This window comes from Microplitis mediator, chromosome 5 (assembly GCF_029852145.1).
Source record: "Microplitis mediator isolate UGA2020A chromosome 5, iyMicMedi2.1, whole genome shotgun sequence".
Lineage (NCBI taxonomy): Eukaryota > Metazoa > Arthropoda > Insecta > Hymenoptera > Braconidae > Microplitis > Microplitis mediator.
This window is the reverse complement of record NC_079973.1, coordinates 6,871,920-6,944,008: the sequence shown is the minus strand read 5'-3', so window position 1 is coordinate 6,944,008 and position 72,089 is coordinate 6,871,920. Positions and strand designations below refer to the sequence as shown.

Here is a 72,089-nt window from a genome sequence, read left to right as displayed (position 1 = left end):
AGCCCTTAAAATTGTATGTAATTGGTTTGTAAATTTTATTTAATTTAATAACTTTTCAATTTATAAATTTTTCAATTCATTTACCAAAACATAAAAAAAAACAAAAAGAGAAAGAAGTAGTAGTAAAAATTTTAATCAATCATTGAATTTAATAAAATTATCTTGTAAATTTTTTAATTAATTTAACAAAAAAATGCGGGTGTAAAGAAAATGACTTTAAAGGTTCGATAAAAAGTAAGACTTTGATAGGGCATTTATTTAAAAAATTAAATTCTATTAATCACAAATTTTATTTAGTAAAAAAAATAAAAAAATGAGTTTAAAAAAATAAAATAAATGATATAAATGTAAAATAACACTAGTAGCTCGTAAGTAGTATGATTCAATGTATTCAAATGATAAACCTCTACCCCCCAGAGCGTCAATTTATTAAATGGAAAGATTGCAAATTTCATGACATAAAGTGCCTGGCAGAAGACTAATGGTGCAGTAGAGTAGAGTTTGTAGGGTCGGAAGTACGAAGAGTCGGGGGCAAAAAATAAGGGTGAGAAAAAGTTGTATATGGGGTGGGGGTGCATAAAAAGAAGCCACGTGAATGATTAGACGGGACGGTACTCATATATCTATATATATGTATACATATATACACACATATTTACACATATATAATATACAGCATAGTGTTATATAGTAGACTGTATATTATAGTATGATGGGCAACAGTCTTTCTGGCTATATGGGGTCAATCTGAGGCTAATCAAATCATACGGAATCTACTGACTCCGCGGGGTTCCCCGTACTCCATCCCAGTCACCGCCACTTCCGTAACACGCATCTATATATATATATATATATGTATATATTTGCGCGCTTTATTAATTCCATCACCGAGGGGGTGCTATATGACATAACACTTACCCTCGTATATTACATACATATATACAGCAGCATATCACAAATCTGGCTCATCATCAGTCGTCCACGTAATTGGATAATATGGGTAATTGTTTTTTATATATAAATTGATACACGGATATTAAATTTTTATTTTTATTTATTACGTTATATATAATTACAGGGGAAGGGGGGCAAAAGGGGGTAGGGTTGGCAAAACGGGGTACCCCCAAAATTTGATAAAAAAAAATTTTATATTTTAAATGGATTTTAAACATTCCAAAATCACTTCTGTAAATATAATTAAGCGTTAATTTGAATTTTTTTTGGTAAACTTTTTCAAAAATCAATTGTCAGTTGAAAAATATTAATGACGTTTGTTTTATGATAAAAACTATTAAAAATTTTTTTTCTTCTTTCGTATCCAATAAACATGTAAAATATAATTTTTTTTATGTAAATTACTTGAAAAAAAATTCAACTTAATCAAATTCGTTTAAAATCCTGAAATTTTTTTTTTTTACCTTTTTGAGGGGGTACCCCACTTTGCCCGCCGAAATGAAAAATTTTTTTTTTCAACGGTAACTGAAAATTTCTTCTATTTACTTTGAATATCATTAAAAAAAAAAAAGATTTAGCGTATTTGAGTCCTCGAAAACTTGGTATTTCCTTAAGTACCCCCTTTTGCCCCTCCCTCCCCTATAATTAAGTCATTTATAAAAATTTAATTTTATTTAATCATGAAATATTTTTTTAATTACTGTATGAAATTAGTGGAGGAAGAGGGGAGGGGTAAAACGGACTCCTTGAATTTTTTTTTATAAATTAGAAGGGGTAAAATAAGGTCTGGGGAATTTTTTCTTAGACCTCTTAAACTCGCTCTCCCTCTGCCCTATCGACGAGGAAAGATGGGCTGATGTAGAAATTTTTGACATGAAAGAAATTATTTTCTTTTCTTTTTTAAGGTAATTTTTTTTGGTTAACTTCTAAATCTTCAGATGGGCCGTTTTACCCGAGTATTTTCTGCTACTGAAACATAACTTGCATCAATAAATACTTGAGAATAATCTATTTTTTATACGGATTCTATTTATTTAAATGTAATTTTTGTTTCTTAAACTAAAAGAACAAAGTTTATCAAGACTTGGCGTTGAATCGGTAAGATAAGCAAAGCGTGGCGTTGCATATTGATTGACGGGCCGTTGTCTTGTGCGAATGAGGAGATGAAGAGAAGAAGTAAAGCTCGATGGGTTGGTACTACATATATATACACAGAGAAAGATAAAATTTATAGATATATAAGACAGAGGAGACGGCATGCACCGTAGGTGGTAAAGCAAGAAGAGAAGAAGGATGAGAGCAATGAAGAGGTGAAGAGGTGACTGAAGGAGGGTAGTGTAATGAAGCACTGCGCAGACACACCGCCATGAATATTCATAATCTAATACCTGAGCTGTAGCTCGCGGAGGCGGGCCACAGTCTTCTCATCATCCCGTAGACTTGGTGCCATATTATACCTACACCCACCTATAAGATATAGACCAAGCGGTGATGGAGAAAGATAGGATGAGTCCATTTGCAGTGAACCCCTTTCGTCGTCACCCGATATTCATCCTTATTCGCCCCTTTCACAACTTGGTGTCTCTTGAACCCTCTCAACTTATTCCCACCACCTTCACTCACCTCCACCATACCACTGTCACTATCACACCCGATCCCAATGGAAATGTCTCATGACGGTTTAACAGATATCGATCTTTGACTTAAATTATTCTCTCCTCTCTCTCTCTCCCTCTTTCTCTCTTTTGCGCTCATCTTTAGTGATAAGAAGAATTTTTATTTCCATATGAAAGCCATTGCCACGATACTCGCGTTATTGCTCTTTTATGATAATGTTATCAGCAATGGAGATTGAGATGAGCTGGTATACGACACACAACTGATGCTACTATGTGTATATATATAAATAGATAGATAGATAAATATATGTGTGTGCAAACGGTAACATCTAGTCGTAAAGATCGCTATGGCAAGTGGTAGTTGTATATGTATATATACAAGCAAATATATATTTAGGTATATATGTATATATGTATAGATATATATGAATGCATTGCGACCCAGCTAGCTCCATCAAACCCTGGGATTTAGTAATCTGCTGAGATTTATGAACGTCGCTTCATCCCTTAGCTGACTCGATCTCTTCTCTCATTCTCTGTCAGGATATACCATGCTACGCAATCGTTGATTGTACTACCTTCTCTATATTCCCTTTGTCTGTATATATACATATCAAATATATATATAGGTATGCATAACTAGTTCTACAGGCAAGACGCTCGTCATGACTAAATCTTAATTGATAAGATGTTTATTATTGTAATAATTAATTTTAAAATAAACTTTACACGGAGTTAGTTTTATAGTAAAAATTATCATCTAGTTATAGTAAAATTTTTGAACCGAATTGGATAGTGGTGAATGTCAGTTAAATTATCAAATAAACCGTCTGAATTGTATAGTATTTATCAACTATATGGAAAAATCAACAATTATTGACGATAATCAGAAATTATAACTTTTGATATCTTAATTAATTATAACTATTGTCAACATCGTAATTCTTAATAATTTGATGGTAATAGTTACCACCAGTGCAGATAATAATTACTATCTAAGCTAATAAAGAATTTAAATATCGGCTTTGCAGATCAGATGACGGTCCATTATTTTATGGTGTAAAAAAATACTGACTATTGATAATGATAAAGATTTCCTTATCACTCAATACACTTGGATGATTGTTTGCTCAATCATTAAAAGTTATCAATAATAGCTCCAATATTTAGAAATTTTTATTATATTTGGACTTACACGGTTGTATTGTGACTTATAAAATATTTTAAAGACAGTGTTCATGCCCTGGTGGATCCGAATTGCGGTGATTTGCCGTAATTGACCGCATTTTGCCCTAATTTACCGTAATGTACAGTAATATGCGGTAATTTAGGGCGAATTAGGGCAAAATACGGTAATTTTACCGTAATCTGCGATATTTTCACCGTAAGCAACATATGGTTGTTTATTTTCATAGTTTTTATAGTGCAATACTTTACTATACGGTAAACTACCGCAGGCTTGCGGGAATTTTTCGGTAAATTACTGGGCTATCGTAAATTTACGGCAAAACGCCGCAATTTTGCCGCAAAATACTCGAATTTACCGTAAAATACCGGAAATTATGGCAAATAATTGAAAATGACGGTAATTTACCGTAATACAAATCCGCCAAGGTAGTTTTAATACGGATACAAATTATCCTATTTTTTGATTCCGAATTTTTTCAACTTTGAATGGTAACAGTTACACGCAGAGAAATTTTCAGTAAAAATTACCAAAAAGTATGATACTGCGGGGACATGTGGTAAATATCTAACTTTTTCTCATGTACATTCTAGAATACATTACTCGATAACATGCAAATGAAATGCAATTTCTACTAACAATATAGTCAAAATTTAGTTATTAGCTAGATGTCCTTACCGTACCAAACTTTATGGGTAATTTTTACTCAAAAATTTTCCGCGTGTACCATCATCGATTAGAACGATTATAATCTTTAATAGTTACAATTAGCATCTTCGATAGTAGTCGCCACTACCATAAATTGTTACTGTTGTCATTCTCAATTGAAAAATTAATTATTTTACCTTTGAAAAAATTTTGCCACCATTTCAAATTGTTGAAATTAGAAATTTAGTGCCGTAGATAGTATAATAAAATCTTCTCCGTGTCAAGTTGTATTTAAAAAAAATATTGAATTGACTTATGATAAATAATGAATGGAATGAAAAATAAATTATTATAAATAAGTAAAAAGTACGAAGGGTTAATGTCCTGATTGTCTTATAAAGTATTCGTAAAGACAGCAAAGGAAATAAGGAATGACTTAGTATCTTAGCGATAGGGTTAAATTCAAGGTGCTTGAATCGCGGGAAAACGTAGTAATGGTTTTTGGTGGTGGGTTACAGTACACACTTTTGTTCTGTATATATACTATATACTAATGCAACATTGGGGATAACGTTTCACTGGCGGGCGATAACGGACGACGGGAAACGAGTGAACAAGAGTTAGATACTTTTAAGTTGCAAAGTGAGACGATAGAGAAAGAGAAAGAGAGAGATAGAAGTGTACGAAAGGGGATTTTAGTTTGTTCAAGTAAATTATATTCAGGATGGTGGCTCTGACATCGGTCGTAACGCAAATTACAGCCTTATGCTGCTGCTACTGGTGCTATATAGTCTAGGCAACAGGATTCGCTCTTCATCCTTCTCATCGTCTCCGTTTCAATCCGCTCTCGCTCCACCCACCTGGCAAATTCTACTTGCCTATCATGAATTATTAATTAATTGTTTCAACTAACGGGGTAATTTATTATTCAACCCTCGCAGAGTTTAACATCCGACCATTCTCAAACTATCTCTTCCATATATCCCTTAAAATAAATAAGACATTGGTGAATAAATTATTTATTTTTATTCATTACACACATATATATGTATATAAATATATAAGACGATAATTAAAAAATAAATTAAAAATATCATGCAGGTGAACACTTGTTAAATATATACACCAATGAATGATAAATTTACAGTAGCGCACACCTGTACGGGAGTATATTTGTAGATATATTTAAATATATGTGAGCGAGTATTTATGCTTGGATTTGAACGCGCCTTCAACTCGTGAATAAGGTAGTTGGTGCCGACAGCCCGAGCAAATTAATATTTACCCAGTTCACCAACCCTCCGTACTCATCGCGTCCGCCTGCTCTCTCGCGTATTAATGGATATCCTTCACCATCCAGAACATCACTACTACTACTCACCTTTTACCACCTTCACCTTCATCATCGGCAACACCACCACCAATACCATCATCACCACCACCACTATCATCCCTATACATACTTGATAGCGGCGGCATCGACAGACACGCAACCCGCAAACTTTGATAACCAAGCAGCCAATTTCCGGTTGCGGTTCGTCGCTCGGTCGCATTCAGTCGTTCCACTCGACTCATCCTCATATTAAGGTTCTGCTTATTCGATCTACACTAATTTTCAATGACTGTGACGACTTGATGGACGTTATAATTAATTAAACGCTTCATATATATCTATTAGATTAAAATTTTTTTTTCTGACTTATTGCATGAAATTACCACAAAATTTTTTATTGCGTTCGTTTATTTGTAATTTAATTATTTAATTATGATGATTAAAATAAATAATGAATTTTAAAATGAATCTAGTGACCTAAGAAAACATTCTCTAGATAATAAATAATTTTATTTCGACTGAATGTGTGATTTGCGATTTAATAACAATCGAGTCAATGGGTATGTCTTTATGTGGATCCCAGGTACTCGAAGAGGTAAGAAGAGAGTGGGTTTGCGTGACGAGTAACATCGGGTCGGTGATTGTTCTAACATAGAATACAAGTGAGTATTGCAGGGATGGGCCGATTTACTTGACGTGACGCCGACCATTACCTCTTCATGGAAAGCACTTAATTATATAATATCGCTTGTGAATTAAACTACCACGGCGCGAGCTCGTACTTGTACCGCAATTATTACCCAGCCATCACCTCAAAACGATAATCCAACTTTAAGTTGTTATACACTATAATCTACTTCAACATCAAATTTATTATACGTTACCATATAAGCTCTTCGTTTCGCAAAATTTAAATATTCAACTTATATCATTATCATGCTATTTCTCAACTTGTAATTTATTTTTACTTTTTTTATTTATTTTGTTACAAAAGCTATAAACATGATTTCATTGCCCATGAAGAATATTTATTGATAATATTTATATTGAAATACGGCAACAACCCGACTAGAATTTCTTCCTGATTTGCCTGAAGTACCATAAGGACCTTATCAGGTTAATATAAGGTTTGCCTTAAATTAGGGCAAACCTGACAAGTTCCTTGTCAGGACCTCATCAGGATATCCTTATTCAAAAAAAAGTTATCCCATCTCTTTAAATATTCCATTTACAGGCTAAAAATTAAACAAAGTACAAAAGAATATTATATAAAAATCATTGCAGCACAGATTTTTTACTTCTTCATCAGTTATTCTTTGACATCATAATGAATATTATATTTACACTTTCAAGATCACATATGTATGTCAGCGCAGTGGATAGCATCGAGGACTTTGAATCGGAAGGACGCAGGTTCGAGCCCAGCAGTTATCAGGATTTTTTCATCAATAAAAAATATGTTTACTTCCTCTAATTAATGCTCTCAATACGATAGATAACATTCTCGATCGAATTAAAATTCTCTTATTTTTTTTTTGTAATTTAATATTTTTTTTTTAAATAAATTCTAATAAGGTAATTCTGATAAGGATTTGATGAGAATATCCTGGTAAGGTCCTGATAAGGCAATCCCGATAAGGACCTCATGGGTCTTAAGCGTTATATCCATATCAGGATCCTCGTCAGGATACCCTGATCGGGACCTTATTTGAAATAAGGTTAACCCGATAAGGACCTCGTCAGGCCCTTATGAAAAATTCTAGTCGGGAATTATTAAACTGACACGGAATTAAGGGGAAGACAAACAAATTCCCTTTTGGAAATTATCGTATTAACCACGACAATTTAAAGTCAGAATTTTCCTCTATTAGAAATGTCCATATTAACCTCTTCAGTATTTCTTATTTTTTTTGTCGTGGCTGAGTCTCAAACTCTGGTTGCCTGCGTGTCATTTGTATCAACTTCATTTTGGGCCAATTTTTCCTTTTGCCTGACCCGGCAAGTCTGTTTATATATTTTTACCCTGTACCTTCATAACAGCTTTAAATTCTACTATTCAGCGAAAATAAAACATGGATTGTTTTTATTGGTCCCAGTCGTGTTACAAAAGTTTTGACCGTGACCTCAAAATATTACTGTTACCGTAGTATGCATTTTTGTTTACTAAAATAAAAATTTAAATAACATCAGATAACATCAAATTTAATTGGGGTAGAAGCACCGATTTTGGACATACATCATTTTTGGATACTCAGGCTTTTATTCAATGTATGAAGAATATAAAAAATATTTACACTGCAATGAAATCATTCAAATGTCTTTGAATAAATACTTTCACTGTAAAAACCGGGAGTGTATCCGAAGTAAATTTTTAATTCGAATTCACTCCGTCACCAGGAATTCAAAACAGATTATCAAAATATAGTTTAAATCCACTTCGAAATCACTCCACTGGCACACTGTAAAAAAAGCAATGTAAGTCTCCGCTCCCGGTGTTAAGGTTATCAGTGTTAAAATAAAATCAGTAGTGGTGTTAAAATTTTTCCTGATGTCAAGCGGTGTTAAAAAAAATCCTATCGGAGTTAATTTGCTCCGGATGTACACCGTTTTGACACTGGTTGGATAACACTACTATACCAAGTTTAGTAAGCGAAGTAATTTTTTTTTAAACCGGAAACCAATCATTAACTCAGCAATCACTCCACATTTAACCCACGCTTACACCATAAATTTGTTACAGTGTAAAATGTACAGAACCTGTATCTCTGCCTCAAATAATAAATATTTAGGCAGCATCAATTATTAGTTTAATAAAAATATTTTATTTATTGTAAATGTATTCAAAGTCATAAAAAATTTGAGAACTCGTTTTCTGTCACGACATTTGTTACAAGGGATTTTGTGTACTTTAGAATTATGTATAGACTAAGATTGAACACGAGTTGTGAACGATAGTAAATCCGTGAGAAAAATTAGCCGTGTAATCCGTGTAATCTTATTCGACGACAGATAAAATGCTGCGTCAAATGATCGTATGGTAGATGAGTAAGTAGTAGTATGTACCTACACGTGACAAGAAGTGTGCCGAGAATTACGTTACATCCTCGACTGCTTTTTGGCAATAGATCATTAAGGGTGTATTACGTTAACAAAACGGACAAGATACCGGAAGGCAATCCCCTAAATTTTTTTTATTCTTTTTATTACCATTCTACTATCTCCATATAAGCTTATGATTGTCACTTTGTTAACAACCTTAAAATATTGTCATCGTAGTGATAATAAGTATTGTATGATGATGATGATAGTGCAACGAAAATTGATGATTTATGAAAGCACGTGAGATACTGAAGTACAGAATGAGGGATATAAGAGTTACAGTGGTATGGTAAAGTCTACGTCAAACGGGGAAGCTGGTCACGCGTAGGTAACCCTATAATATGTAGATTAAGGGTGTCAGGGATCAGATATCCAGGGCATTTAATAATCCTGTCCCTGTCAAAATACACATCACAGTGAAAGCAACTGAGGGTATAATATAGATAAATTAGTCTATAGAGAGGGTGTTTGTTGCGTCTCTACTGGGGCACATTGCACCCTCAACTTTCATCGTCTACAATCTCCCCCCATTAAACGGTACTATTTCTCGTTACCATATATATGTACACATACACATATGTATGTATTCTAACACATTGGATATCAAGTCATGCACCCTGAACTCAATATTCTCATGTAGGATCGCGAGATTTATGTGCAATGTAAACACAAGCGTGGGATGTCAAGCGTGAAATGAGTTAGGTTGATTATTATTTGGTGTAATAAAAAAGATTAACGAAATAGAATATAGTTGTGTATTGTTATAGTTAGTACAGTAGGTGTGAGGATTCAGAACTTGTACTGCAATACAATGCCGTGGTTTAAGAGACTCACGGGAGCAAACGAGTTGCTGGTGATGCTGATGGTGGTGGTGATGGTTTAGTCGAGCATGACGGAAGCTGCGACATGAATAACCGAGTAGCTTTCAATTCAACTGCTGAAACAGTACCAGTACCAGGACTATTTGGTCTCTTGTGTACACACCTATCTTTACTATGACTGTCAGGTTGTGTATGTGTCGTCAGATAGACCAGACAGATAGACAGTCAGTTGGGCAGGTAGGCAGGGAAACAGGTGAGTAAGCAGGCAGGCAGCCAGCCAGGTTGTTGGTTGGTTGGTTGGCAAGATGTTGAGGATGAAGAGAAGAGACCAAGGACCGGTCTAATATTATCAGAGCATTGTGCTTGGCTAATTAGTCTTACTAATTCAATCTAAGCGACTGATTAAACATTCCAACAACACACAATCCTCTCGTCAGTAGACTTTGCAACGCGACTTGCATCATCATCAACTTAAACTCATAACGTTGATGTATATATAGATGTATAAGTTATCCTTTGTCTTTTAATTGTCATTGTTACTTGGGTTTTAGTTTTGAATTGTCAATATTACATTTTCCCAGACTTTTGTATTTTATCTGACAAGTGTTGCGTGACAAATAACTGTACGTTAAATTGTCAGTTTGTTCTGTTTGCAGTTCTTACACGGCAGGGGATGGATATATGGGGTGGTTTAGAGGATAAAGGAGAGAAGAGAGATGAGAAGGATGACGGAGAGATAGAGAGGGAATGAGGAGGAAGAAGAGTTGCATGGACCGAGACGAGAGTGTAATATGGATGTAGGAGTAAAGAAGCAAGCGGAGAGTGGCGAGGGGTAGATATGCCATGAAGAAAGAGAAGGGGTCGGTCAGCGGTGGCAGAGATGGACCTGGTCGTTGGCGGAGTTCGATTGGTCAGATGGGCCGCGCATGAGCTGTATGTGGGTGAAAGTCGATGAGAAACAGCTACGGCGAGTACCGGCAATATAACCAACCCCCCCTGAAAAAGAAAGATCCGATCAGAGTCAGGTCACGTAATGTTCCTCCACCTCCTCAGGTTCTACTTTATAACTTCTATTAATCCTTTATCGGAGCTTCGAAGAAGTTGGCTGGCAGGCTATAAGGGGGTTGAGCTAGGAGTAAGTTCGGGTAGTAATGAAAAATCTCACGTTCGCGGATACAATTTCGATTTCCCTTGGGATCGTACATCTTTTCCCTTCAAATACTACTATATATATAGATGTGCTATATATGTACATACATATCTATATATAACTGTAGGTAGATATATTTATATCAGACAAATGAGAATCGAAGAATTATCTCATCCGCTTCGTTAACTTGACTAGTAACTGTACTAGACACAGTCGGGGTTGTTGGGAATATCGAGTTTCCAACATTAAACGAGTGGTCGATCGCGGGTCTTTTGATAGCCCCAAAACTCCCTTCCGTGTTTCCGGGGTGTTCGTTCGTGAATCAACCAAAAGATTTATCTAAAGCTTAGAGGGGTCATAACCCCTAACTAATTGGGTCAAAAACTATTCCACTCTCACTTTACCTTACTCTGAAAGAAAATCTATGAGCTACCATGCAACTGATTGGCGTCAATGTCGTGGAAAATAAACAGATATATGTCGATACATCTATCACGTAAACGCTAATTTCACAGCATGCTGGCCGCGTCTAGTCTGGTTGATGCTACTCCAATCTGGGCTTTCACAAATAGCCAAGCTAAGACTGAGGGAATGCAATCACTGGTATTTAGATCGCTGTATATACCACCACAAACATCAGCAGTTAGTGTGTGCGTATAGCGAACGTACAATGGCCGTGTGACGGGTTTCGGGTGCAGAGATACCGTCAGTGATATGTGTATTGTAAAGCAAGCGGGAGACCTGATGAGATACGAGAAACGGCGCCACCTAGTGACAGTGCGATCTCTCTGCTCTGACGCTTCCCCTCCCCTGCATCCGTCTCAGCCACCAGTTACTACTATTTTCTACAGTAAATTCAGCCGTAGCAGTACAATATCGCGGCAACATAACTTTTCACCCCTCGTTCATTGCCCCGCAAGCACAGCTCCCAAACCAATGCCAGAAACATCAACTCTCTACAAACCCCAACTGTTCACTTCTCTATTGCTCCTCCGACAACTACTGCTGCTATACTGACTCTACTATCCTCTTCTCATCCCGGCGGCTTCTCCATCCCGGCCGCTTTGTTTCAATAATACTGTTTATATTGGAACGTAGAGCATTGATCTGTTTGTGCGCGTCCGCCGACTGCCTGTATATATATAGCATATAAACTATATGAGCGTCCCTCGTATTCCCGAAGATGGACATATTGGGTTCCGGCCATTCCCAACAACATGAACAGAACCCGACATGTGGGCGCTACACACTTGTAACAAATATTTCGCTATGCCGTCCACGTGCCTTCTCTACTGCTGCTGTACTAACGCAGACTACGACTGTTGTGTACTATTAAATCAGTCGAAATTGAAGCTTTAAGTGGCATTTTTGTGGAGAATCGTTGATTGAAGGCATTTCAATTTACAAATGTTTCAGATACTTGGTTTTTAATTAGAAATATTGTATTTATCCGCGATATTATTTCTATTTCTTCTTGATATTATTCTTTCTGACGGAAATAATATTTGAAGATGCTCATAAATGTTGAAACCAATTGGAACGAAAAATGATTGAAGTTTGATCCGGGATAGACGTTATGAAAACACTTGAAGTACACCCCAGTAGTGTTTGTCTGTTGGCGTTTTTTTTTCCACGGAAGGGTTAGCTTTTCAAGATAAATACTAATAAGCTAGTCAAGTATAATATATATGTATGAGAGTTATCACTACTTCGGTATAATATTTATCTTTTTCTCTTTGGACAGTTAATGAAATGTCTTGAAACATTTTCTCTAGATACTTAATATATGGTGCGTATACGATATACGATGGGGATATCGTCGTAAAAGAAGACAAGTCTGACAAAGGGAATGTAATTTTTTCGATTGATCGTCCATAATAGTGGGTGTTTGGGGCTGACCGGAACGATCGAGCGGGCGGTAAGGCGGAGCCGGCCGGAAAGATGTGAGAGTCATCTCTTGAGGGTTGAACCCTCGTCTTCTTGCTTGGTTTTCACTATATAGTATATTTTTCTTACCGTAAACCCTCTCCTGTCGTCTTGTCTCCGCGGCACCCCAGATGCCATGGGACACACGCACGATCAAGAAAAATGATATGACCGTCGTACCAAAGAAATGACTCGCCGTCCAATAGCAATGCCTCGTTTTCGTTGGTCATCTCATTCCAGCATGACACCTAAGAATTATTACCTTTTTCTTACTTTTTCTGGCAATAACCTGAATTTTCATCAAAGTCAAGCGTTATTTTATTTTATTTTTTATTCCCTTAATATATATGTATATACTAAAGCTGAAAAAGTATAAAGAGTGCAGAGAGAGGATGTACCAGAGTAAAAATGAGGGGATTATTGAAGACGTGCTTGAAACAACATGACCGAAGCCCTACTGGCAATCTCTTATTCCGACTTGGGAGGCCAGGGGTCTGACAGAGAGAGAGAGAGAGAGAGAATAGAGGTCTGAATGTATATATGTATGTATTTGTAGTATAAAGGGGCTGAGACGAAGAGAATTGTAGATGTGAATGAGAGGGCAAGAGAGAAAGAGAGAAAAAGACTCGGAAGCCAACAATCCGCGTCGATAAATAAAGGATTGGCTGTTCCTCGGTCAATATTGATTTTTAAATTGACCGACGAGTGAATCCGCGAACGTCGCAGGAGTACCGATAAGAGAGGAGCTGGTGAAGGGTTCTGCAGCAAGAGGTCGAGTGAGGGTGGAAATCCTCGCAAGCCCACCCTATCCTATATCTACCTACAGTCGTGCACACGTACGGGAATCAGATAGAAATTCAAGCCTGCACTGTCGGGTTCACCTTGTTGTCGTCGTAGTCGTTGGTATCCTAGCCTTGGTATACACGGAATTTGATTATAAATAAATGCCAGGAAGGGATGATGCAACCCGACTATATCATATGGCGAGGGCTGCTGCTGCAGGAGGATGACGTGCTAGTAGAGAAGCAAGAGGATTTCTTGGATGAAAAGGAGGAGAAGGAGGAATACATGAGGGTGCACGAAGAGGTGAGTCCACTCTATTGCATCCATAATGCAAGCTTTCAATGTTTGCGTTCCCGTAAACATCCCCATGTTCCGCCGGAATACTCTCCAACCCAGTCGGGATTGTCTGGCGTCTGCGGAAATCGCCACAAGTGCTGCTACATAGACTATCTATATACACATGTATACATAGCCTACGGGTCTTGCTTTAGAGAAGAAAAAGAAATATATATATATATATATATATATATATATATATATATATATAGATATATATATATATTCCCAAGAATCGATTTCTCATCCGACGTGTTTAGTTCTATTTGGTGGATTCCTCAGCTCCCAGTGGCTAACCAGATTATTGCGGTTCGCCTCGTCGAGGAGATGGCCAGCATATATATCTATATAAATATATATATGTATACACATCTCTTCTTTTACTATCTCTTTACTCTAGCTCTTCACCTCTTCTTCCTCATTTCTCTTAACAATTTCTCTCTCATCTTTACTCTTGAGATACATCGAGAGATTCTTTGATGTTCGTACCTCACCCCATACACACCCAGTTTTCCGTTAAAAGGCCAACAGAGCATCATCTACAATCCCGCAGGTGAAGAAACGCGCTGAGTTTTCGCTGCGCTTCATTAAACCCTGGATATTCTACACCGCGATCAGTTGGATTTGCGTAACGACGACCGGGAAATTATTTTGGGATACCATCGAAAATGTTTGTGGCTATCAAACGCGAGAGAGTACTTACTGGATAGTACTACTCTCTATATATTCCCCACACACTGTATTCAATTTCTTACCATGATCAAAGATACATTTTCATCATCTCTAAGATGCTGGCTATGTATTCGACTAAATAATACAATTTAAAGCCATCAGACTCTCTGTATCTATACTTATATATATGTATAAATCGACTATCTAATATTGAGATCGCATTGTCAATCCCAGTGTGAACCCAAACCTCTCGTACGCGCTTGTCGAATAATGTAGCATTGTTATATGAGTGTGCGAGCGTGGAGGTGAAGGAGGGCTGAGAACAGAACTCAACTACTACCACACCACTAGTAATATTAGTGGTGCTACTACACAACTACAACTTCTACTACTACTAGTAAACGAAGAGGGTTAAAAGAGGGTTGAGGAAACGCTTGCGCATACAGAGACATTCGTCGCTGAGGTTCGGCGGCCAGTGTCCACTAGAATGGCGGCCGTTCGATGCCCCTCTTTTCCGGGAATCTCCTCCGCTATGCCCCGCGTCTAGTAAACCCGGTACTGACCGACGCCGGGCGTCGCGGCGTCCGCCACCCGGCCTGTCCGGCCCCTATACGCTCGTTGCTATGGTAACACACTGTCATTAAAGCATCGCCTTATCATAACCGACGCGCGGGGGCTATACAGCTACCACCACCACCGCCGCCATCTTTACACACTATCGTCGCATACACTCAGCTTCTGACGCCTCCTCGTCGCACTCTCTTCGCACCCTTCTGATTCACTTGCTACCTCTCTAAGTATTCCCTCTGTTCTCTCCTCTCCTCTCCTCTCTTTTCTTTTATTCATCCGCTTTCTCTCATACATTCATCCTCTTTAACTCATACATAGATATAGATGTATAATTTGTTAAAAGACATGTGCGTTCCAATAATCAGAATACTTCCCACACCATACACGTCTTCAGCCCTTTTCGATCTTATTTACATCCTTTAATCACCGCTATAAACCCGATTCTATTTGATTTTAGTTAAATTACAATGCTCATTGTTCCACCAAAGGAATATTTAGAATTCACTTTATATAATAGTAATAATAATGATAATGATAATAATTTTTGTATTGAATTATGATCAAGGTAAGCTTAATATTCTATAAAAATTGCAAAATCGTGCTATGAGCTTTGTCTTAGGAGTGAATAGGTATATAGAATAGGTCTGTGAAACAAAAATTAATGTATATTTGTTGCTTACTCATATTCAAAATGATTAATTAATTGACACTATCTTATTTGTCAGATCAAATAAGTTTCGGTAGTTGTCAGTATAACTACTTTACCCGTAATAACTGTTTAAGCGAGATTAAAAATATAAAGACGTTAACTGCTGAAAAAACTATCGTTTATCGAGGATATACGTGGTACAATGATCTGTCTAATAACATTAGCATGGAAACAAAGCTGACGAATTTCAAACGTTTAATAAAATATTACATAAAAAATAACATAGCAATTGGATACAGGGGAGGGAGGGGCAAAACGGGGTACTTAAGGAAATACCAAGTTTTCGAGGACTCAAATACACTAAATGTTTTTTTTTTTAATGATATGCAAAGTAAATAGAAAAAATTTTCAGTTACCGTGAAAAAAAAATTTTTCATTTTTGCGGACAAAATGGGTTACCTCCTAAGAAAGGTAAAAAAAAAATTTCTGGATTTTAAATGAATTTGATTAAGTTTAATTTTTTTGTAAGTAATTTACATGAAGAAAAATTATATTTTACATATGATACTGAAGTTAGCCGACATCTAATAATTTTTGAATTTTTTTAAAAGCGATAAATTATAAAAAAAAAAATTATTTAGAAAATTGCACTTATAGCTTTTTTAATTTTCTACATGTGCATATTTTTTTTTTTTTTTTTTATGTGATTGAGTTATTGAAAAAAAAATCCAAAAATTGTTAACTGTCTGTTAACTTCAGAATCATTTTTACATGACTATTGCACTGATAGAAGGATTTCTTAGCATTTAAAAAAGATTTCTTAGTATTTAAGAAATCATTTCTTAAACATCAATTCTTTATTTTTAACGAATATTTCTTGCGATTTAAAAAATGATTTGTTAAATACAAAGAAATGATGTTTAAGAAATGATTTCTTAAATACTAAGAAATCTTTTTTAAATACTAAGAAATCCTTCTATCAGTGTGGATACAAAGGAAGAAAAACAAATTTTGAAAATTTTTTATCATAAAACAAAAGTCATTAATATTTTTCAACTAAAAATTGATTTTGGAAAAAATTTAACAAAAAAAAGTTAAAATAATGCTAAATTACATTTACAAAAGTGATTTTGGAATGTTTAAAAACCATTTAAAGAATAAAATATTTTGTTTATAAAATTTTGGGGGTCCCCGTTTTGCCCCCCCCCCCCCCCCCCTTCTCCTATATTTAATATTTTTTGAACCTAATTTATTCATAACTGTATAAGATAGTAAATTATTCTATTATTTTATTTTAATGTCATCTTATTTACATTCTGATGAAATATATTATACATATATATATATATATATATATATAGGTATATAAAGTAGCTAACGCTAATAAATTTCGGAATGAAATGCATGGGGTTGCGCACACTTACCCACAGCGCACACTTCACACAAACAACTCTACATTACATCATTATTATTATTATAAATCTATTTATTTATTTTCTTCAGTTTTTTGATTCCCGGACTAAACCATCATTATTTTTTCTCAGTTCCTTTCTATTATAAAATTGAATTCACTTACAAAAATAATAATTATTATAATAATAAAAATAACATTAATAATAAAGTTTGTATTTTTCATTATCAAAAACAATTTCAAGTCAAGTGTATTTCAGTGTACGTCATTAATTTCATTGGATTTAATAATGGATCTCGAGGTACTTTTGCCACTGCTTTGACATTGCCACGCGATTCTGATTAATGAATCGTTTTGACTTTGAAAACTTTTCATCTTGCCATCTCTCCACTTATACAATCCATACACAGTTCAGTCTCTTCATTTTACCAACATGAATGCTCAATTTATTATATTGTATATAATACACACATAAAAGTACACATATATATACTGTAATAACTTATATACACTGGCACTTTGATAATTGACTACGGGGTGGCAGTCATGAGCTCGTGGTAACTACTGTGGACTGGAAGGAGAAATGAAAATAATTAATGACAATCAAGTAATACGAATTCTGTTGGTGGAATACACGTGGACTTTTGTGGTTATACAAGTAAATGAAAAAAAAGTAACATTGAAGTTAATGAGAACGAGAGACAGGTCGATGTATCTTGTACGTGGAATGGATGACCTTATATAACTGGCATTAATGAGTAGATTCAGCCTTGTGAAGTCAGACAGTACTCTCCAACAGTTAAGTGTACAAATGAGTATAAAAGATCAGCTTATAGCTGTCTTTACATATTATAAACTTAAAAATAACCTATATAGATTTTTATAACAACAGCCAATCACCATTAGACTTTTATTAATCTTCTTCTTTTTAAATTTTTTTAAAAAAATCATCAGCGCACTTCGCAATGTCAATTGCTGGAAATTAAAAGTAATTTCTTGGACGTTTATTACAGCCTCAATAGTCAGTATATTTATTTATTTATTTATATTTTTGTTTCTTTTTCTCAACAGGGGTAAGATCTACATCAGGGAGAGTGACTGTGGTATAAAATGGAAGCAGTCGATAGTAAACATTTATCTGTGTGTGTTAGGTGTAATGATTGTGAGTTTGTGTGTAGGTTGGACGACACTTGAGCGTGGTATTTGTCCACGCGGTGGTCTTACCACCCTCTTTCCCACCTTCTCAGCCCCCAATCTCATTCGTTGGTCCTACAGTAGATTCTCTAGCACTAACAGCACCTCTGACACCCCTTAGCCCCTGGTCTCGGGAACTCTCAACCCCAGTCTCATTGTATACATCGAGTAGCAGCTACTACCCTCGGAGGATGCAGTGCCCTCCTGGAATAACGAGTCTCATTAATCCAATTAACCAGTAAATAATGGGATAGCATTTTCGTATTTACGAGAGAATACTGTGCCGACCCTAATGGAGTTTTGAGCCGACTATCAATATATTCTTGCCCGTTGTGCGCGCCTTGAACAAAGTACGGGTCACTCTCTCACTTAGTTACCGAGACTCTTCTTCTTCTACTACTACAGACACCATCACTATCACGGCCACCATTATACGACTTTCTCTTTGTCTCTGATTCTCTTCATCCATTTCTACCAGTATATCTTTCCCTTCTGACTTTACTTCGAGACATCAATTGTTACGGTTGCCGCATTTGCCAATTCGTTAATCGACATTTATCCCCGTTAACAAAAAAAATTTTGCAGCAAAAGTCTTCTGAAGAAATTACGTAATTAAATCAATAAAAAATACTTTTCATTAAATAATTTAAATAACAGCTTAGTCGGGATGTTAAAAAAAACCCAACAACAAGCAAGTAAATGTACCAATAGCAAATTGCCGAAACTAGAGTAACAAGAAAAAAGTATTATTGGGTATAAGTGAAAAAGATCGCGACAGTTTCAATTAAAATAAGCATACACTAGCAGTTTAGTTGTCTTTGGGTCGGTGAGGAGTCCAACATCCGGCACCTTCTTACGTTCTTACCAGCAGCATTGCCACCCTAGTTGAGGGAGACCCTGGGAGTAGACTCGTCCTGCTATATTACCCTAAGGTACGAGACTTGAATGCTAAAATACTCGTAAAATTCAACTTGCTAACGTTAATTTTTCCACTCTACCCCAGCTGCTCATCACACCCCCGTTTTCCTTTTATGCACACAAATTTAACAGTTTATACTGTTCTCTATTTCGGTGTATATATTGAATACTGCGGATATAAAATAAGAAGAAAAAAATTTATAATACTTATGGATGGTATTTTTTTTATTGCTTTTTGTTTTTATCTTATACAAAGTTTATAGATCCAATTTTATTTTCCTTTAGTTGGTTGTGTAGAATAGCAAAAAGCTAAGGTTTTAATAAAAATTCAAGGGTAAATATAGGTATATTGAGTGGGCTAAGAGAAGAAGAGAGAAGGTGTGGCTGAGTTGGCGGGAGAATAAGGGTGGTTAGAAGAAGGAAAAAGCTGGCTAATATTTTCCGACGCCCCAAACCAAAATGTTCACCTCGAGCCGCGCCCCCGCACGTTTTCTCGCTTGTATATGTATATGTATATATATATATATAAGATCCTTTAAATGGGAAATCGAAACGTTTGGGAGATAACTCTCCTCAGGCGAGAATTTATTCAAAATGGCGTAGGAGGGACGAAGAAGAGCGAGGAGTAAAAACGTTATGGGTATATATAGATGTATACTTTTATATATATAAAAGAAAGAGTAAGAAGTAAAGTGGAAGGAGAAAACTGGAAAAGCAACCCCCAGTTCTATGATGATACGAAACATATTCCACCCTTAACGGTCCCGGTGCTCAGCTCCCCCACAGCAAACTATAAAATAAAATTCATCGTCTCGTATTCCGGGCCCACGCGCGTCCGAATCGGCTTGCAGAATAACAGGGTGGTAGCGAATAGAAGGGGGAGAGGTTGCCCGCTAAGAAGATTTACTGCGGGAGGCCATTTCTTTTTCTAATCCCTCTGCGATCGCATCGACCTTTTTTTTTTAACTTTTTCTTACGACCTCTGCCTCTTTTTTCTTTATTTATTTTTTATTTTCTATATACTATTTACTTAAACTTTACTTTTTTATTAAACTTTTCTAGTTTTATTTATTTTTATTTCTACTTTTATTTTTGACGTTGTATATTCCGGCAAGAATCTAAAGTGATCTTGACTTTTTATGTATAAACAGGAAAAAGGCGTCTCCAATCTTATTCGAGTATTGAATTAATTTTTATTACTGTTGAGTCATATTATTTTATAATATTTGTTTGGCAAATAAAATTACACAGTTAGAAATTTTGTGCATTTGTGTTAAAAAATTATTTGATTAAATTTTTCGTGTTGATTTTCAACACAAAAATCTGTCTGGTCAACACAATCCGTTTGTGTTGTTTTACTTTAACCGATTTTTTGTGTTAAATGATTAGAAAATCGAGAAGGTATCACATTTCTTGTGTTATTCGAAAATTAACACAAAATTTGTGTTGTTTAGCTAAACACTCCCGTGCGTTTTTTCATCACTGTAACCAAGCAAAGAATTTTATCAGCATTGTCTGCAAGGAAACTTGGATTGTAATTGATTTAGAATTTGATATAATCATAGATAGCTTTCATATTTTCATGATCATGTTCAATGATTTTTTTATTCTCATTTTGCTAAATTGACATAAGTTGTACTAAGGGTAGATTAGTATACTTGAGGGTTAGGTTATGTGCTTATATTTATTAGTTAAATTCAACACGAAAAGTTTGTTCCCCAGTAACACGTGTTTGAGCAAGATTCTGAAGTAAGTATCTTGAGCAAGACCCCTAGCTGCTAGTGTCTTTTTCTACGTATATCTTTCGCAAGATCGTGTATCGAGAATCCTATGTCAAGATTTGTGTATGACTTGCTCATGGTATCATACGCAAGAATATTAAAGATATCTTGAACACAGTGCAATGAAAAAGTGTCTGATGCATTTCTTGCACCAGTGACTTACCGTAGGTACTTACGCATGGCTTGCTCAAGATCTGCTCAAAGCTCAAAGTCAATTTTGAGTCTCAAGCAGATCTTGAGCAAGCAATGCGCAACTATTTTCAACCATAGCCTTTCTCCAAAATTGAGTTATAATCTGGCACGAATTCCTTGTGTAAGGCTTGCAATTTAGATCTGGTCACAAGCATCTGCAGCAAGACACATACGTAGAAAAAGTCACTAGCATCTATCGATCTTGAGAGCAAAGTTACTCAAGAATTGAAAAAGATTGTTGTATGAGTAAATTTACACAAATTTTCTGTCAAAATAACAGATTTTATGTGTTAAATTATTTAACGTAAAATTTGTTATGACCTTGAACTGTAATAAGAGTTAAAATTTTATTAATTAATTTAAAAAAAATTAAAACATTAATTTAAAAAAGGACAACGCAGTTACAATTTTGCCAAGGTATAGATTTTTTAAAAAATTACTAATAGTTGTTATCAACTAGGAGTTAAATGAAATTTGTTAAATAAATTTTCCAAATTTTGTGTAACTCCTAATTGATATCAACTGTAAATCGTTTTTTTTTAAATCCATGTCTCGGCGAAATTCTAATTTCCCTGCCCTTTTTTCAATTAATGCTTAAACTTTTTTTTAATTAATTATCAAAATTTTAATGCGGACATTACAAGAAAGTAACTAAATATTTAAAAAAAAGTAGGGGGCACTCTTTAAGAATGACCTTAACACAAAAATTACAACTGTGTGAATATTAACATAAAACTTATTGATTTATTGTCATGAGCGTAACTCAGTTGTTAGATTATGCCTTCCCCCAAAAGTTGGTTTCAAAAAAAAAAAAAAAAAGATAATAAGAATAAGAATAAGAATAAGAAAAAGGTAGATTTTGACAATAGGACGTGCTACTCTCATACATCACACTGACACCCGTCTAAGTATGTCTCACTGGATTTATCGCGTTTTGTATCCATCGTAAAGGGTCTCCTGACTTTAAGGGAGCATTTATTTTTCCGAGAACAAAAAATAAAAAATACACGCACGCACTCACGGTATTTCAATCCTACAACAATTTCATTGAATTATCATAATATCACGTGAATGTCTGTAATGAAAGGGGAATGTGTCACATGGGAAATGCGATTATATAGACAGAATATATTCTTATAAAAAAAAAAAATAATCTATTCGTTTCATATTTACACTGTTTGGTTTGCTGATGGATACATAATGTACGAATACTCTCAGCATCGCTAAGCCGTATTAAGTACTTTGGGGGTGTGGAAGAAACATAGGGATCGTGCAATATATGTTTAAATATATATATATAGACCCAAAAAGCAAGCAGCTCCAGCGTCAAGAGTAGAGAGGGTTAGATTTGATGACCCTGTTAAATCTTATACTCGGTATCCATTTATCGACATAAATAATCCTTGGATACTATCGCGTATAATCTCTAGACTACTTACTGATTCAGTCATACATTGTCATATAAAATGCCCATCAATATATGAGCGTAAAAGTGACTATTACTGAGCGTAGCATCTAGTGTGTGATGTATGAAATAAAATGAGTATGACAAACGTAAAAGGGAGAGATGTACGGAGAGTACGACACAAGATTAAAGATTATTTACGAGATGGCGATAACATTTTTATCTCTTGGATGCAATCAATCTTGAAAGGGGTGGCTTACCGGCTGGCATTTTCACGCTAGGGCGAGCGAGAAATGCTGCATGTCACGACATATTCATTCCTCCTCTATATCTAGCGACACTGGATATTCAACTACTGCTGGCTGCTTCCACTGATGCTGATGCTTTTGCTCAAACTGTAGTATGCTCTTTAGGTTTGTATTATCCTTCGAAGCATCTATCAAAGTACCATCACCCATTCTGGACTGATTTCCTATATATACATTATCTACTCAAGTAATCAGTAATTACTCTACAGCAAATCGCTTATTCAAGTTGGTCCTGCATCATCTTATTTTGGTTATGATTATTGGTTAGATTGATACAAAAGTATCCTGGGTTGGTTGGTTGATTGATTGATGAATGGGTTGGGGATGAAAAATATTGATATTAAACAATGATAAAGCTATGGGAGAGTTGATTCGCGCTTAAGGCAGTTGTTTAATTGCAATATGAAGGTGATAAGAATACACCCAACTGGAAAAAGAAAGTGTACACTGTATAGAGAATTTTGAGTCTCCGGTGTGGTGTGAATGATTTGGTGTTAAAGTTTTCAACACTACTGGTATGAAAGTTACACGACGACCACCAATGGTGTAAATGTATAAGTTATTTATTTCATATCGTCAATTCATACCGAGCAAACTGTGTAAAATCTTCCGGGGACCATTTTCGGCCCAAAAATTTTTTACAGTGCACACTGTAAAAACATCAGTGTTAAAATGAACTCACACGGTGTAACGTTTCTAATTAGCAGTTCTTTCCAACCGGTGTTAAAACGGTGTATATGTGGAGTAAATTGACTCCGATTGAAGTATGATGGTGTGAGTATAAGTGTTATAAAATCTAAACAGAAAAAAAAAATAATAATTCTATTTCGTTTGCATTATGAAATTATCGTTAATTGAGATGAAAATAATTTTATTACCTGCAAAATAAGCAATGACACTTTTCCCTGATTAAACAAAACGATTCATTCAATGATAAATGTTTATTTATATAGTAGTAAAATTGAATCATTTAGAATTGTTTTGAATCGTTTCTAATCGTTTTGGATCGTTTCTTTTCATCAGGGTTGTAAAACTGAACAAATTACATAATTTTTTTGATCACTTACCAAATTCAATGCTTAAGAACAATATTGTAACTATTTTTATCATTATTCTGATCTTTTTCATATGGTAATAACTGATTTAAAGATGACAAAATAAATCATCAATAATCTTATTTTATTTTTCTCGCTGATTTAGTTTAAAAAGAGACTTGAATCATACAAATCTAGTTCCTCTATTTTATACAATGATATTAACAGTTTTTTAAGAGGATGTGCCATCTATTCTCTTTCTCACACACATGTGAACGAACGGAACTGTCCTTGTTGTACTTACATTATCAAATGGAAATTTCAAATGAGCCGTTCTCAGATATAAACTGCAATTTCCGAACGAGAAACATTTCATTCGATAAATAATAAGTTTACGCATCGAATGACATATTTCGTTTAATAATTTAGGTCTTTACCTGTGAAAACGGTTCATTTGAAAATCACCTGGTACACTCTCTTAAGGACGAATATTCTTTGGATTTCTCTATAAATTAGTAAATCCGTCGAATCATTAATTTTTGAATCAATAAAAATTTGTTTTGAATTTGAAATACAATTCGACTCATGATCCTTAAAAAATACACCTAATTTTTTTCTAATTTCTAACACCGCTTAACATCAGGAAAAATTTTAACACCGCTACCGTTGTCATTTTAACACCGCTTTAGAGTTAAATTAAACACCGATAACCTTAACATCGAGATAGCGTGAACTTACACCGTTTTTTTTACAGTGTAGTAGATGAAATGTGAAAGGGACATATGGAGAAAGTCGAGCGGGTGGGAGGGAAGAAGGGGTAGCAGTGGTAGTAATGGTAAAGGGATGAATGCAGGGATGAAGAGGAAGTGGTCGAAGGCTGGCAGCATGTTGTTATTTACGGTATTTAGATAACCGGCTTACGTTAGCCTCTCACACCCTACACTATTGGTGGTGATCCCACACTCGAGATAGTACTGCATGATGGTGATAGTATAGTATACTGGTTTCAAACCTAGTATAGCAATATGGTAACAACAACCTGCCATTGAATAGCTGTGAACTAACATGCGTATATTCGTACTCAACTGCAGATTATTATAACGAGTTTAAGCGTTACATTTGCATACGTATCTTGTTTGTTTGGAGGAAATGCTTGGACGGTATACATATATATGTATATATCTCGACGTATATATGAATGTGTGTGTGTGTGTATTACGATAGCTTTGTTTACTATCTTGATTATGAAATGATACTTTGATGGAAGTCATTTTTTAAAATTTAATTTCGTTGCCGCTGGTAGGTAATGTTGCTGTTATTGTTATTAAGATGATATGGTAATGATTATTTATTTGGTAGGAAAGTTAAAATTATTTTTATATCCGTTTAGACGATAAAATCGAATGAGTTTTTGCTATTTGCTTGTTAGTAGTAACGTAATTAGCTTGGAACGATGTACGGAGTCACGTTCCCACCATACAGACAACTCGTAACGTCTATTTCCTCGAATAATCCGCTCGACAATCTTCTCTACGATATTGCTTTAAGTAGTATGATTATAATTAGTACTAATTATATTTTATTTGTTGTTTAAATCTATTTTGTAGATACTATGGGTCTTTGCTTCCTTTTTTCACGTTTTTTTTAGATGTTGAGCAATTAAACATCGAGTTACTGAGTTACATAAGTTTTCAATTTTTTTTTTTTATGGGAATAACAGTATCAGAGTTCGATGACGAATAATAAGTAAATGCAAGTAATTTTTTTTTCTGTCTATTATTAAATAGATGACTAGGACTTTTGTCTGATTTAATTTAATAGTTGGATTAACGATTTCCTATGGCAAGTTTTGTAGAGCAAGTGATTGCTATATTGACATGAATGTGCTGAGCTTGAATTTTTTATTGAAATTTTTCCATTTTTTTTTTTTTTTGACAGTTAATTGAAAACAGCTTTCGATTAGATGAAAATAAATAAGCGATGTACTATCACTTTTTTAAACGTGAAATGAAAGCTTTGAAACGGATTGAAAAAAAAAGTGTAAATTAAAATAAAAAGTAGTTTAATACCAGCTCTGAGTGATGCTACGACAAATAATGTCATAGTGTAACTTTAAATATTGAATATCGATTTAAGCTCGTCAACCATTAAAAAAATTTTGAATTTTGATAAAATAATTTTTTTTATTAATTGTAATTTTTATACTTAACCGCGCTTAGGATTATTCAGAAAATTTTATATTTCAAATTTAAGTAAATAAACTTAAAAATTTTTTTTTTTTTAATTTCAACACAATACGAATAATTAATTACTACACTGTAAAAAATCACCGGGGTAAGTCCAAGCGGTGTAGGTGTTAAAATCGGCGGTGTTAAATTTCCACACCGAAAGCGGTGTGAAAATAACGCCGCCGCCGGTGTAAATATTCTGTACCGGTGTTAAAAAAAAATCTCCGGTGTTAAAATAACGCCGCTGCCGGTGTAAATATTCTAGACCGGTGTTAAAATAACGCCGCCGCCGGTGTAGATATTCTTCAGCGGTGTTAAAATATTTTACTTTGTAAATATTTTTACCTACTCGATCACTATACTTGTTAATAAATGATATTCTTTATTAATTTTCATAAAGAACTGTCATTTTTTTGTGTTTTATAATCTTTAAAGTTAATACTCCAAGCGGACGCAGTTTATCCTGCTTTTACACCGGTATTACTCCGCTTTTACACCGGTTACCCCGCTTTTACACCGATTTTACTCCGCTTTTACACCGGTTACCCCGGTTTAACGCCGGTATTTTCAACACCAGTGAATTTCTCCTCCTACACCGGTGTAATTTTATTTTAACACTGGGCGGAGTTGAAATGAGTCCATTTTTAACACCGCTCTTTTTACAGTGTATGGCTGGTTTAATGATATAAAATTTATCACAATAAATTGCGAAGAGTATTTACACTCCCATCGTACCTTGAACTATTTTTGCTTTAATAACAATTATTAAAAAAAAAATAAATAAATAAATATGACAAGAAATCGTTTATTTAAATTATTACTTACATGTTCATATAAGTGAGTAAAATCATAATTTTCTTCAAAAATTAAATTTTCGTACATAGAAACCGATAAGTGAATTTCTCTACACTATAAAAAATTTTGGTGTAAAAATGGCCCCGAAAACTTTACACGGCCGTGTCGTGTGAACGTTATAAAAATCCTCTGTGTAAACTATCCACCCGTGTGATTTTTACACGGTGTAATCTACTTTTTTACACCATATGTCGTGTTACTCGTTATAATTTTGATTAATGAGCAACAAAAGATCATTAAACATCTTTAATTACTTAATCAATAACTATATTAATTATATTTAGGTATTAAATAGTGTTTTGAACATTTCAAAATTTTGATGATTATTTTTCTCAACGCAAAATTATCATAAATTACACATTTACACGCTTGACGATGTAAAAATTTTAATTCACACCGCCTCAGTATCACACGATATTTGGTGTAATTTTCGAAAATTTTTACACCGATTCATTTACACTACACAGAGTCCAAAACTTTTTTACAGTGTATGTATTTAAAGTTCCACAGTATAAATTTTCACACCGAACAAATCCACTGTTTTCCACCCACCTATATTTATATATGTATACAACAATCCTGTGAAAGAAAATTTTTCTTTTGTTTTCAGCTACAAGCCCAGTGAATACATACTATCTATATACATACATACACCAAGATTTAAGATTATACGAGTTATACAAGTCCAGCTGATACCATACACCAGAGTAAGTATATAAGAGAACGTATCGACATTGATGAGCACTCAGCCAGGAATCAACTTGTACTTCAATGTGATGGCAAATGAAAAAAGAAAAAAAAAATAACGAGAAAACCATAGCTTGCAATGCTCACAGACTATATTCCACGTGTTCTTTGTTTAAATCGTGTTGTTCAGTATATATCTATATATATATTTTTTTGTTGTATAGTCGTAGCGTGTTTTTCAGAGTAGAGCTATTTTAACGTCGGTGCATTGGATATTTGAGATAGCTGTTGTGTATCGTCGTGTGCTGGGGCCCATCGCCGTGACTCCGGTGATGCTGATCCGATAAACGGATAGGTATCCCTTAGTTACACCATTTATCCAGAATGAATTCCCTTCTTTATTATATACCACTATAATTAACGATGACCTCTTAGTTGACCCATCGGCAATTTTGGAATGGTAACCAGCCGGACGATCATAATAATCGCGGGTAAATCTTTCTGGCTTGTCAATCAGACGACTGACGCGTTCGCCGCCTCGCTGCCTGTCTGCTTGTCTCTTCTCTATCCTGTTATATATATGTATATACATATATAAATATAGTATTGAACATTGTGTAGTAAAACGTACAAGGACTAAACTACTCACTCAGACCTAACTCTGTTAGATATATATATCTATGTGTTTATAAATGTATATGAGAAAGATAGGAATAAGAATTGCGATTGGATTGCGTGCTAGTCGATCACGCCAACAATTACCCGAACGATACTCGCTGGGCATTGGTTATACGTTAAATATAATACTGTCTTTCTTTTAGGATTTACCATATTATACGTTAACAATTACAGCTTGAATTGTATGAGATTATTTTCAAGTACTTTGAGATAGAATGATTGAGTGCTATTGTAATTGATATAAAAATTAAAAAATTAAATAATTATTTTTCTTAAAAATAATTTTATTGCAGTTCAAAATTAAAGTGGAACTTTGCATTTTAGAAAAAGAAAGACGACCATCGAAGAGAAATAAATTAACATTCCGATAAGCAATTTTAGTAGAAATAATTACAATGTAAAAAGAGCGGTGTTAAAAATGGACTCATTTTAACTCCGCCCGGTGTTAAAATAAAATTACACCGGTGTAGGAGGAGTAATTCACCGGTGTTAAAAATACCGGTGTAAAAGCGGAGTAACCGGTGTAAAAGCGGAGTAATACCGGTGTTAAAGCAGGGTAAACTGCGTCCGCTTGGAGTATTAATTTTAAAGATTATAAAACACAAAAAATGTCAGTTTTTAATGAAAATTAACAAAAAATATCATTTATTTACAAGTATAGTGATCGAGTAAGTAAAAATATTCACAAAGTAAAATATTTTAACACCGGTAAAGAATATCTACACCGGCGGCGGCGTTATTTTAACACCGATCTAGAATAATTACACCGGTGGCGGCGTTATTTTAACACCGGTCTAGAATATTTACACCAGCAGCGGTGTTATTTTAACACCGGAGAATTTTTTTTAACACCAGTACAGAATATTTACACCGGTGGCGGCATTATTTTCACACCGCTTTCGGTGTTGAAATTTAACACCGCCGATTTTAACACCTACACCGCTTGGACTTACCCCGGTGATTTTTTACAGTGTATAAATGATTTTTAAGACATCATTAAGTGTTATCTTGTGATAAAAAGACGGTATCAAAGTATGAATTTTTAACCTTTAAACGATAATTCTAAAAACTTGCACGCTGTGGTTAATGCCGGTCTAACAGACCGCTATTAGAAGTACGCTTGGTTTTTCTACTTTTAAGAAGGGAACTTTATCTATTTACATGGAAAGAAAATTATGGCAGCGGTTCCCATAATTTTGTGAAATTTTTTCCTATACCAACATAGGAATTACGACCATAAATTATGGGAGCGGTTCCTATAATTATAGGAATGTTTCCCATAATTATAGGAATAGTTCCTATAATTATGGGAATGATACTCATAACACTATAAGAATGGTTCCTATAATTATAGGAATGGTTCCTATAATTTATAGGAATACTTTCTATAATATTATGGGAATCATTTCTATAATTTATGGGAATGGTTCCTATAATTTATAGAAACCATTCCCATAAATTATAGGAACCATTCCCATAATATTATGGGAATGGTTCCTATAATAGTATGGGAACTATTCCCATAATATTATGGGAATGATTCCCATAATGCTATTGGAATGGTTCCTATACCATTATGGGAATCATTCCCATAATATTATGGGAATAGTTCCCATACTATTATAGGAACCATTACTATAATATTATGGGAATGGTTCCCATATTATCATGAAAAAATGAATTTAAAGAAGTGTGGTAATCACTTCTACAATACACAGAAATATTATTAAACATAAATACAAAAATTCGAAAATTGAAAAAAAAAATCGTATTTGGCAAAAAAACATTAAAATTTTTAACAAGAATTTTTTGTCAGCACAAAACATTCAAGAAAATTCAAAATTTGGGAAATTTCTACACTATTGTGCAAAAAAAGAATTTTATGATATTATAGGGATGGTTCCCATAACATTATGGGAATAGTTACCATAATATTATAGGAATAGTTCCTATACCAATATAGGAACCATTCCCATAATAGTATGGGAATGATTTCCATACCATTATGGGAATGGTTCCTATATTGGTATAGGAACTATTCCTATAATATTATGGGAACCATTTCCATAATGGTATGGGAACCATTCCTATATCATTATGGGAACCATTCCCATAATGGTATGGGAACTATTCTCATACTATTATGGGGATGGTTCCCATAATATATGGGAACCATTCCTATAGTAGTATAGGTACTATTCCCATACCATTATGGGAACCATTCCCATAATGCATAGGAAAACTTCCCATAATTTTCTCTCCGTGTACATGAATAAAACTACGCTGTAAACAAAAGCCCGGCTAAGTCCAGGAGGTGTAGAGGAGGGGGGGGGGGAAGTGGGCCCCTTAAGGAAAATAATTATAATATCATCAATTTTTTTACGCGTCAAATTTGATTAGCGGTCTGTCAGACCAGGGTTACCGTTTAAAGGTTAAGTTTAATCTTCCAAAGTGTTTTAAAACTACAAGTCTTGAGAAAGTGTTTATTAATTCATAAGCATAAAAATAAAAAATTATGTTCTAAAAAGTTTATTTGATAAATTTTATAAAAAAGTTGAGCTTAAAAAGCTTAATAAAATAATTGAATAACCCTCAGCAAGAGATTTAGTCATAAGATACGAGTATTTTGGCGTGTCGCGTGTGTAAAATTACCTTGAAATTACGTGTGTCATTCAATGAGAATGCGTGGCTAAGCGAAACGATAATCAAAGAAGATAGAGCAAGATAGAGAGCAAAAAAAAGTATAATCCAGGGGTGAAAGAGGGGTAAGGAAGCTCTTTGGAGCGTTGAAGATTGCTCTTGTGAACAAAATGCTCGGTTTTAATCTGACAGCTGGATCATAGTCGTCACGCGCAATACCACACTTTCGACATTACACCAGTCTGTTGATTATTTTATATATACCTATATATGTATATATATTTTTGTATTTTTTTTTAAATTTCAACTAATTTTTTATCTTCGTCCTTTTTATTTTCATTACATTAAAACCGGCGCGAGCTTCCTGCTTTTATATAAGTTTCGCGAACGCGATAACAATCTTCTCCTCACCTTCACTCACAAGTCCTTCTTTATACACATACTATCTATCTGGTGCTGTACGTCTTGTGCTCATGCAAAGTTGCCTCGGGCCACGTGTGAAACGTACCAAGCATTATAATACTTACAACAGCTCTAATAGTGTCTAGTAGTGTGTAGTCAGCCAGCAGGAACGACGACTCTACTTTTGTTTTATATTCTATAATTTATTCACCTTTTATGTATCTACTCTTTTTTTTCTTATCCTTATTTCGTATATATATTTTTATTGTATGCTTATATACTTTATTATATTTGCTGATGATAATTATTCTTCAAATTTATTATATTTGCCATTATCATATAAACATTATTATATTCACATTTAGGGGCCATCCATAAATTACATAAAACTATTTTTTTTTAATTACCACCCCCTCCACCCTCAATAAAATAGCAAAAGTGATTTTTTTGAGTAAAGTAGTACTCAAAATAAATCTCACATATTTTTTTACCAACCCCCTCTGCCCCGTAATAAATTGTAACGAATTGCCCAACCCCCCTTCCATCGTGATGAAGGTTGTTGACCAATTTATGTACATCACCTTCAATCTGAATCTATACTTCAATAAAAATTTTATTAAAAACATTTTGACATGAAGTAGCATCAAAGAAACTTTAACACATTTTTGTTGAATTCATATATAATTCGAAATTTTTGAACAAATTATCATTTTTTTTAAATTAATTGACTCTTATAAAATATAGAGAAATTCGGAGCTAAATGAGATACATTGTTGGACAAGATTTTTTCTTTGTTTAAAAAAATCATTAATAGTGTCTTGTCAAATTTTGAAATTTTGGAATAACAGCCTCCGAGATATTCCAAGAGAGTCAACGCGGCATCTTCCTCTAGATACCAAAAACAAATTTTTTTCTTTTAAATAGTGTTGCATTCGGCTTGACCACATAGTCCCTTTACTCTCTAAAAATCAATCAGTGAAATTCATTTCCAATTAGTGAATATTCACTGAGAGCCAGCTATAAGTATACCACTGGTTGAATTAGTGACATATTTATAGCTGTAGAAATAGTGACTATACTGACTATCCACTGATTCGCAGTGAATTTCACTAATTCATTTTTAGAGAGTACATTTTGAAATTTATCGTCAAATTTTTGTTTCTTCTATATCAAAATATAAATAATTTCTACAAATTTAATTATCGGCAAACGACAAATATTCAAACTATCAAAATTTCGAATTCCGGTTTAAAAAAAATATTTTAGATCTATCAAAATTTGATTAGCTCTATTGAGATCTGAATGCAAATGATTTTTTCTCAGGATATCTTAACTAATTTTTTTCAACAACATATTGCACGCCTCGGAAGCGAAGCGGAGAGGTTGTGCTTTATAACCAACCTGTCAAGGTCACACGATTTCCACTCATTAAAGTGCATATATTTTTTTTCTATTACTCTTACACATTATGAAAAACACATCAATATAAAGCTGAAACACTAATAAATAATCCTGATACTTTTTTTAATTTGTCTAATATGTATTAATATAAAAAAAAGTTCATTAAAAAAAATTTATCGTGGACGTCCATTAGTCTGTGGTTCAAAAAAACGGCGTGGTACGGATATCTCGAGAACGACTTGACGAAACTACTTAATTTTTTTTTCAAAATTTTCAGAAATAAGCAAAGAAGGTTCCTTTCGAAAATCACTACTGTAGGCCTTCTCGTTTTTTTAAAAATAAATCATTACGGTTAAAACCGGCAATCTTACATGTAAACAAACACACACTGCCGCCATTTTTCATTAGGAATGTTCTCCTTATTTATTTTTTTTTTTACTTTTATTACCGTATATTTACCATGGAAATTTCTATGGGAAAAGAGCGGGATATTCAATTTTATTCGAAATTTAACTTTTAAAAAAAAACATAACATGAGCGTTCGAGGCGTGCGCTTTTGGATTTTCCAATTTTTTAAAATTTTGTCAAATCAATTCCATCTGATAATAAAAAGTTCATTAATGTGTTGAATTTTACTATGACCTTTTTAAAAAATTTTCTTACTTATGCTCAAAGTGGACGAAGCGGTTGATAACTAAACAAATAAAGTGAAAATTTTTATCATACAATACATAGGTATATAATAAATATATGAGTATGTATGGATATATATATGGAGGGAATGAAGTAAAGCAATTGCAGACATAGTCGTAAGTTGACAATGGGTGTCAATGATTTGACCAGTGGGATGCAGTATTGACGAGCGCTTGGTCAGCAGATGGACAAACTGACCATAGCATTGAGGGTGAAAGATAATAGCCAGAGCAGTTCGATTCGTGGGTGATGGCTATTGTTAGAAGTATATGGCTCGCATCCGATGTAACGATAATTCCAGAAATAACAGAAGGATATTTCAAAATAAAAATTAACTATTTATCTTCATTTCTCTTATTTTTCTTATTTATATTTATAATATTCATTATTATCATTGTTATTATTTTAATTTATCTTCCTTTATTTACATCTCATAAATTACCATGCACTAATAAATATATCACTAACCAGTTCAATTATATGTTCATAAAAATATCAGTAATATATTATATCTATAGTTATATTTATTGTAAAGTAAATTTCATTCTATTTGAAAAATAATGAATGTTACATTAATAGTCTGAATAAATTATCTGCTTTATTGTTTCAAGTTATAGCACAAAAACTGTTAATAACACGTCGTACGGCGTTTTTTTTAACCATGATCTGAATGCGATGAAGATCAGTCATCGTGACCTTGAACGTAAACGCATACATTAAACTTGTATTGAATACAAAACCGGTATTATAGGTTAATTTTTTGTCTCAATGAATAAAAAATGTAATTGTGAGTTTTATAAAATGCGTACTCAGCTTATGTTGAGTTTGTTTGTTAGCAAACTTCTAACGCATTCGTTGAAAGTTATTTGTCAAGTGTATGTAGTGTACACAGAAAAAAATTTTTTTTGGGGCGAGAAAATTTTCGTTTTTAATTCATAATGTAAAAAATTTCTTAAGGCACGTAAAAGTTTTCTTGGGGCGAGTAAAGATTTTTTCTGTGCCAAGAAATCCTTTTTTTGCTGTGTAAATATTTTTTTTATTATTAGACGGTATTGATTCAATTAGTGTGATAATCATACGGACTACAGAATTTAAAAGTGATCTAGCCCCGAGTCGAAATTTAAATCGTAGATTGATCGTACTAGACGTTGAAAACGTAAATTCAACTTTTCAAGACGTAAATAGCTGTAAAAACGTATTTTTGACGTAGTTGACGTACAAAAACGTGAATAAGACTTGCGTAATCGTAAACACAACCTTTCAAAACATGCAATACAAAAATCAAACTATACTGAAAACATTTCGATGCCAAAAAAACATATCTAGCAGTCAGAAGACGAGAAATAAAAATTTCAGCAGCTTTTGAAAAATATTTTGAGCCTTGCAAGAGATAAATCTGATGGCTCGTAAGCTAATTAAGAGAGTTAGAGTTAGAGACTCAAAGAGTTATCTCCTGCAAGGTTCAAAATATTTTTCAAAAGCTGCTGAAATTTTTATTTCTCGTCATCTGACTGCTAGATATTTTTGAAGGGTTGTATCTACGATTACGCAAGTTTTAATCACGTTTTTGTACGTCAGCTACGTCAAAAATACGTTTTTACGGCTATTTACGTCTTGAAAGGTTAAATTTACGTTTTCAACGTCTAGTACGATCAATCTACGATTCAAATTTCGACACGGGGCGAATTATAATAGAGGAGTTTATGATTATGTGATCGTGTGTGCGGAGACAGTGGCTGCAATTGATTGCAAGGTTATTTGAAGATTTGATCGTTAGCGTGTTAGTTTTGGAAACTGGTCCGGAAATCAACTGGAAGCGCAGATCAAAATAATTGGAGAATCACTGCCGTGGAATTAAAGATCAGTGATGGTATAGACCATGTAATCGTGCACTGTAAAAAAGCTTTTTCGATAGGTGGTCAACATGGTCTGGCTGTACTATGACACCATAGCATTTCAAACAAGAACAATTTCTCCGTGTCAGCTGATTGTTGGCTTATTTATCGAGAATGATAAAATTTCGGCTTTTTTAGCTGATTTCGGCCAAATTTTGGCTTTTTGGCCAATTTCACGGCCTAATTTTTTTTTTATGAGACGCGGATCTGAAAGATAACAATTGTTGGTCAACATGAAAATGGGAACTGGTTGTACAAATAAATTTTTCCAATTTCTCAAAACATGAGACAGTGGTCAATATCGTGAAAAAAAAACCAAAACTTTGTGATGTTAGTGGTCTTGTGTTTTATTGGACAGATTTTACAGCTCCGATTGCCGAGGAATTCGTGTAAACAGGTCAAGATCTTGGTCATAAGATTATCGATTACAATGGACTTGAGTATACAGGATTTCTTCAGTGTCAAGCGACAATTAAAAATAGCGAACAATTAAGCAGTAATTGGGCTTATCTACATTCTGCACGCAATAGTAAAAATCTTTTGAGAATAATTCAGCTGTTGGTGTATAGAGTTAATTAAAAATGCTAAGCAGTTACTGCGAGTTTTCCGTATGTAAGGAAGTAATTTTAAGTGCAGATGCGATTAATTCTATATAGCTTTTGATGTTACTGGGAATTGAATGAACTTCTAGCGGAATTTGAAATCCAATCGATTGTGAATGGTTCCGTTGGTGAAAATCTTATGGTCTAACATTGTTTGTGGTTTTGTGATTTTTCGGGTGAATCAATCAGTTGGGATACAGCTTTCGAATATAATCAATTCATTTAATCCAAAATTCCGTGATTATTTGCCAATACGTAAACGACCAATTGAGATTCCGGGTGCGGCTGTAGCTTTGGCTTTTGTTGAAGCACTAAATGACACGCGTGATAGTGATAATTATCCAGATATCGAATTACTTTTCATCACTCTATAAATGACGCTTCTAATAGTTAACATTTGGCAGGTTTTTCCAATGCTTTTGTAGCCAAAAAGCAAAAGAAAAATTTACCTAAAGAGTAATATTATTGTAAGTAAGCCGACGTTATTTTCTAATTACATGAATGAGAAAGATGATATAGGAAAGCATTATAGGAATTCGGTTCTAAGTTAATTGAAATCTCGTTGATTGGCAGTGATTCAGTTGTTTCGGATAGTGATGAATTCTAGGAGTGTGTACTACACGGACAATTACTATGAATATTTACTATCACTCTGGTGCATGTAAAGTGGGCCCTAAAAGTAATCTAACTGCTGTTATCAATTTGTTTACGGATATCTGAAGCATGTCTTTGTACTTGAATTTAACGTTAATTGATTACTTCTTTCAAAGTTCATAAAATCAAAGGCTTACGAGTTGGGAATGATTTGATCATGTCTGAAATCATTTCAGGCCAACTAAATATTCTGACGGTCATGATAGCAGAGAAACTTACGGATATGATTACACAGAATTGAAAATTAACAAACGTCACAAGAGTTTTTTTTCTAAATATTAATAAACTAAAATTATTTTTAATGTAATTATAATCTTATTTTTATTTAAGGACCAATTGTGATTTGTTATTAATAAAGTGAGATCTGAATTACTAATAATATTAACATCAGATCTTATTTTCGTAACATTATTAATCATACGAAATTGATAAATTAATTAATAACTGACATTATCATTCATAAATCAATAAACATGTTATTCTATCGTAAGACACGTCACTACAAGCGAAGAAAAGTATATTTCAGTGTTAAATTCAAAAATATTTTATTATATTGTTTTTATATTGTAATTGTACATTTGTTTTTCCATGAATAAAAGAGAGTAACTTCATCATAAGTATTTTTAAATAATTTAATTATGATCATTTTATAAATTATCTTAATTTTTAATTGATGTAATTTTTTTTTTTATAGTAAAATTCATCATTTTTTTTTTTTATATTTAAGCAAATAGCTTTTTTTATCTTGGCATTGGCCAAGACGTTAATGTGATTTCGAGCTAAAACGATTAAGTTGCTGTTAACCGATTTAAAGGTTACCGATCGACCTTGTACTAACGTTGGTTAGTAAACTAGTTACACAAAAAAAATAAGATGATACTGGCTACTAACCTGGATTATACTCAGTTACATCTGAGGTCAAAAACAAACTTCAGTAACCACTTACATCTGGGTTATAGAAGAAGGGGGGGGGGGGCAAAAAGGGTCCCTTAAAATTTTGGATGCCTCGAAATATTTGGGGGCGAAATGGGCCCCCCAAAATTTTTAACATGAAAAGTGTTGAAGGGGGGGGGGGGAGGTAAAATGGGCTGCCCAGACTTTGAAAACCTACAAATATTTTTTAACCAAACGGGTTCCTAAAATTTTTTTTAACAGAAATGATTGAAGAATTACAATAAGGGGCAAACAAGGTTATGAGCTCAACAGCATTACTAACTAAAATTAAATTTTTTTTAATGAATCGAATAGTAATTCAACAGAAAACTTTGAATTAAGTCATTTTAAGGTCCAAATCTTCACTATCAACTTTTTTATACTAAACATAGCAAAAAGTTTGAAAACATAAAACAAGCGAAAAACATACATTGAGTTTTGTTGGGGGCCCATTTTGCCCCACATTTTTTAATTTTTTATTTTTAATTCCACAGAACAAATTAAGTTCAAATGCTTGGCAAGGAAGTAGAAAAAAGTAAAACAAGTAAAAAAACAGAATTCGAAATTTTTTTTTTTGAGGGGCCCATTTTGCTCCCCCTTCCCCTACTAACTTCTATCTTAGATTTGACTCAGTTACATCTAGTATACTGAATGCGCATGTGCTAGAACAAAAATGGCTGGACGGAAAAAAAATAGGCGCTGCAACAGGATGAAATTCTGTTGTAGCAACGGGACTTTTCCTGTTGTAGCAACAAGATTTTCCCTGTGGATTCAATAAGACAAGGAACAAGTTTCATGCACCAATTTTTTTTTTTCAGTATAGTAAAGTTTTCAAAATTAGAACACAAATTCAAAGTTTGAAAAAAAATTCAAATTCTGGGTGTGTCCTGTTGCAGTGCCCATTTTTTCTGTATGAGATGTAACTGAGTTAAATCTAAGACAGAACTGAGTATAATCCAGATATGTGGTTACTATCAGGAATTTTCGTTTGACATCAGATGTAACTGTAAACGGAAAAAACAATGTAGTAGTGGCAACTCTCTGGGATAGAACTGAGTACTATCCCGGACAATATTGCACTGTAAAAAGAGCGGTGTTAAAAATGGACTCATTTTAACTCCGCCCGGTGTTAAAATAAAATTACACCGGTGTAGGAGGAGTAATTCACTGGTGTTAAAAATACCGGTGTTAAATCAGGGTAACCAGTGTGAAAGCGGAGTAAAATCGGTGTAAAAGCGGGGTAACCGGTGTAAAAACGGAGTAATATCGGTGTAAAAGCGGGGTAAATTGCGTCCGCTTGGAGTATTAACTTTAAAGATTATTAAACACAAAAAATGTCAGTTCTCTATGAAAATGAATAAAGAATATTATTTATTAACAAGTACAGTGATCGAGTAAGTAAAAATATTCACAAAGTAAAATATTTTAACACCGGTCTAGAATTTTTACACCGGCAGCGGTGTTATTTTAACACCGAAGAATTTTTTTTAACACCGGTACAGAATATCTACACCGGTAGCGGCGTTATTTTCACACCGCTTTCGGGGGTAAATTTAACACCGATAATTTTAACACCTACACCGATTGGACTTACCCCGGTGATTTTTTACAGTGTGGATATAGTCTAGATAGTAGTAGATACAGTCGAGATAGCATACAGTACTGTCTGAAATTCTTTTTTTACAGAAAGTACTCAGTACTATCCCAGAGAGTTGCCACTACTATATTGTTTTTTCCGTGTAAAAGTAAACGCCAACAATTTTAGCTTACTGCAAGCGTGTTGAAAGGTTAATTTTTTACCTGGACACTGTTATGTTTTTGTTACGATTATTTTTCTATTAATATAATAAGTTATTTACTCGATTTCATATAAATATGAAGAGTAAAAAGTAGTAATTAAATTAATTTCTGAAATATTTTCTTCTTCAGTATCGAGTGTCGTCCAATGAAGAATTATTATTAATTTTTATTTCGATTTCGTGGATTAAGAAACATCTGAACTAGTAAAATATATGGAATTTCAAACAGTACTGACATAAAAAATGCACACAAGAAAGTGAAGAATGTTAATCCCAAAAAGTGGATAAACTGAAATAAAAAACGTAATTAAAAATATTAATAACACTAAATTATTACTACGAATAGTATTACTTACGAACGGTATCAACTCTGCGTGCGTTGGTGTTTCTGAAAATATAGCCAATGACATAGTGATCAAAGGGTTCAGTAAGTATGCACAGTACGTAAGTTTGCATAGTGGAATCCAGATTTTTAGTGACAAAATTTTGTTTACAAATCCTGTAAATAAAGAATAAATACTTTATAGTTATGAGTTGTAATAAAGATTAGTATTTATTTCAGATGTTAATTACCGGAATTGTTTGTATAGCAAGCAACCAAAATCCAAGAGATCCCAATACCCCATGCAATTCTGCTCAAAGCAACATATATTCCAGCGCTAACTGCTGAGAGATTTTTGCCATAAAGACCAAAAAGTGTGGCGATATTACACAAGCTTCCGACTATCCAAAGTAAACATAAAGTTTTCTGAAAAAATTGTTTTGTCATAAAAATTGTGTCTTATTTTGCTACGGACTGCTACTACCCATATAACAATTTTTTTAAATTCTTGAGCAAGTCTGCTCTCAAGATCGATAGTTGCAAGTGTATTTTTCTACGTATGTGTCTTGCTGCAGATACTTGTGATCAGATTTAAATTGCAAGCCTAGTGCAAGCTTTACACAACATGTTCGTGCCAAATTATCAATCAATTCTGGAGGATGACTATAGTTAAAAATAGTTGCACATGGCTTGCTCAAGATCTGCTCAAGACTCAAAATTGACCTTGAGCCTTGAGCAGATCTTGAGCAAGTCATGTGTAGGTACCTGCTGTAAGTTATATTGGTGCAAGAAATGCGTCAGACACTTTTTCATTGCATCGTGTTTAAGATATCTTTAATATTTTTGCGTACGCTACCATGAGCAAGGCATACAAATCTTGGCATAGATTTTTTAATACACGATCTTGCGAAAGACACATACGTAGAAAAAGATACTAGCAGCTAGGGGTCTCACTCAAGATACTTCCCAGAGAGGAAAGTACGACGGCCCCAGGCTTGGCCCAAGTATGTAGAACATTAAGGTTGGCCTAATTGGGCCAAGCTTGTAAACCAGCCTTGGTAGAAGTTGGAATGATAACACGGGGCAAGTCCTGGTTGCTAGACCTGGCCCATGATCGGTTGCCAGACTTGGCCCAGATATCGAGGAAACGAATAAATTAAAAAAAAAAATTTTATCATTATTAACCTCGTAGAGTTCATGATCAATAACGTTTAAACTATCTAAAGGAAGTAAATGATGTGAAAAAAATTCAGTCTTGGCCCAAGCCCGGGTTATCATTGTAACGGCCAAGGCTAGGTTACCCAGTCTTGGCCCATGCTCAGGTAATCATTGCAACCACCAGGACTGAGTACCCAATCTTGAGCCAAGCATGGGCCAATATAAGTGTGCCAAAGCTAGGTTCCCCAGTGCTGAGCCAGGGAGGGCCCCGTCGTTCAACTCTGGCAGCTCCTGCATAGGTTACTCCAGAATCTTGCTCAAACATGTGTTACTAGGGTAAAATCATGAGGCCTCATTTTTCTCTTGTCTTCCCAAATAATAATAAATCAATAAAAATAACAAATACTTACTCGACTAACATTTAATTTACCATTAATTCTTCTTAGAATATATCCTGTAATCATTCCAATCAAATATGGGCCAATTCGCATCCACGGCGGGGTATATACGACTTCCATAATGACCCACATTTGGTCTAACCTATTTATCAAATACTTATTTTTAAGCTATTCAATGAATATTTTTGGTAAATTTTTACAAAACAACTTTTTAAATACATACGTAGTTATATATCCGTACGAATAAGAAATACAGCCACTGATGATGGCTGGAACTATTAGCAAAGTTAACAATAAAATACCAGATGTGTAAAAATATCTGAAAATAATATTTTATAATTATTTTGTAGATATTTTGACTTTATTACAGCTCACTAACTCAATTTTAGATCTTACATGTCAGATAAGAGTAGCAAAAAAGTTCCAATGGTGTAAAATTGCAAATCACTTGCGATATACCAAGTCCAAGTGAGACACTAAAATTAAGTTGTCATAATTACTAATTACTGTAGTGATTTAATAATAATAAGGCATCAAAATAGTTACTGCTTCATTCCATTTGAATAAATTATTTATGAAGAGCAAATTTCTCCACCAGTTATTGTGACAATAATAGTGGGGGTCTTCTGCAACTGCGTAAGATGAATTTATTTTGAACCATCCAAAAATGATTTCAGCTATTCCAATTATTACCAAATATACTGGAGCGAGTCTTAAAATAATTATAATTTTGAATTTATCTAGAATGTTACAAAGGAGACTGAAAAAAATAATACACCATTTTTGAGACCACAAAAATTTTTTTTTTTGCACACCTCAAGCGCGAACGCGCTGTGTGTCTCTTAGGATCGAAATTATTTTTTCGACTAATTCACTCACGTTAATTCATCTCTAAACTTTTTTGATTACACTAAGATAGGTTAAATCGAATACCACACAGTAAAAAAGGACTCGTCAAAATCAACACATATCGTGTGTAAAACGAACGTTTTACACTTATTTATATGTTGTTTTAACATGTCGCGTGCCAAATGCCAAAAGGGCGTATTACAGCAGTTAGATAGGGTTCCATGCCAAAAGGGCGTATAAAAAAATTTTTTTTTGCCATTCTTTTTAGAATCGCTCGAAACGTAAAGATCTGCAGAAAAAAAAAATTTTGACTTACTAACGCCAAAAGGGCGTATCTTAAGATGTACGCCCTTTTGGCTTTAGGAAATTGTCGGTCTAAAGCCAAAAGGGCGTATAAAAAAAAATCAGGATTTTAAAAAATTTCGGAAAACAGTCTTCAAAATTGTCCGGAGAAGGTTTTTATGAAAAAAATTTTTGAAAAAGTCAACATTTTCGATGGTAGTAACTTTAATTTTTCATCATCTTGGACAGTCCAATGTAATTAAAATAATCATCAACTTTAATTTTTAATCAACTAGGAAATTCCCAAATAATTAATGATTATAAGCTAGAGATAATAAATAAAGTTCAATATTCGTTCTTATATTCAACGCCATGCGGAGCGTATGGTGGAAAGCTAGTGTTTGAGACATACGCCCTTTTGGCTTTGAAAATTTTTTTTTCATTTTTAGACTTAGAACATGTCTACAAAACGATTGACACAAAAAAAAAAATTGTACGCCCTTTTGGTTCTTTAAAACCAAAAGGGCGTATAATTTTTATACGCCCTTTTGGCATTTGGCACGCGATGTTCTCTCTCCAAAAACGAATGAGTGAAAATCACGTGACAATCACTACTTGGCAGTGAATATTCACTTATTTTCAATGAAAAGTATACCACTATTTGAATTAGTGACATAGTTTTCAGTTTTCACACGAATTGACCAATTGAGACGGTTGAGGTGGCAATTGACGTGTTTTATTGAAATCTAAACCTGATCATATTTTAGAATTGATTTATCTAGTCGTTTTTGAGAAATTTCAAAAGTACTAAAAAAAAAATTTTTTTTTAATTCTTTCGTTTTCGGTTTCTCTTGAACAAATGAACCGATTTTGATGGTTGAGGGGGCATTCGACGCGGCTTATAAAGTTTTAGAGCCCAGTTGATTTTGAAATTAATCCATCGAGCACATTACAAGATCGAAAAAAACATTTTTGGAAAAATTTTATTTTTGGAATATCTCTGAACAAGCCCTACCGATAAAGCTCAATTTTCCTCAGCTTCAAGATATTGACTAGCCGCGTCGAATGCCACCTTGACGATTGAAATCGGTTTATCAGTTCGAAAGTTATAGATATTAACAAACGTATGTACACACATACATACACTCGAACATCATCTTCAAATTAGTCAGAATAGCTTCCTAGAGCCCCAAAACGTCAAGATCTCTTAGAAATTCAATTTTCAAAAATCGGACCGAAACCAATAACTTCCCGAATTATTGAAAATTTCCAATTTTCTTAGCGGGAAGTTAAAAATAAATTTAATAATTTAGAGTTAAATAATAACGAATAATAAAAAAATAAAATATTAATAATTGTCATGTGGGATTGAGGTGTGCACTTTTGGATTCTCTAACGTTTTCTTAAAATATGGAATTATGGTTATTTGGAAAAATTGGGGCAAGTTGATCGGCCCGGATAGTGCGACCACTTGAAATTTTTGTTTAACTTCAAAAATAGTGTCTCATTCAGTTCTGGCCTATCCTTCATAAAACAATAGTTTAAATTTTTACCTAACGATTCTTTTAAAAATGAGACCGAAATAATGGAACCACGGGAACCGAAGAACTGATTTCGCTTCATGATTATCATTCATTCGTTTACCAAAAAATGACCAGCTGATCAGGAAGCCACTCAAACAAAAATAAGTATCTACGGACAAACTACCGGAGGTTAGTATTTGATTTACAAACTCTTCCGATAATCTCCACCCTGTTACTCGATTATCAAGCGCATCGTTCGAATAGATAACTGCATGCATAAAAAAAATCCATGTCATTCCAAGTAATCGAAAACCGTTGATAGAAGTCACTGAATTCTTGCTTAATTTTGTATTGGAAATGGTTTTGGTATTAGTATAAATGGAGAAACACAGCAAAACTTCTTCAAAAAGTTTTGGTCGAATTTTTCCTTTTGATGTTGTAGCTTAAAAGTTATAGAAATTTTGATTAAAATTGATGCACAAAAAAACATTTTAATAAAGCAAAATATGAATTTTTGTTCATTTACATGAATCAGGTTCCAGGTTTTTAGAGATTTCTAGCTTTTCTAAACGCTTTTGGTGCACAATACAGTCATAGAAAGTACCAATGATGACGAACAGTATTGTCAGTATCACAACAATACTAAAAAAATTTACATTGCATTTTAACATTTAGAATAATCATTTTGATACACGAGTTGGTTCTTAAATAAATACCCAGTGGTAATGATCCTCCAATCAAGAAGCCACTTATGATCGTCTTTGAGATCTCGTACTTCATGAAGCCGATAATCTGCGGAATATAAGTTGCCGATCGCAAGAGTTCTGGATTCAAATATTTTGTTTAATATTTTTCCTAATTCATCAGCTGAACACGAGGCCGGAAGACAAAGTCCAAGTGACAATAAATCCTAAACAAGTTAATTGTAACATAGTTTATTTGACATTTTAGTAATAAACGAGCTCTTACATCATATTTGATGTGAAGTTGATACTGAAGTGTGCTGTTGTGATAGAAAAGCGCAACAAAATAATTCAAATGATAGGGTGGGAATTCTTCATTGATGTTACGATATTTTGAATTATTTTTTAACATATCAGGATCCATTTGAAGAGGTTTAGTATTTTCTAAATCAAGACATTGGCTTTTAATGCCTGGCCATAAATTATTGCCGTACACAAATCCGGGTCTTGGTTCCCCACTGGCATCTAAAACTAGAGCAATATTTTCCATTGCCAACTATCTTGACTTATGAATGGCAATGCAAGTTTACACTAATGATTAAGAAAATATTTTCCTTACCTTTCAAACTCCATAAAATTTTTTGATCAATCCCAGCTCGGAATATTTCTAGTTCAGTTTTACAAGTTGAGTTCAGTAAAATATCCGAATTTACAGCCACCGCATATGCAGGTAAATATTTTTCTAATTCATTGGCTTTCGTGCCTACACAATTAAATAGTATGAAACCATAAATTATTTGTCGCATTAATTTTTTTGTTAAATGTTTATTATCCATTTGTGGTGACATTTGTATAATCATTATTATTTAAATATAATTATCGGTTCTGAGCGATATTTAAGTCGTCACTTAACTTCACTTTCTTTCACTAACTGGCTCACTCAAGCATCCTATGAAAAGTCTAAACGATAACTACATGAAAACGTAATTTATAATAAGTTGCCAATGCACATAACATCTACATTTAATTTTATCTTCTTTATACTTCAACTTCTTTGTCATAAAAAAAAACGTGTTTGTGACTCGGTTTTCTGAATAAGTTAATTTTTCACGTAATTATAAACAAGAACTTTTTTATTGCAATGTCCTCGATTGTTATTCCATCATAATAATCGCTGCAACAAAGTAATTGAACTTTGGTTAATTTGTATTAATCGCATCATAACTAGCCCATTAAACTTATTTAAAACTTGTAATCAAAAAGATCAAATAATTTATTCCTTTTTTTATTCATTTTTTTGCTTTTTTTTTATAAAACGCCATGTTCATTTTGACGATTGCACCGAAATTACTAATAGTATATTGTGAACCAAGGGAAGAAAAGTCATTCCAACCCGCATGAAAATTGTCACCCGAGCCGAAGGCGAGGGTGACAAACATGCGGGTTCAGATGACTTACTTTCTTCTCGTGGTGCACATCCTTTTTTTATCATACCAGGACCGAAAATTCGTTGATGTAAATCAACATAAAAAAATGTATGGTTATAATAAAAATAAAAAAAATATTATGATTTTAATGTTTTGTTGCCCCGGTTAAAAATAATTTCAATAAGTATGCGCATATGTCATCTTTTTTTCCTTTATAAAAAAATAATAAATACATGTAGCTGTTGCCGGGTAGCAAACTATAATAGTCTTGACATTTATTACTTAACTTATGAATTTTTACAATTTCAAAAAATGAATTATAGTTTGATAAAAAATAAATTCAATAAAAATAAATAATAATAATAATAATAAAAGTGAATTAAATAAATCAAAAAAATGATTTCGTCTGGCAATTCAAGTGACAGTGAAAATGACGAAATTTTTTTGAGAAATATAGAAGATGCATCTGATCTGAAGATGCTTCATGAAGCTGAAGATATAGTTAAAAATTTATTACCAAAAAAATCCAATGCCAAACATACGCTCTGTTATAATGAATTCGTGAAGTGGATGGACACAAATAATACAAAATCATACTCAGAGGAAGTATTTATAGTTTACTCCAACGAGTTATCTAAAAAATTAAAACCAACGACTTTATAGAGTCGGTTCCTATGAGTAACTATTGTAGTAATAAACTGATTAATAATTTTAAAAATATATTTTTATATATTTCTGAATCGAGTATAATAACATCCTGATACTAAAAATGCGCCATACTCAAACTAAGTCGGTATAATCCTGAGTCAATATTATCGGCCTCAAACATGGAGAAGAGGGAAGTCACCAGAGCAAGGCAACAGCAGCGAGAGTAGTTCGGTGCTCGCCACTAGATAGCGCCTACCACTTGTAGTGTCCCTGGTAAGAAACTTATTTCAGAAGTTTCATATTCAAAATCTTGAAAGCAGTTTTGGCATCAATACTTCTCTGTCATGCGACAAAGTGACTAGTGCCTTTTTTGATACTTAACATTTTTGGAATTTTTTGTTATGTATGAATAACTCGATATAATACCTTTAGTAATGATATTATATCGAAAGTAATAAATACAATACTAAACAACAAGAATAATTTGTATTCATTCATTAACTTTAATATTACTAGTTAATTTAAATATAAAATTACAACAGAATAACAGTTATAGATACTATAAATATAATCTTCTAATCGTGATAACTGAAATTCTTGTTCACTTCATCACAAATGTATAGTTTACTTGACTTATACACTAGATTTGTATCAATTATATAAAAGTAATAATATTAATGAATATTTAATATTACCAAAAATTATTACTTTATGTTGAACGATACTTAAATTTTTATGCTTTTCAATGAAATACACACAAAAAAAAATTCTCGACTATAGACACTCCAACGAGGCCAAACCTGGACATTAATAGGCAATTAAATATTTAAAAATATTTTAATTAATATTGGAAATTATCCAGTATATAACAGTAATTAAATTAAATTATGAAAGATTTTCTACTTCAGTATCGAATGTCATCCAATGAAGAATTATTATTAATCGTTATTTCAATTTCGTGGCTTAAGAAACATCTGAACTAGTAAAATATATGGAATTTCAAACAGTACTGACATGAAAAATGCACACAAAAAAGTAAAGAATGTTAATCCCAAAAAGTGGATAATCTGAAATAAAAAACGTAATTAAAAATATTAATAACACTAAATTATTACTATGAATTAAATTACTTACGAACGGTATCAAATCTACGTGTGTTGGTGTTTCTGATAATATAGCCAATGATATAGTGATCAAAGGGTTCAGTAAGTATGCACAGTACGTAAGTTTGCATAGTGGAATCCAGATTTTTAGTGACAAGATTTTGTTTACAAATCCTGTAGATAAAAAATAAATACTTTATAGTTATGAGTTGTAATAAAGATTAGTATTTATTTCAGATGTTAATTACCGGAATTGTTTGTATAGCAGGCAACCAAAATCCAAGAGATCCCAATACCCCATGCAATTCTGCTCAAAGCAACATATATTCCAGCACTAACTGCTGAGAGATTTTTGCCATAAAGACCAAAAATTGTGGCGATATTACACAAACTTCCGACTATCCAAAGTAAACATAAAGTTTTCTGAAAAAATTGTTTTGTCATAAAAATTGTGTCTCATTTCGCTCCGGACTGCTACTACCCATATAACAATTTTTTTCAATTCTTGAGCAAGTCTGCTCTCAAGATCGATAGTTGCAAGTGAATTTTTCTACGTATTTGCTGCAGATACCTGTGACCAGATTTAAATTGCAAGCCTAGTACAAGCCTTACACAACATGTTCGTAGCAGATTATCAATCAATTCTGGAGGATGACTCTAATTGAAAATAGTTGCACATGGCTTGCTCAAGATCTGCTCAAGACTCAAAATTGACCTTGAGCCTTGAGCAGATCTTAAGCAAGCCATGCGTAAGTGACTACTGTAAGTTATTGATGCAAGAAATGCGTCAAATACTTTTTCATTGCATCGTGTTTAAGATATCTTTAATATTCTTGCCTACGATGCCATGAGCAAGACATACACAAATCTTGACGTAGGTTTTTTGATACACGATCTTGCGAAAGACACATACGTAGAAAAAGACACTAGCATCTAGGGGTCTTGCTCAAGATACTTACTCCAGAATCTTGCTTGAACATGTGTTACTAGGGTAAAATCATGAGACCTCATTTTTCTCTTGTCTTCCCAAATAATAATAAATCAATAACAATAACAAATACTTACTCGACTAACATTCAATTTACCCTTAATTCTTCTTAGAATATATCCTGTAATCATTCCAACCAAATATGGACCAATTCGCATCCACGGCGGGGTATATACGACTTCCATAATGGCCCACATTTGGTCTATCCTATTTATCGAACACTTATTTTTAAGCTATTCAATGAATATTTTTGGTAAATTTTTACAAAACAACTTTTCAAATACTTACATAGTTATATATCCGTACGAATATGATATACAGCCACTAATGATGGCTGGAACTATTAGAAAAGTTAACAATAAAATACCAGATGTGTAAAAATATCTGAAAATAATATTTTATAATTATTTCGTGGATATTTTGAATTTATTACAGCTCACTAACTCAATTTTCGATCTTACATGTCAGATAAGAGTAACAAAAACGTTCCAATGATGTAAAATTGCATATCACTTGCTATATACCAACTCCAAGTGAGACACTAAAATTAAGTAGTCATAATTACTAATTACTGTAGTGATTCAATGATAATAAGGCATCAAAATAGTTACTGCTTCATTCCATTTGAATAAATTATTTATGAAGAGCAAATTTCTCCACCAGTTATTGTGACAATAATAGTGGGGGTCTTCTGCAACTGCGTAAGATGAATTTATTTTGAACCATCCAAAAGTAATTTCAGCTATTCCAATTATTACCAAATATACTGGAGCGAGTCTTAAAATAATTATAATTTTGAATTTATTTAGAATGTTACAGAGGAGACTGACGAAAATAATACACCATTTTTGAGACCACGAAAATTTTTTTTTTATTGCACAACCCAAGCGCGAACGCGCGTAATTCACGAACAATTTAGCTGCCATTTATTATTTTTATTGTTATTATTATTATTATAATTATTATTTATATTTTTTTCCTTCACCAACTACTGACAGCAGCACTAGTGTAACAATAGGATAAAAAAAAAAGCGACATCTAAGAAAAAAAGGCGGAATATTTCGGAAAAATTTAAAATAATGAAAATTAGACTGAAAGAAAAGTCTAGAAAAATAAAACTTACAATAGAAATGAAATTAATAGTTTAAGAGTTAAATAATAACGAATAATAAAAAAAAAAATATTAATAATTATCATGAGAGATTGAGGTGTGCACTTTTGGATTTTCTAACCTTTTTTTAAAATATGGAATTATGGTTATTTGGAAAAATTGGGGCAAGCTAATCAGCCTGGATAGTGCAACCACTTGAAATTTTTGTTTAACTTCAAAAATAGTGTCTCATTCGATTCTGGCCTTCCCTTCATGAGACAATAGCTCAAACTTTTACCTAACGATTCTTTTAAAAATGAGACCCAAATAATGGAACCACGGGAATCGAAGAACTGATTTCGCTTCACGATTATCATTCATTCGTTTACCGAAGAATGACCAGCTGATCAGGAAGCCACTCAAACAAAAATAAGTGTCTACGGCTAAACTACCGGTGGTTAGAATTTGATTTAGAAACTCTTCAGATAATCTCCACACTGTTACTCGATTATCAAGTGCATCGTTTGAGTAGATAACTGCATGCAACCCGAAAATCCATGTCATTCCTAGTAATCGAAGACCGTTGATAGAAGTCACCGAATCCTCGCTTGATTTTGTATTGGAAATGCTTTTGGTATTAGTATAAATGGAGAAACACAGCAAAACCTCTTCTAAAAATTTTGGTCGAATTTCACTTTCTGATGTTGCAGCTTAAAAATTATAGAAATTTCGATTAATTTGATACACAAAAAGACATTTTAATTAAGCAAAATATGAATTTTCGTTCATTTACATGAATCAGGTTCCAGGTTTTTAGAGATTTCTAGCTTTTCTAAACGCTTTTGGTGCACAATACAGTCATAGAAAGTACCAATGATGACGAACAGTATTGTCAGTATCACAACGATACTAAAAAAATTTACATTGCATTTTAACATTTAGAATAATCATTTTGATACACGAGTTGGTTCTTAAATAAATACCCAGTGGTAATGATCCTCCAATCAAGAAGCCACTTATGATCGTCTTTGAGATCTCGTACTTCATGAAGCCGATAATCTGCGGAATATAAGTTGCCGATCGCAAGAGTTCTGGATTCAAATATTTTGTTCAAAATTTTTCCTAATTCATCAGTTGAACACGAGGCCGGAAGACAAAGTCCAAGTGACAATAAATCCTAAACAATTTTATTGTAACATAGTTTACTTGACATTTTATTAATAAAACGAGCCCTTACATCATATTTGAAGCGAAGGTGATACTGAAGTGTGCTGTTGTGATAGAAAAGCGCAACAAAATAATTCAAATGATAGGGTGGGAATTCTTCATTGATGTTACGATATTTTGAATTATTTTTTAACATTTCAGGATCCATTTGAAGAGGTTTAGTATTTTCTAAGTCAAGACATTGGCTTTTAATGCCTGGCCATATATTATTGCCGTACACAAATCCGGGTCTTGGTTCCCCACTGGCATCTAAAACTAGAGCAATATTTTCCATTGCCAACTATCTTGACTTTAAATGCCAATGCAAGTTTACACTAATGATTAAGAAAATATTTTCCTTACCTTTCAAACTCCATAAAATTTTTTGATCAATCCCAGCTCGGAATATTTCTAGATCAGTCTTACAAGTTGAGTTCGGTAAAGTATCCGAATTAACAGCCACCGCATATGCAGGTAAATATTTTTCTAACTCATTGGCTTTCGTGCCCACATAATTAAATAGTATGAAACCAAAAATTATTTGTCGCATTAATTTTTTTGTTAAAAGATTATTTTCCATTCGTGTTGACATTTCTATCATCATTATTATTTAAATACAATTAACGGTTCTGAACGATATTTAAGTCGTCACAACTTCACTTTCGTTCACTAACTGGCTCACTCACGCATCCTACGCAAAGTCTATACGATAACTAAATGAAAACCCAATTTATAATGGTAAGATTCCAACGCACATAAGATCTACATTTAATTTAATCTTCTTTACACTTTAACTTATTTGTCATAAAAAAACGTGTTTGTGACTCGGGTTTTTGAATAAGTTAATTCTTTAAGTAATTATGAAGAAGAATTTTTTTTATTGCAATGTCCTCGATTGTTATTCCATCATAATAATTGCTGCGATAAAGTAATTGGACTTTGGTCAATTTGTATTAAACGCATCATAGCTAATCAATTAAAATTATACAAAACTTATAATTAACAAGATTGAATAATTTATTCCGTTTTTTATTCATTTTTTTCCTATAAAATGACATGTTCATTTTAACGAACGCATCGAAATAATTAAAAATTTTAATGGAATAATATATTTTGCTTTTGTCAAATGAAACTTCTGATTTATTTTTAATTATAAATTTTTTATTGAATATGTTTTTTATTATGATAAATTATATACATATGCATACATGAAAAGACATAAATATAAAAAACTATTTTTATTCACAATCATCTAATGCTTATGACACGGAAAAAAAATCGGTGTAAGTTCACGCTATCTCGGTGTTAAATTTAAACCTGAATGTGGTGTTAAAAGGATAACGGTAGTGGTGTTAAAATCTTTCTGGTGTTAATTGGTGTTAGAAATTAGAAAAAAATTAGTTTAATTTATCAACTATCAGAAATCGAATTATAGTTCAAATACAAAAAAAAATTTATTGATTCATAAATTAATGATACGATAGATTTATTAATTTACGGAGCAATTCAAACAATATTTGTTCCTAATGGTATGTTAACGTTCTTGTGTAAAATCGTTATTTGCAAACTAAATCAGCGAGAAAAATTAAAGTAAATTTAATATCAAATAATTAATTTATCACTTTTAAATCAGTTATTACCTCATGAAAGACATCAGAGTAATAATAAATATAATTATCATAATATTGTTTACAAACATCTTTCATAAATATATTTATATATTATTATTTATAAGTAATTAAAAACTGATTCAATTTGTTCACTTTAATAAAAGTGACGTTGCTTATTTTGTAAATAATATAATTATTCTTATTGCAACTAACGATTATTTCGTCATTACAACGAAATATTATTATTATTATTATTTTTGTTTTTTGTTTTTTAGATCTTGAAATATTTATACTCACACTCTTATCCTACAATTGGAGTTCTTTTTACTCTGTATGCACACCGTTTTGACACCGGCTAAATAATACCGATTTTTTTGTAGTGTATAATTAACCATACTACTTTCGTGGCTTAATGATCAATTGAAATAGCGAACTATACGGCAACTCAAATACTATCGATGCGATAAACGCGGCGAGAAATGTCAAAACTGTCAATCCCAAAAAATATGTTCCCTACAAAAAAAAAAAATTTTAATAAAATTTTCATTAAAATAATCTTATGAGTAATGTACATTTTCTTACAATTGGAAATAAGTCAATGTGTATAGGTGATTCTGATGACATAGCTATCGAAAGTGTGATCAGAGGATTCAACAAGTAGGCACAGTATGTAAGTTTGCTTAGTGGAATCCACACTTTCAGTGAGAGAATTTTATTGACCAATCCTATATAAAACAAACAAACTCTTCATAATTTTGAGTTATAATGAAATTTAATCAATTGATTTTAGAGAGTAAATTACCGGCACTGTTGGTGTGACAGGCTATTAAGATCCAAGCGATTCCCATACTCCACGTGATCTTACTCAAAGCTACATATATTCCAGCACTCACAAGTGAGAGATTTTTTCCATAAAGACCAAAGAGTGTGGAGATATTACAAGAACCTCCGATTATCCAAAGTAAACATAAAGTTTTCTGAGAAATTAACAAACATAATAAAAATCGGGATTGAATTCGAGTTAAATATGGATTTTGTTTGAATCGGAAATTAACTCCGTCACTCAAAGTTCCAGCGTTAAAAAAAAAAAACTCCGTATACTGAGTGAATGGTGAGTTTTTTTATTGAGCGGAGTGATTTCGAAGTGATCTAGATTTTATTTTAATCTGAGACAATAAATAAAAAATCATCTATTCCACATTCACTTCGGATTTAATCAGCGTTAAAAGAAAAAAAACACTAAGAATTTAATTGAGGTGACGTTTAAAGCGCTTTTATTGTGTTTTGATTACGAGTGTCAATGCGGTATAAAATACAGAAAATTTACTTGTTCCTTAATTTTTTTTTTACGAAGAATCAAGAAAATATGATTTATACACGGAGAAAAATGAAGACAAAAAATGGACGAATTTTTATTATGCTGTCAACCAAACTTGAAACAGGAAGTTGAGTCGTTGAAAGATTAATATGCTGCACTATAATTATTATTGTGAGCCTCTAAAAATTTTTCATTTTCTACTATAATTCCTAATTGAGACATATAATATTCATTACAATTCATCAATAATTTTAAAGTACATTAAATGTTTTGTAGTGTAGCATAATAACTTTTTTGGCAACTCAACTTATAATTCCTGTTTCAAATTTGGTCGACAGCATAATAAAAATTTGTAGATGTCTTAAGCCCATCTTTCTCCGTGAATTACTTTTATATGTAAGGTTTATTTCACAATATAATTTTATTAATGGTTATTAATAAAGATTACTTACCCGACTGACATTTAATTTACCCTTCAGCTTTGTTAGAATATACGCAGCAATAATTCCAATTAAATATGAACCTATTCGCATCCATGGAGGTGAATATATCACATGCATTTGCATTAACATTTGGTCTACCCTATTTATCATACGTCCTTATTATATTATAGGTCTCTTATTTATTAGATTAGTAAACCGTTAAGTTATACAAATTAATTTTAACATACTTACGTGGCTGTGTAATTGTATGCATGCGAAATAAAGCCGTCGATAATGGCTGGAACTATTAACAGAGCTATTAAGAAAACTACAGAAACGTAGAAATATCTGAAAATTATGATCAATAGATTGGAAATTACTTTAATCAGAAATAGAATATAATTCAATTGATTAGTGTAGATCTTACATGTCAGATAAAAGTAATAAAAATGTTCCGATAATGTAAAATTGCATATCACTTGACAGATACCAACTCCAAGTCATACACTGCAATTAAATATATCAAGTTAATGACATAAATTACTGTCGGCTGTCAAAGGTCGTAAGTTAATTCAGAGTTAACTTCACTCTGGAGTTTATTTTGATCTATTTCGTCAATAAAAACTCTGAATTCTAAAGGATGTAATAGTGTTTTAGATAACTAGTGCCATCGAGTACAGTACTTGATGTCACTAGTTGTCTACAATATTTTTTGCAACACCTGCTTTGAAAGTTCAATTTCCGAGCGCTATAAGTCGTGTCGGAAGCGCCAAATATATTCAGCCTCGTCTGTATATATTTTACTTATTCGCACTAGTGTGCTAAATAGCCTATAATTTTACAGTTTTGACTTTACTACACTAACGTACACGGAAAGAAATTTTCTTCAAAAATTACCGTTAAATTCGGTTGCGTAACAGTTCAACCAAAGACAAAATAACCGCGACAGAATAAGCGACGACAAAATAACCGCCCTTTTATCATGGTTTTTGTGTGTTTTGCACGGAGAGAAAAATATCGCCAGATTAAGTATACGTATCGCTATTCTGGCTATACGCTGTATAGTCATCTTACTTAACAATACGCCGTATAGCCAATTCAGCTATACAGAGTATCCTCACAGTGGATCGTCAAAATGACGATCCGTATCCTTATTTTAGGCATTTTATGAATCGCTGACATGACTATTGCGCAAACTCTGTATTTAGGCATCCGGCAACCGAGAACAACGATACGTATAGCCAATTTAGCTATACGGATCCTCACGCTGGCTATACAGATACTTATATCAACGAAACTACATATAGTTGCAAAGGCCATTCGTCGTATTGTTAAATTAAATAAATGAATACTTAACCTAACCCAAAAACGTATCTTTACTTTAACGATACTATAGATTATTAAATTAATATGAGAGTATTCCTAAATTAGGTATACGAATTGTTATTCTGACGATACGTCATTTGAGGATACATTGGATAGTCATTCTGGCGATATTTTTTTCTCCGTGTGTCGTCGGTTATTTTGTAATACGGTTATTTTGTCATTCGCTTATTTTGTCGTCGGTTATTTTGTCGCGGTTATTTTGACTGCGGTTATTTGAGCGTGACACCATATAATATTTTTTATGTATAAAATTAATTACTGCTTCGTTCCAGGGATACAAGTTATTGATAAATAGTAAATTCCTCCACCAGTAATTAGTACACTGATTGTACGGGTTTTCGGTAGATATAAAAGATGAAGTTTTTGTGTAGAATCCAAAATTTATTTCAGCTATTCCAATCATTACGAAGTACACTGGAGCAAGCCTTTAAAAAATTATTCTATACTATTTATCAGCAAGCTTAGGATAGAATTAATTCATAAGATTTCGATCTTTACCTAATAATTCTTTTGATAATGAGACCAAAATATTTGGACCATGGAAATCGAAGACTTAGTTTTGCTTCATTTTTATCATTAATTTTTTGACCGAAAAATGACCAGCTGATTAGAAACCCGCTCAAGCAAAAATAAGTATCTACGGCTAAACTTCCAGTAGGTAAAATTTGAAGGATAAACTCTTCAGATAATCTCCATACTGTTATACGATTATCTATGAAATCAATTGAGTATAATAATGTATGGATTAAAAATATCCATATCATTCCGAGCAGGCGGAGTCCACAGATTGAAGTCACAGAGTTCTTGCTCAATTTAGTATTGAAAATCGTTTTGGCATTGGTGTAGATGGAAAAACACAGTAAAACTTCTTCAAAAAGTTTTGGTTGAATTTTGCTTTTTGATGTTGCAGCTAAAAAGTTACAGAAATTTTAGTTAATTTGATGCACAAAAATCATTTCAAAGAACATCGTTCACTTACTTGGATTATGTTCCGGGTTTTTAGAGATTTCTAAAAATTCTAAACGTTTTTCGTGGACAATACAGTCGTAAAAAGTACCAATGATGACCAACAGTATTGTCAGTATCACAACGATACTAAAAAAATTTACATTGCATTTTAACATTTAGAATAATTATTTTGATACACGAGTTGGTTCTTAAATAAATACCCAGTGGTAATGATCCTCCAATCAAGAAGCCACTTATGATCGTCTTTGAGATCTCGTACTTCATGAAGCCGATAATCTGCGGAATATAAGTTGCCGATCGCAAGAGTTCTGGATTCGAATATTTTGTTCAAAATTTTTCCTAATTCATCAGTTGAACACGAGGCCGGAAGACAAAGTCCAAGTGACAATAAATTCTAAACAAGTTAATTATAACATAGTTCACTTGACATTTTATTAATAAAAACGAGCCCTTACGTCATATTTGAAGCGAAGTTGATACTGAAGTGTGCTGTTATGATAGAAAAGCGCAACAAAATAATTCAAATGATAGGGAGGGAATTCTTCATTGATGTTACGATATTTTGAATTATTTTTTAAAATATCAGGGTCTATTTGAAGAGGTTTAGTATTTTCCAAATCAAGGCATTGGCTTTTACTGCCTGGCCAAAAATTATTGCCGTACGCGAATCCGGATCTTGGTTCTCCACTGGCATCTAAAACTAGAGCATTATTTTCCATTGCCAACTATCTTGACTTATGAATGTCAATGCAAGTTTACACTAATGATTAAGAAAATATTTTCCTTACCTTTCAAACTCCATAAAATTTTTTGATCAATCCCAGCTCGGAATGTTTCTAGATCAGTCTTACAAGTTGAGTTCGGTAAAATATCCGAATTAGCAGCCACTGCATATGAAGGTAAATATTGTTCTAACTCATTGGCTTTCGTGCCCACCAAATTAAATAGTATGAAACCAAAAATTATTTGTCGCATTATTTTTTTTGTTAAATGTTTATTATCCATTTGTGGTGACATTTGTATAATCATTATTATTTAAATATAATTATCGGTTCTGAACGATATTTAAGTCGTCACTTAACTTCACTTTCTTTCACTAACTGGCTCACTCAAGCATCCTATGAAAAGTCTAAATGATAACTACATGAAGACGTTATTTATAATAAGTTTCCAATGCACATAACATCTACATTTAATTTAATCTTCTTTACACTCAAACTTCTTTGTCGTAAAAAAAACATGTTTGTGACTCGGTTTTCTAAATAAGTTAATTTTTCACGTAATTATATACAAGAATTTTCTTATTGCAATGTCCTCGATTGTTATTCCATCATAATTATTGGTGCAACAAAGTAATTGGAGTAAAGTATACACGAATGATTAAGAAAATATTTACCTTACCTTTCAAACTCCATAAAATTTTTCGATCAATCCCAGCTCGGAATATTTCTAGTTGAGTCTTACAAGTTGACTTCGGTAAAATATCCGAATTAACAGCCACTGCATATGCAGGTAAATATTGTTCTAACTCATTGGCTTTCGTGCCCATAAAATTGAATAATACAAAACAAAAAATTACTCTATAAATTAATTTGATACTATCGAATTTTTCCAACACTTTACATAGCATTTTCGAATTATAGTAATCGCGTTCATTTAATTTGATAACAAATACTACATATATTCAGTTACAAAATTTCAAAGTTCTTATTTCGGTCGATGTCGTGAAATGACTGAAGAAGTTGACTACAAAATTAACATTTTTTTGACAAAACACACGTCAGAATACTTTATTATCCATATTAAATTTTAAGTATCCCTGAAATCTGTAATAATTCTAAAATTTTAACATTTATATCTTATATATTCATAGCCTTCTTCCATTCGCTAAAAATATAGACCAAAGTCAAAGTACAGTTCTTTTTTCTACCATTGATAATTTAAATATGTAAAAATAATTTCTGTACGTTGACAGCCACTGTACAGATCGCGCAAAAAAATCTCATTAAAAATATAATTTATTTTTCTATTTGTCATAAAAATTCTTAAGTAAGGTAATGAGACTTTGAACTTCATTCAAGTAGTGAGATACTTTTTAGCATATTTATATATTTATATAGATGAGTAAAAAATCTCTTGAATATTTGTTTCCATATTCATTAATAATCAATCATCTAAACAAGAATATAAAAACTTATTTAAGTAAATTTTATTATAACTTTAATCTAGTAAAATTTCGATCGGTCTGAAATATTTTTTTATGGTTCAAAGGCATTTAATTATTCTGGAGCTAGCTTACAAGGTCAACCAGTTGTCACGTTTTATTTCATTGGCATTTTACTAGTCATAATTATTTTTGAACTACTTATTCAAATTATGAACTTTAACTTCATAATATTTGATCTTCTCGTTATAAAAATTAGAAATTAAGCAGAAAAAAATTCAGGTTATTAATTTCTGTTCGAATTTATTAAATCGAGTTTTATACAGAAGTCAATGACTTTTTGAGTTCATAGAAAGCCATTCGATCATTTTTCAAATTATGTCCGAGTATCTCCATATGCATGTGGGTGTAAATATTTTCTATCTGTCGAAAAGATTAATTAACAAATTTGATCAGTCTGAAATTAATTGATCAAGTAGATTTTAAGTTATTCCAGAATAATAAAATTTTCGAAAAAATGTTTCTTTTTCTTCAATAATTTTAATACTCAACTGATCTATTCTAAAATCTAAATTAGTTTAGTCGTTTGGGCGCCATCGTCTACGAAAATCATGGAAAATATCAATTTCGATCAATTTTTTTGAATAGTTTATCGATCATTTTGATTGGCCAGTAATCTACGTCATACTAAGCCAATACTGTTAAAAATTTTTGGTGTGAAAATAGTCCCCGAGGAGTACACGGTATCCTCGGTGTGAATTGACGGTATGAATTATCAAGCGGTTTATTTTTAATACGGTATGGGTGTTTTCTTTTACACCGTTCGGTGTTATTACCTCAAATATTATCTGATAATATCATTAAATAATTATAAGTAAATGTATTGAGTGACCCTGTCATTGGCCTATGGCTTTGGGTCTTAATAAAGAAAAAATAAAAAAAAAACAAATAAAAATAATATAATCTATAGTTAAAAATTATCAAATAATATATTAGTTGTAGCACTAGTGTATCATTATTGTTGTTTATGTAGATTATTTTGAAATAAAAATCAATTTAAATGCTTAGTGTCGAAGTAATCAAGGGTTTCAAACAAAGCACTTATACATTCACACCATTGGTAGTCTAAACGTTCTAATTCACACGGTCCAAAATTTAACATGGACTCAAAATTTTTTACAGTGAATACTAGATCTGAATACTTTTTAGTTCTCACAAAATATAAGTGTCAAAGAACTTTTTCAACTGCCGCCAAAATCATTCAAAGTAAAATCTTAATGCCGATTTCCAACAAAAATATGAAAAATTCCATAACATTTTTATCTGCGTCTGATTTTTTGGATTCCGTGGAAAGATTTGAGCTGGCCCAGAGGTCCTTTAGTTGTTAAGATTTTTAAATTACACTACATAAATAAAGAAACAACAAAATGCGTCTAATGTTTTTTAAAATAGCTTTAACTCATTTAAAAGCAACCCTAATATCTAAATGAATAAAACAATCATATTTATTATGAAATCAATAAAGCGTTTTAAAATTATATAATAATACATGAGGGAGGTGTTTGAGTGAATTAACAAGTCAATCGCGTCTCCAGGGGTAGGATTATCAAATTCAAAATGTAAATCCACGACTCTTATTGGGGTGACTGAAGCAAGTGGGTGCTAATACCTACGCGATCCATTAATCATAAGCCCGGAGGCGGAGGGATGATAATGCTCTATATAGCGCTTGGTGAAAAACTGAGAAACAGGTTAGCGTATTGGACGTCCTACTTGTCAGCCCTGGAGTTTCTTCATACAGAAAAAAAAAATAGATAAAAAAAATTGGTAAGAGAATGAGACTCTGTCATTGCTATGTGGGGATACTGTGTGGCGCTACCCTAAATATTAACATCAGCACAACGGGGGTTAGTACAACCCTTAGCAGCCCTTCAATATTATCACTACCGTAGCTACTGTATATATTTTAGTGACTATGCTGCGAAATTCACAATTTCTTTTCGTTCAACTGCACGCATCCCTTAACGGGCCAACAACTGCCCTTACCCATACAACATACACTAGTAGTAAAACTACGTATATACTCTGTCACTTGGTCCATCGTACGGTTCCCTAGACACACTGGATCGATAATCAAGTGGAACAGATTTGTATCGTCGAGGGACACGTCCACGCACTTGTTCATTCTCCGTCTACCAATAACCTGGACGATTTACATTATAATACAAGGCCACTTGAGCCAGATGTACCTATCATATAATGCTCTCTCTATTTGAGATTATGTATGGGTTCAAGTGCTTTATTGCTATTGCTTTTACTTGGTGTCAACATTTTATTTTTATTTTTTTTAACTATTTCTTTTCAAATTTATTGAATGCTTCAAAGAGATATTTTAGATTAGGACTCAGTTAATGGATTAACTTAGATAGTTTTTAGATTTATTCTAAAGTAAATGTATACGATAATTATCAATAAAAAACTGAGGACACTGTGTGAGTAAACGCTATCCCGGGTTCAAGGTTATTGGTGTTTAATTAACCCCGAAAACGGTGTTAGATTAATACTGCTAGTGGTGTTAAATTTTTCTCTTAGCTCCTTTAGAACCAGTTTTGGACACTTGAAAAATTTTAATAGAATAATTTGTAAAAGACGCCATGACATAATTAATTTTTGAAAATTGTTCAAAAATACTTTTATCCCACGATTAAAATGGAAATTTTATTTTATACTTTTTCATTAACTAAAATAAAGTTTTAAATTTCCAAAAATGGAGCAGTGGTCACAAATGGTACTTTTACCCTATAGGACATAAATTTTATTTAGGGCATCAAATCAAACTTTGTAAATTTTTTAATATCTTTGAAATTAGAGACTAATTTCTAAAGGCAGGTATGGTAAAGTGGTGTACAATAAAATGAAAAAAATTTTTTTTCCTTTTCAAAATTAGTTTAAAATCATAATGTAGTTTTTACGGTTACATGACTAAATAATTAATTCAAAATATCTAATTTAAAATATCTGATGACAAAAGATCTAATGACAAAGTATTTTAATCAACGATCATCGTTTTTGGTTTTAGATCAGGTTTTAATTCTATTATGATACAAGATATTTTTGGATTAGATCTAATTTCTTAGATATTTTGACGTTAGATATTTAGGGTCAAATATTTAGTCGTGACACCGTTTTTACAATCAACTTCTAGTAATTTCATATGATCGATGATGATTTGAACAACAAAATGAAATATTCACATTTATTATAGGAATTACTTGAGAACGAATCCTAAATGATATTAGACATTATATGCAGCTGTAAAAGTTATTTCAAAATAAGCTGTAGTTGCATATTTTATTACTATGAATCAATGATAGATTTTATACTTATGTTTATTATCTGAGTGCATTGAATGAGTTAATAGACAGATAAAAATAAATAGTGTTGAGGTAAAATAAATGAACTAAAAATATATCGAGTTGTCATGCATTTAATGCTCAGTGAATTAATTATAACGATATATAGTTGTATATATATGTTGATATAGAGGACAAAAGTGTAGGATGTGCTCGATCGGACGGGTACCAGCTGCTGGAACGTACGACCAAATAATCGCAATGGAATTGTCAAAATGTATTCGCGCGTTATTTTAGGTAGGGTGAAAAAGAGAACGACTGAGATGGATATAGAAAGTTGTCGCGATATATATTTATATATATATATATGTTGCAACAGGGCGGGTGGATAGTAATGCAGGAAAAGAGGGAACCCTTCTTCGAATTCTATATATTGTATATCGTATCGTATCGTATCCAACGACATCCGTGGAGAATCGTTTTCCCCCGGAGAATTATACTGGGTATTATATTGAACCGGAAGGTTGTACCAAGAAGCTTTACTTATTTATATATATGTGTGAGGATATGGGGCTGATTCTCGCACTCACTGAAAATGGAGTTGAGCAAGAAGATGTTTGATTTTCATATAAGATATAATATCTATATAACAAACATTGTGGGGTCCCATTCAAAATTTAATAACGATCAATTTTTATATTTTTTATTTTATCTCTTTCAATTTAAAATCCTATTGACAATAAAATTTATTTTTAAAAAATAAAAAAGTAGAAAGAAAATAAATTTGTATAAAATCATAATTTTTTTCAACTCCGGAAAAAAGTTTTATAAAAAATTGTACAAGGAGTAGTACAGATATTGTGGGGCAATTCAGTTCACATAAATTTTTTTTTTGCTGACTCATTTTGCCTTGCATTTAAAATTTTTTCATATTGATTTCTATTAATTTTTAAATGATTAAAAAATGTCGAAATAATGAAAAAAAATTACGTTGCTATTAAATTTTTTTTCGAGAAATAATTTCACCCTTCACTTAAATAAAATTGCACTAAAAATACTAAGATAAAAAATTATTTTATTAAAACGTAATAAAGAATAAAAATGATCAAAGTTCTTTCAATTATCACGAATCGACAATAATAAAAGAATAAAAAATAATTCTAATTAAAAGAGTATTCGGAAAAAAAAGATCTCTTTGTAGGACGAATGAGCATGCAGACGAATCAGTGGAGGATAAATTAAAGGATTAGCCGTAGAACCAGAAAAAGAGGCGATACAGGTTGATAGCAAGGTTGCCAGATCGTATAATGAAATATGCGTGACGAGAGGTCCCGTGAGTCCTCAACATCGAGCTTCACACTTGCCCATACTCATCACCGTACTAATACAACCACTAGTACCACCACATCTAGTACATCTAGCACCAGCACAAGTATCCAGTACCAACAGTACCATCGTCCTAAAATCTATACATGGATCCCAACATATAACATATAATACAATACTGAGTTAAAGCGAGCTGGTGCTATACATTAATCGGTATACTGCGAAAGCTCTCTGGCAAGGGTGTGCCCGGGCGTTATATTATTCAATTATGTCATTTCAGTTATACGCACCAGCTCGCGACCCTCGTAGGTTCTACTCGATTTTAACCCTGCACCACCATCCGGTTTCTATCTATATTGCACCCCACGGCCAACTTGGGCCATTATCAAATTGTGCCTACGCGATTAATTCGAGCTTGGTACATCGATTATCATGAGATAATAGTCCCCAGTGTTGTAACGAATAGACTTCTGTAACCTCTTTCATTTTATTTTTCCTCCCACCGGTTTAATTATTTTTTAATTGTTAATTTTATTTATTGGCTCGATAAAAATTAATATCAGTAAATATTGAGATCAATTGATATGATGGGTGTCATTGTAATGAAGCAAATATCACTATACTGATGATGTATAGTGTACAGTATGTATATTTATATATTTGTCCCCTAAGGATTTTAAAAGTCATATATATATATCATGTCCGTAAATCAGTTGAAATATTCCCGCGATGACAAACACAACAAGTCCCAATTTCGGTCATTTATATACGCTACACCCGGGATAATATCACGGTGGATCTTTTGTGCACACAAGGGGTGTGTTATAGGGACGTTACGTTAAGCATGACGTCATTTATAAGAACATAAATCAAAACGGAGGACAAGTATCCCGTATACGATGTATATATGCACACTGTTCTATGTTATTTATTTTATTTTTCTTTTTTTGTCTGTGCGTACTTCTGTCGATCCCGGATACCGACAACGAGAACAGGAACCTACGAACTTCGCTCCCCCGGGAACAGGATGCACATCAAATCAACTTCCTTTTAATCGTCGGGTCTCGTTCACAAATTTCTGATGACTAAATACAAGTTTTCTGGCAGTCGTGTCCAATCTTGCAAGCTACGTCTTTTTGCTTGAGCAAATATTTTATTATTTTTTATTACTGGACAATTTTATTTCGTTTTTTTTTTTTTTTTTGTAAAAATTAAAAAGTAAGTAAATAATTAGTTGAGTTATGGAGAACAAGAATTATTGGTTTCGATATGAAATAATAATTTTAAAAAAATATAGAATGTATGAAGTGGAGAAAATGATAGTTCCGTTAATTAAAAAATTAAAATAGTAATTATTTTACTTTTTGAAAATATCTGAAATTTTCAGATTGATCTTCAATTATAAAAAAAATTGTTACCAAATTTATTTTACTTCAGTATCAAGATGATCTGAGGCAAATCACGACATTGGGGTAAAATAAGACACCATTGTAAAAATTAAAAAAATTTTTTGGTTGTTCAAAAAAGCTTATTTATAATGTCGAGAAACAAGTGGGGTGAGTTGATCATTTCAAACAGTGTAGCCAAAATTTTTAGTAAAAAGTAATTCAAAATGGAACCCTAGGGTAGATTGAACTGTTATAGAAAAAACAAAATTAAAGTTGAGTGAATCATGATTTTGTTTTTTCTGACGACAGTAGAGTACTATATAAGTTCTCCGCTGAGGTGTGCAAAATTTTTTTTTGTTCAAAATTATTAATTTGAAATTTTTGTACTTTGTCTATGAAAATATACTCTAATTTCGAGAATTTAATCAACTACTTAATAAACATCGATTTAAATGGAAACAGTTATAGGGTATCTAATAAATATTTATTAACAAAATTGTTTTTTATTAATAGTATTGTGTGCGACAATAAATGAAACAAGACGATTTCAGACCAAGGTGAAGGCAGACAACACCCGCAGCCTAAAATCGTGTCACTAATTATATTTTTCATGATTACCTGCATTAGAACTTCAAGTATCAGTGTCAGTAGTTAATCAGAAAAAAGTCGATTTAAGACCAATGGTGTGATGAACAATTAGCGAAGTGTAAATTGTGATTTGCAATTTATATACCATTTGTCCGTTTGGTATTTACACTTATTTTTGTAAAACGTAATCACAAAGTCATAACTGCCACTTACATAAATAAAATTAGTGCTGAAATTATTAATAAACAAATGACAAGTATCAAAGCTGAATCAAGAGTAAAATTGGCTTTTAGCGGACAGAAAAATTATTTGGTTCTTTCCGTGGGACGAAATAGATTTGGTTCTGCCCGCTAACTAAAGGCATTCGCGATTTACGCACTTGCTAATACTTTTCCGCGTTTTGATGCTGGTATCGTGCTCTCTAAAAACGAATTAGTGAAAATCATGTGACAATCACTATTTGGCAGTGAATAGTCACTTACTGCCAGTGAAAAGTATACTACTATTTGAATTAGTGACATACTTTTCACTGGTAAACAGTGAATAGTCACTTTTTGCACTATTTCAAATTTAAGAGAGTGAGAAAACTATTAATATTCGATTTTATTTCAAAAATTTACAAAATCAAGGAACAGAAAAAAAGTGAATAAACATTTTCAAATTCAAAACAGGCATAACTTACAGTAAAATCAAAATATCATGATACCGTTGTAGTATTTGTAAAAAAATGTCTGTAGAATAATCATCATATTGTATTACTGCCATTAATAGTTTAAAATTTACTTCCATAGTTTTAAGGATAAAAATGTAATATTTCTTGATTGTTTTATGATCGAATTCATGATTATTATAAAAATTAAAAAAAATAAACATTTAATATTGGTTTTGGTATTTTTGCAACATTGATTGTAATATGTAAAAAATACATAAATAAATAATCAAAATAAATTTGTTTTGGCGTAAATTCTTATTATACGAAGAGATTTGAATAAATTACTGAGAAGAAATTTAGTTGAAATAAGAATAAATTAGAACTAAAGTAAGAATAAATAAAAAGTTAATATGAATAAAATAGAGATATAAAAATTAAGTGAATTGTCAAATGATGTTTATAGTGTGTCTCGGGCAAAATATAGTGTAGCTCATGTGTGTATAGACACATGTATCGCACGCTGTGCAAACACTGATTTTGAAGTCTCCAGTGTGTCCCCATGACGCGCGATTCTAAGCTCTATCTTCTTTTTCTCTCCCAAGGGGGTCCAGCCCGCACAGATTTTGACCAGGATCCGCTCTTCCCTCTCCCCCTATACACTCTACTCCATCGCTATAAACCTATTTCTCTCACACTATCACACACTAATACTCTACTCGGTTATTTATCCAGCTGCTGTATTTAAATCTTGTCTCTAACGTTCCGTTAAATTATATGCAAAAAAATCCCTATAAAATATGTATACGTTTATATACATATACATATCTATATAGATATATATATCCTCGGCTTTCACCCCTTACAATTATTAATGCACCGAGAAATTGTCGCGTTACCATTCACTCGTATATGCATTTCAGGGGTTACATTTTATTTTATATATCTATATATTTACTTAATGTAGGTATATACATATAAAGATCGATAAATACAATCTACTTTCATACATTACACTTTGATCGTTGATGCATTGATAAATATAGTTAAATTGAGAATAACTATATATTTATTTAGGACTCTAATAAAAATCACTTATTAATTATTTTTGAAAAAAAAAAAAAAACATTCATTGAATTAATTGATTCATGTTTTTAATTATTCTTCAAAAAATTTATTTTAATAACAAAATAATAAATTTAAATTATATACAGAAAAAAAATAGCTTTTTTTTTGGATTACTAGTAACTGAAAACTACACTGCAAAAAGAGTGGTGTTAAAAATGGACTTAATTTAACACCACGCATTGTTAACATGAAATAACACCGGTGTGGGCGGTGTAATTTGGCGGTATTAAAATACCGATGATGAATCGGTGTAAAAAAAAATTCCACGTATAGAAATTAGAAAAAAAATAATGTATTACATATAAAAAAAGTTTGAAAGTTTAATGAATATTATCTGCAGGAAATTTCAATTTTGCTATGTACTTATTTAAATAATTATTTATTTTATACGTAATTTATTTGTAAATTACACAATTTTACCCCCACCATTTCAATCACCAATAATTGAATTAATTAATAAAAAAACTGTTTACTGTAGTGTTCGAGTAAGTAAAAATATTCACAAAGTAAAATATTTTCAACACCGACAAATATTTTAACACCGGTGAATAATAGTTACACTGGTGGCCGTGTTATTTTAACACCTACACTGCCTGGATTTACCCCGGTTTTTTTTACAGTGTATGCAATTTTTATTTAATTTTACTTTAATTTATCTATTTCGTGACGATATAAAAGAAATGCATTTTTTTTTATAAATAGTCAGAAAGTGCAATCATATAAAACTGATGTATTTTTATTTGTAAATCAAAATATTTAATTAATCAAACATTAATACGAAATAATTAAAAGAAAATAACCACATTGTATTATTAAATTTGTTTTTTAATTTTTAGAATTTTATTAAGACCACGTTACCCCAATATTTGCTATATTCTGTCTTTCGTAGAAGTCATTTTTATCTTTTTCATCGTCGGCTCTTCGCGATCCATCATAGAACGTAGCTTCTGGAATTTAACAGTGTCAAGATGTGTGGTCCAATGTTATATACCATATACTAGCTCACATAATATACATGTATATATATATACATGAACCATCGATGATGTTACCCTTTTACTAACCTGGGGTTCTTAGGCGGCTTCTTTTCTTTATAACGTTTTGTTTGAAACATATAAGAACATTTTGACCGTTAAATGGAACGATAATTTTTACCACGAAGAATTTGACATATAATAAAATAGAGCTAAAGTACCTTCATTGTAATAAAAAAATTTATTTATTAAATTCATGATCTACTTTTAAAGATAAAAAAATATATCATACAATATGTAAGTATAATTGTTATAAAAAGGATTCATTTGCTAAACGATAAAATTCTCCCATACGAAAAAAATATATATCCGGGCAAATCTGGAATATGTCGCATATATGCAACATACATATAAATGTTTAGGTTTCCACTATATTTAAATGGTGTATTACCGTACGTATATTCAAATATATGTCTCATATCTGCAGATTTGCCCGGATATATCCGGATATATATTTTTTTCGTATGGGCTAATTAATAGAATTTCAAGATTTCAGATTAGGCCGCCATCAAAAGACAACATTAATATATGTAATAACAAATTTTTTTAACTATTAAATTACGTGAAAATAAATTTTTTTTACATCAGTTAGAAAACGAAAAAAAAAAATTAATTATAAATTTAAATTCTAACAAACAAAGAGTTTTATTTCTAAAAATATCAATATTTAAGTAATCGATAGATTTAAAACAAAGCCTGGCAATAAATCTTATCTAATCGACTGCGATGTCCATGTCAGGTTTCAGACCAAGATTCAGCACTTTGTCAGCGAGTAATTGAGATTAGCATTTAATGAAAGGTACCCATCACTCTGTTGGCGTTTTACAGATGAATTATGCAGTGATGCCGTAAATACTCCATATATAAGCTTTATATTATCATACACTATTTTTTTTTTTTTACTACCGAACAAAGAACTTTAAAAATATTTGTGTCTATTAATACTGTTAATTAGTAATGTAAAGCAGAGAAGTTGTCTGACAATTGTCCAACCACTGACGTCCATTGACTAGTGAAAAATTGACCAACGATAATTTTTTTAATGTAATGACGGAAAAAATTTTTAACGTCATTACTCGAGTCAAAAAACAAATTCTAGTTTAATCCTTAAGAGCCTCAATTCCTTTGATCTTTTATTTGCCGCGCAGAAAGTAACTCTATTTTAGTACTCAAAATCCTCAATGAGATCGATGAGGTCTAAATATGCGAAAAATTTAGCGATTTTAAATTATAAGTAAGACCTTAAAATCCTCAACGAATAAAACGTCAGAGTTCAGACTTTAGAAAATTTTAGATAAAAAAAGGGAGGGGAGAGAATACGTCGAATGAAACTTTTGAGCTTCAAATGCGGATTAAATTACTCCCTTGTTTTGAGTATTTTGAGGCTCTAATTCAGATAATGTCATTCTAGTTTAGTCCTTAAAGTGGTAAAATTGGTCGTAACTACTACTTTGAGGACTAAACTAGGATAACTTTCTATACTGTTGTCAATCTTAAAATTCTAAACTAATCCTCAAAAACCTCATTGAGAACTTTGAGACTTAAATCCGAATTTGTTTTTTGACTTATATCAGGTATGCATCTAAGTAGAAGTAAAGAAAATTTTTTTGAATAAACGAAACGTTCCTAATGTCAAATGACACGACTTGTATTTCATTTACATTAAGAAGTGCTGTAACATTTAATATTGTCCAGAAAATTATTTTATGAAAAATTGACCGAAAGATTCTTAACGTCAATTGACGAGTAATTGTCAGTCAATTTTTTCGTGATCTCACTGAACATAAAAATGACAGTAATTTCCTATCAATACTTTTAATCCACAGTAAAAAATATAGCATTAAAATCAACATAATTTATGTTCAAAAATTGTCCAAACAAAATTTTTGTTGAAATTTAACACTGTTAAAATTTAAATACATAATTCACCAAAAATTATGAGTAAATTTAACACTTCTGAAATGTCAGCTGTGATAAAAAGATTCTCAAATTTTATTTCGTTACTATTCATATTTATTAAAAATAGTTTATAATATTTTGGAGTTATAAAAAGTGATAAAAATTTTTATTCAACATTCAAAAATTTTATTTGTCCAAAATATTTTTATTTGAGCGAATAATTAAGAAAAAAAAACCGTAATATTTTATTTTAGCTGTAAATAATAAACCATTAATTTTTTTTAGAAAACACAGTTTTAATGAGCAATAAAATAATTTTTTAAAAAGACATAATTTTTTTGTTTCATATATTTTTTTTCTGTTTTCCTGAAAGTCGATTAATAAATCTAGAAATTATGTATATGAAGACAAATGAATTTAAAATGATAATAAAACAATAATAATTATAAAGTGATAATATAATAAACGAAGAGAATGTAATAAGAAAGAGGGAACGATGAAAGCAACCGCAAACGGATGCAGTTGAATAATAATTTGTATAGAGGTATATAGTAGCAAAGTCAGGTGCCGATGGGGGGTCGTTTCACAGTAGGGAGTATGTAAACGTTAAAAAAAATAAATACCCACGTGTGTTTTAACGATAACAAATGTCCTTGATACCATATAATTTATGTATTATACGGCAATAATTTAATATTTATTTATACGTATATATTATTAATAAAATAACGTAATAAATATGAAGATATAAAAATTCATGTAAACAATCCTCAGTGGGATAAACGGGTCAATCGAGCAATATTTCCTTTTCCGTATTATATCCGGAGTTATATATTTACCGGAAGTTAATGAATGTTCATATGGTAATTATTGAATTTACATAACACTCACAGTTCTATTATTATTGTAATCAGCATCAGTTGTTAATATCTCGATATGGAAAATTACTACAGCTTAAATCTAATGACCGGAAATACATCTATATATATCTATCTATATCTATATTTATTGTGTATTATATTATCATAAAAAATAAAACTTGACAATAAGTCCGGAAGAATTGAATATGTATACATATGTTCGAGTCAGTAATTCGCATTCATTTCAATTACTTTCGTTAAATTTATGCTTTTATTATCTTTCATCGTTTATTACCATTTTCGATATAAATAAGAGTCATAATTATTATCGCATTACACATAATGCAAGCTGATGTGTGACATTTAGCCAATTTTTGTTGTTATTATTTATTTGAATACTTATACATCTGCTTTTTATATTTATTAAAACATAAAAAAATATATATGATAATAATAAGAAAAATGATCATAATTCTGTCAATAATTTAAATTCTCGCATGAAAATATATATTTGCAAAAAATTTACGAACGTATTGTTTCATTTTACGTAAACATATATTTTCTATATTTGTTATATACTGTAATAAATTTTCGGAGTTAATGTGTTTAAATCCGGAGTGAATGCGGAGCAGATAACCGTTTATTTATTTATCACCTTGGAGTGAAATTTACTTTGAAGGAGAGCTGATTTTGATATTGAAATTCTGAATCGAAAAGAACGCAGATTGAGATAAAATCTAGATGACTCGAAAAAGTCACTCCGCTGAAAAGACAAACTCCCTACTCTAAAAATGAATCAGTGAAATTCACTTCGAATAAGTGAATATTCACTGGGAACCAGCTATAAGTATACCGCTGGTTG

At 32.3% G+C, this 72,089-nt stretch overlaps 2 protein-coding genes and 1 pseudogene across 2 annotated transcripts; 1 reads left to right on the top strand and 2 right to left on the bottom strand.

The window, feature by feature from the left end:
• Positions 1–34,417: 34,417 nt before the first annotated feature.
• LOC130668650 (uncharacterized) lies at positions 34,418–37,330 on the top strand (annotated as a pseudogene).
• A 70-nt stretch (positions 37,331–37,400) lies between these two features.
• Positions 37,401–46,033, bottom strand: LOC130668075 (nose resistant to fluoxetine protein 6-like). Its single transcript, XM_057470136.1, has 12 exons — positions 45,291–46,033; positions 44,958–45,202; positions 44,705–44,898; positions 44,515–44,630; positions 44,019–44,430; positions 41,881–42,046; positions 41,731–41,810; positions 41,558–41,653; positions 41,347–41,476; positions 40,030–40,204; positions 39,813–39,955; positions 37,401–39,745 (listed from the first exon to the last, which is right to left on the bottom strand). The coding sequence occupies exons 1-12, from the start codon at positions 45,529–45,531 to the stop codon at positions 39,617–39,619; spliced, it is 2,127 nt and encodes a 708-aa protein (XP_057326119.1). The 5' UTR covers positions 45,532–46,033; the 3' UTR covers positions 37,401–39,616.
• Positions 46,034–47,209: 1,176 nt separating this feature from the next.
• LOC130668649 (uncharacterized) lies at positions 47,210–57,973 on the bottom strand. The gene is made up of 23 exons (XM_057471035.1): positions 57,627–57,973; positions 57,294–57,538; positions 57,039–57,232; positions 56,849–56,964; positions 56,368–56,779; positions 56,129–56,294; positions 54,911–54,990; positions 54,736–54,831; positions 54,514–54,643; positions 53,546–53,720; positions 53,326–53,468; positions 51,497–51,731; positions 51,165–51,409; positions 50,911–51,104; positions 50,721–50,836; positions 50,226–50,637; positions 49,449–49,614; positions 49,299–49,378; positions 49,126–49,221; positions 48,915–49,044; positions 48,098–48,272; positions 47,881–48,023; positions 47,210–47,813 (listed from the first exon to the last, which is right to left on the bottom strand). The coding sequence occupies exons 1-23, from the start codon at positions 57,865–57,867 to the stop codon at positions 47,697–47,699; spliced, it is 4,107 nt and encodes a 1,368-aa protein (XP_057327018.1). The 5' UTR covers positions 57,868–57,973; the 3' UTR covers positions 47,210–47,696.
• Between the last annotated feature and the right edge of the window lie 14,116 nt (positions 57,974–72,089).

What these genes read in the sequence shown, in the direction of transcription:
- LOC130668075 (XM_057470136.1), bottom strand. Translation starts at nt 45,531, where the DNA reads ATGATTATACAAATGTCACCACAAATGGATAATAAACATTTAACAAAA. An exon ending in AATTTTATGGAGTTTGAAAG is followed by an intron (nt 45,203 to 45,290) that starts GTAAGGAAAATA and finishes ATATTGCTCTAG; the next exon opens with TTTTAGATGCCAGTGGGGAA. An exon ending in TGGAGGATCATTACCACTGG is followed by an intron (nt 44,631 to 44,704) that starts GTATTTATTTAA and finishes AAATTTTTTTAG; the next exon opens with TATTGTTGTGATACTGACAA.
- LOC130668649 (XM_057471035.1), bottom strand. Translation starts at nt 57,867, where the DNA reads ATGATTATACAAATGTCACCACAAATGGATAATAAACATTTAACAAAA. An exon ending in TGGAGGATCATTACCACTGG is followed by an intron (nt 50,837 to 50,910) that starts GTATTTATTTAA and finishes AAATTTTTTTAG; the next exon opens with TATCGTTGTGATACTGACAA. An exon ending in TATTCAAATGGAATGAAGCA is followed by an intron (nt 49,379 to 49,448) that starts GTAACTATTTTG and finishes ACTTAATTTTAG; the next exon opens with TGTCTCACTTGGAGTTGGTA.